The following is a 72,089-nucleotide window of genomic DNA, read 5'->3' on the forward strand; positions in this document are numbered from 1 at the left end:
TACAGATTGTGTTACCAAAATAGTTTACATGCTTAAGATAGAAAAATGTTTTCTGTAATAAAAAAGTGTGTATATTCCATATTTTTCCATTTAATTTTTTTATGCCTGGAGTACATCTTTCCCACTGTGGCAGATGCACAGAAGCAATCAGGAGAGCTACAGTATGTTTTCCCTGAAATATTAATTGTAAAATCTATTCTTCAGAATTGTATGTTAACAAAACTGATTATCACACTGTGGAAATTAGGATGGTAATTTCCCCCTGAATAATACACGAAATTATGTTTTCATATGCTTTCCCAGAACCCTTTCGTACCCGTAATGTTCTCAATATGGGGCTTCTTAAAGTATATTATAAATTAACATCAATTACTATAGCTCATAGCATCTTCAGCCTAGAGAGAGAGAGAACAGAAGTCACATAACGTTGTACCACCAGATGCTAGGGGACACCTTGTGCATTTCATGAATTTTCAACTGAAAGGCACAGTTGTTGGTTAGAATAATTTATATCAATTCTATACAGGTGTAGTTTGTTTGTTTCTTCTTAAATAATCACTAGTAGGTGCAGTGGCTGTTTTCTTCTTACAGGAGCCTAGCTTTGGTTTTTTATACACTGTACAACTTACTATACAATATGCACATGGGCAGCAAGTAATTTATACTTTAGTATTGAACAGGCAAAAAAGCAAACAAATATTGTATATACTTTAGACTGCAGAGCGCTGCTTCCCAACATCAGGATTATGGCAGCAGCCTCCTTCTGAAGATTCAGTACTAAGCCAGAAGTCATTTTCAAAAGCCATTGTGGACATCATTCCTGATACCTGGATTTCGTTCATACATCAAAAACAAACTGGAGTTTGTTCCTGACTGGTATATATACCTGACAAAAGTAATGACTACAGGAGAATTACACAACTTTAAGGTTGACAATGCGGAAATTGAAATTGTTGAAGACTTTCTATTCCTTGGCTCCATCATCAACCAAAAGGGAGTGCAGCTAAGAAATCAGAAGGAGGTTGAGACTGGGAAGGGCAGCCATGAAGGAGCTAGAAAAGATTCTGAAGTGTAAGGATGTGTCACTGGCCACCAAGATTAGGTTAATTCATGCCATCATATTCCCTATTACTATGTATGGCTGTGAAAGCTGGACAATGAAGAAAGCTGACAGGAAGAAAGTAGACTCCTTTGAAATGTGGTGTTGGAGGAGAGTGTTACGGATACCATGGACTGCCAAAAAAACAAACCAGTGGGTTATAGATCAAATCAAGCCTGAACTGACCCTAGAAGCTAAAATGACTAAACTGAGGCAATCGTATTTTGGTCACTAGAAGGCAAGAGTCACTAGAAAAGACAGTCATGCTAGGAAAAGTTGAGGACAGCAGAAAGAGGAAGACCCAACAAGAGATGGATTGACTCAATGAAGGAAGCCACAGTCCTCAGTTTGCAAGACCTGAGCAAGGCTGTCAAAGATAGGACATTTTGGAGGACATTGATTCATAGGGTTGCCATGAGTCGGAAGCGACTTGACGGCACTTAACACACACACACACACACACACCTGGTTAACTGCCAGGCCCACATATTCCTTCCCTGCCGCCCCTGTGCAGTGTGCCAAGATTGAAGACAGAAACTGTTAGTGGATTCTAGTTGGTCATGATGTAGGTTTGTTTTGTTCTCGGTTGAAGTCTGTTTCATTCCCAATAATTGGGATTCTTAACCAGGTCTAAACTGTTCTATAAAAAATACTGAGCCCTGGGGCATAGAATGGTAAGCTGCGGTACTGCAGTTCAAGCTCTGCTCACGACCTGAGTTCGATCCCAACGGAAGGTGGTTTCAGGTAGCCTGCTCAAGGTTGACTCAGCCTTCCATCTTTCCGAGATTGGTAAAATGAGTACCCAGCTTGCTGGGGGTAAAGGGAAGATGACTGGGGAAGGCAATGGCAAACCACCCCATCAACAGAGTCTGCATAGTAAACATTGGGATGTGATGTCACCCCATGGGTCAGGAATGACCTGTTGCTTGCACTGGGGACTACCGTTACCTTTTTATATATAGAAAAAGATCAAGCCATTATATAGTAACTGAAGTCTTGGACAGGTATATCAATTCAAATCCTGTCTCAACGAAGCTCACTGTATGACCTTAAGACATTTAGTATCTCCCAGCCTAACCAGTCTCTCAGGTTTGTTGTGATGATAAAATGATGGGTCAGGTGACTGTGAGGGGCTTGTACACTGACATGAGTCCCTTTGACAAAGAGAAGAATACAAATAGGATTGATAGAGTTTTAAAAAATAACCTACCTTGGTCTATTTTCATCCTTAAGGGAAGTTAGAGAAAACAATGCCGTATTATTTTTTATTTATGTATACATTCTTACTGGTTGGAGACTACTTTTCAAAAAATAAAATCTGGCCTTTGAAAGATTTTTTTTCTAGGACTGTGCCTGCTGCTCCCATTAGTGCTGACTACTGAACATGACATGCATTTTTTATTGTAAAATATTTATATTTGCAAACTAACTTGTCACAGAGTAGAATCAAAATTTAGCTTTGCTGTGACTCATCTTGTTTCATTATTATCTCTCTGGAAGGTAGCTCAGAAAACAATACCTTTGCAAATATGCTGTCCTGCTTGGTAGTTCATTTTTTTATCGGGACACCGAGGCTCATATTTCAAGCATTACTCTCTTAATATTCCATCCAATATCCAATGCAAATCATAAATGTCAAAATGTAAAAAGCATGGCAAGAAGAAATAAACAAATAAATGGAATAAACTCAAGGCATCTTTCCCTGTTGATGTAATCCCTTATTTAAAATAAAAAGCATCCCAAGAAAAGCTGTATCATATTGCTCCTGAAAGCTGTTTTCACAAGCCAAGATATGACCGTTATCTATTATGCTAGCAACTGCAACCCCAATCCACAGACAGGCAGCAGAGCAAAATGTCATTAAAATTAATACCTGGCTACATAAACTTGCAGAAAGATGCAATCCTAAGCATACTTACTCAGAAGCAAATCCCATAGAAATCAGTGGAACATACAAATAACTATGTTAAGACCAGGCTCTCTATCTCAGTGATTACAATTTTAAGTTCGCCTTCCTTTCTCCTGATGTACTCAGTTTGTCTAACAGTTAGATTTGAGTCCATTAGCACCTTAGAGATGAACAAGAGTTTCAGGGTGTAACTGGTCAGGATCTCCTATTCTACTGTATCTGACTAAGGGAGCTTTGACTCGAAAACTTACACCCTGAAACTCTTGTCGGTCTCTAAGGTGCTACTGGACTGCAGACCAACACGGCTACCTTCAGAAACTATCAATTTGTCCAAGACTGCAATCCTTACTCTTGAAGTAAATAGAGTGTGCAGTCTGATCTGTGTTTACTTAAAAGCCCCACTGGGTTCAATAGGGCTTACTCCCAATGTGTACAGGATTGCTATTACCACAGTAAACACTGGTAGAACAGCAGTCTACCCAGGCTGCTTGTTGTTATCGTCTTCTAATGCAAATGAGGATTCAGCTTCCCATCGAGTTATTCCTTCTGGAAGGTTGTTGAGCATGTGGTTGCCCAGTTATGGCTGGACACCACTGGTTCTCTAGACCTTGGCCAGTATGACTTTAGACCTAGCTATGGTTCTGAAGCAGTGCTTATAGCTTTAACACTCTGCATTGAGCTCAACAGGACAAAGGATACCATATTGATCCCTGGTTTGTGATGGCTCTGACAGTGACATGTTAGTTACATACCCAGTGGTAATGTTCACAACTGAATAGTTCTGCTGGTTCTGTAGCAGGGATATTGGAGGATGATAATTGACAGGGTGTAACAGGGTGTATTACCTCCACCTGTACTTTCTTCAGTCTGCCATTTCACTATTCAAAACCTGTATGTGAGGCTACTGGCAAGATTATTCACAGATGCAGAGTCTCATACCACCTTCACGCTTTTCAGCTGATCCAAGTCTTGTAGTTTATACACATTTGATGGCCATCACTGATGGGTTCAGGCTCCCATTTCTAATCGGCTCAGGTCCTGCATGTTGACAGTTTGGGGGCATTTGTGAATCTTCTTGCTGCACCTCAGTACCCAAATTCTCTTGGGATAGTTGTAATAATCTACTGCCGGGGGAGGGTAGGGGGAGTCTTGTGGCACCTTAAAAATTAGTAAATTGGTTGAAGCATAAGCTTTCACTGGCCAGATCTCATAAAATGGCATATATAACCCATGTAAGCCCAGGCTTCGATAAATCCATTATGTCTGTAAGGTGCCATAGGACTCCCTTTTGTAGATCGCAGTAGATAGCAGGAATACAATTCCACCCTGGAGGAAGATTATTGAAAATGACCATATGCAGATAAGCAAGGCTTTAAAGGTTGTGTACAGAAAGGAATTACAATAAGTGTTGGCCATTACTACGGTTGTCAGCAGGCCTGGAGAAACATGTCCTGTTCCTTTAATTTATTTATTAAAACATTTATACCCTGCCTTTCTTCATGGTTCAAAATGGCTAACAATAATAGTTAAAATGTTTCCAGTTAAAGCTAGAATATAGTAACATAACCTGTATCTCTTTTTTAACGTGAAAATTAGCAGTGAAGCTTACAATGGCAGGGAGGTAAATGACATCCCATTAAGCCTCCATTAACAAGACAGAGCAGATTTTTTTTTCTCTAGGCAGATGGCAATACTAGTCATCACACAGAATGAGAAAACTTAAACCTAGATTAAGCCTGTGCTAAACAGCTATTAAAGATACAGGCATCATGCCTTCTTCATACCAAGCCCTAAGCCTATGGCTTTTACTTTATGATTTGGATTTTAAAATTATGATTTAGTAAAATGGGGGAGGAGTAGATTACTGTAATGTGCTTGTTGTGGGACTAACACTGATTATTGTTGCTGAGGGGGTTAGGGCAGTTATTAGTTTAAATAGAAAATATATTTCAGTTAACTGCTTTTTAACATTAGTTTTCTTGCGCTCGTTAAACTGTTGTTTCTTGTAAGATGGGATCAAAATAAAATAACCCCATAAGGCCAAAACGTTTGTGCAGTCGTTTCACCCCAAAGGTCTTTGTTGTGTTTGAGCAGGAATTCTAGATGGTGTAATAATATACATAATAAGATTTGAGAAGACTCAAGGATGCACTTGGCACTGTCTTCTTCAATGGGAGCTGGAAATAAAAAAATAATTGAAAAGTCAATGGGAGCTTATTGGCCCAGATTCAAGCGAGAACTCCAATTAATCTGTTTGAGAGTGCAGCAGGGACAGTTTTTCCTTTAAATTTTTTATTCCACTCATTTATTTTTCTGTTACAAAAACACTGTTTTGCTGCTGAATTGCATTATTTATGTGGAAGGGTAGTTTTTCTCTCTCCTCCTTTTCATTTGTAAACCAGAACAAAACATATACCAAGAGGACACAAGCATAACCTTAAGGGCTACAAAGCAAACTGTCTTTCTATAGGACAGGAAAAGGGCCAACCTTCCTACTAGCAAGGGTGAGACACCCTTCTACCAACAGCAGATTTTATATTGCAGCTATATTTTTTAACCATGGATTGCTGTACAGGGATTAGTTAGTGATGAGTGAGGGAGATGATCTTTTACTGAGCAGCAACCTCCCAAGCTGTGTATATAACCACTCGATCATCCATGCTGTCATCACCATTTTGCAGAACAATCTCGGAAATACCCTGTGTGCCTCCCTCTCCCCATTTCTGGTGGGTGCAGAAGCATAGCAAGAGTTTCCTCCCTGATGAAGAAAACACTGCAGCTGACCAGCTGGAGTAAGCTGCAAGCAGATGATTATTGCACACTTGTGAAAAATTTCACCTCATTTCTGTTGTTAAAAGAAGAGGCTGGGCTTTTCGGTTCCCTCTCTCAGTCCTAGCAGAAAAGCAGCACTTATCAATTACTTAATATAGTGTCTTTTTATTAGTGTAGTGGCATCTGTTGGCTTTTCTGCCTCAAGAACATCTGATATTGTAGCTTGTTAAACAGGTATGTTCTGGCACCTGGAAACCTAACACTTAAACAACCCTTCTGTTTAAAGTGCCCCAAGATTACAGTTTGTTTCTGCTGCAACGGATTAGCACAGCTGCTCCTCTGGAATTATGTGGCAATGTTGAAACTGAATGGAGGAGGACTTGATCCATTTCTGCAAACAACATTAAGATTAAGCTTACTTAAGGGTGACTGGGATTTAGGTCCGTAAAACTCTTTTGGGGCTGAGGCGCTGGCCCTTTAACACTCCCAGCGAAGTTAGGAATTTAGAGGGGGCGTTTCCTCACCCCCCGCACATCCAAACTAGAACAAGCTTCACTTGCTAAAGTTCTACCTACCAGCGAGCAGGTGACAAGAGAAATTAAGCAGGTGAACTTTAGCCAGCCGCGATGGGAGGGGGAAAATATTCACTTGCTCACTCTGCTGGCTGTGTAGCAAGGAAAAGCACAACAGGCCCTAGCAAGAAAAGCTGGAAGTGTTGCTTCAATGTCACCAAACTGTTGGAAATGCAATAAAGAAAAAGGATCTTTTCATCATATGTGGTGGACTTGTGAAAAAGCTAAGAAATTTTGGGAGATGATATATAATGAAATAAGGCTGATGTTACAACAAAATATCCCAAAAACACCTGAAATGATGCTATTAAGTATGATACCGGATACCATTTTTACTCACAGAACCTTTTTGATTTATGCCACCACGGCTGCACGATTGATATATGCAGCTAAATGGAAGACAGTTGAGATGCTAGACAAAAAAGACTGGATAAAAAAGATGCTGGAATTGACTGAGATGGCGAAGCTTACAGCTTTGATAAACCAGAATGATAATGTACAATTTTGGGGGGAATGGGAGGCTTGGAGAACCTACTGTGAAAATCAATTTTCAATGGGACCATTTAAAGGATATTCTTTGATCTGTGTGTATGTAAAGTGCCGTCAAGTCGCAGCCGACTTATGGCGACCCCTTTTGGGGGGGTTTTCAAGGCAAGAGACTAACAGAGGTGGTTGGCCAGTGCCTTCCTCTGCACAGCAACCCTGGTATTCCTGGGTGGTCTCCCATCCAAATACTAACCAGGGCTGATCCTGCTTAACTTCTGAGATCTGAGGAGATCAGGCTAGCCTGGGCCATCCAGGCCAGGGCATTCTTTGATCTAATCCCTTATTTATACTTTGTATTAATTTTATATTAGGTTTTGATTTAATGTTGGATAGGATAAGAACAGGTTAATTAAAATAATATTGGGATTAGCTCCATTCGCAAAAGTTTATACAATTCATTTTTTAGATGGAAGAGGGAGAGGGGGAAGTCATCTTATTGTTAAATTAGTGATACTACTTGTTTTTCTTTTTATTATTACTATTATTATTTTTTTAGTATTGGATATTGTTTCTGTTGATAGGTTAACTGAAGAAAATAAAAAAAAATATTATTAAAAAAAGAAAAGAAAAGCTGGAAGTGCTGAGCAAGTATGCGCGTTTGCAGCGTCTTTTAACAGGGAAGGATCACGGCTTGCACATTCTCAGCCTGTTGGAAGTGTGTGTGTGTGTGTGTAAAATGCCGTCAAGTCGCTTCCTACTCATGGCGACCCTATGAATCAAAGTCCTCCAAAATGTCCTATCTTTGATAGCCTTGCTCAGATCTTGCAAATTGAAGTCCATCCATCTCTTGTTGGGTCTTCCTCTTTTCCTGCTGCCCTCAACTTTTCCTAGCATGATGGCCTTTCCCAGTGACTCTCGCCTTCCCATAATGTGAAGTGGCAAGCAAAATTCCCTTCTCCTGAAAAATGATGCTCCCCCCCCCCCCATATGACTTGGCACCTCCCAAGGACAGTCATCCGCTCACAGGAAAAGTGGGCGGGGCCTTTGATGGGCGGGGCCGGGCGCTCACAGCGAACCTCTCGGTCTCCCCCTCCGCTCAGGCAGTAACATTTGTTGCCGCTCTCAGCCCTCTATAGAAGGTCGGGTAGGAATGTACTACCATTGTAGGCAAGGGGGGGAGCAGCTATCCCGGTGCGCTTCCGTCTTCGGCAAAGCGACCGTCCTTTCCGCGAAGCCGCCGATGCTGAGTGACAGGCAGGCGCTCAAGCCGCGCTGAGGAGACTTTCGCTTCACGCGGAGGGCTTCAGCAAGCACATCGCTCCCCCCCCCTCTTTAAGGACGCGAGTGGTGCGGCCCAACGGGCAACCGCTTCCTCCTCCAGCTCGCTTGTCTGCCCAGATCTTTGCCGCCGCCGCCGCCTCGGAGGCGGAGGGAGGGCTGGGAAAGGGGCCTGTGGCGGCGCGGAGTGACTCCTCACGCGGGCCCCAAGATGTCGGTGGCGTTCGCGGCCCCCAGGCAGCGGGGGAAAGGCGAGATCACGCCGGCTGCCATCCAGAAGGTGGGATGCGGGGCCTAGTCCGGGAGGCTGCTGGGTCCGGAGATGGGGCTTGGCTGTTTGGCTGGGGGAGGGGAGGGCTACGGGGGGGGGTGAACAGTGCCCAGCAGTCCTGTCGTCATAGTGGGGGGGGGGTCTCCCCGCCCCCACCCCCAGTGGTCTGGCGCGGAGGGAGGCGAAGGTCGCCGGGAAGTCCTATGCCCAGGAATGACAAAAGTCATACTTGCTGCTTCGTGTCCCTTTTCTCCCCCTCCCCCCCCCAATAAAGTGCTTAGGCCCCACTATTTCAAGCATTGTTTCCAAAATAAAGCAGCTTTTAAAGACTAACGGAGCGTATGATCTCACTAGCCCTTGCGACAACCTTGGGAGGTAGGCCCGTTTTGTGATTCTTCCCTCTCCCTCCCCATATTATGGGTGGGTTTCGAGTCCCGGGGGTGGGGTGGGGGGTAGCCTCGTAAGTCGGTTTTTAGCAAAACGAAGAGCAGGCTCATGGCAATGATCAGTGCTGGTCTGAGGGTTGGGAGGGAGAGTGGGTGGCCTGAGCCCAACCCCTTGAATTTGTGGCTCGCTCCAGTTCTTTTCATGTTATTCATGTTATTGTGTAGTCACCACATAAAAAGAGCCCATGTAACTTTTAACCTTCCACCCAATAGAGAAAAAAAGTGAGAATATAAAAGGTTACTAGCCCAAGCAGTGAAATACAGCTAGAGAGAAGGAAGGGCTTAATATATTTGAAAAAGGATAATAGGGTGCAGAGAGAGGGAAGTGAAGGCATCAGTGGAATCCAGGTAATACAGGAATCGCTGCTTTAGATGATAGAGAAATCTTGCCTTATGCACAGTGAAGGTGTCAGAGGTGACTCGCTCATTATGTGACTTTTCTCTTGATACAAGGAGAGGGAAAGTGGGGCAGACTAAAAAAGGCATAATCTTCAAAAAAGAAAGTGCCAGAAACAATTACTTTCTTTTTCCCCTCTAAAAAAACGCTTCAAGCTCCTATTTGATATATTTTGAGTGCTGGTATACTCATTAAAGTCTAAAGTTATGAATAAAAGATATAACTGTTCCTCCTTTTCCTTGTTCACTGGTTACTTATCTCCCAAATAAGGACCTACTTGGAAGCCAGTCAAAGACTTCCTAGCATCACTTTAACAAAAAGTAATTATCTTTTTTGAGGTTCCCCGCTTGGGAAAAAGGTGGGTAAGAAATACCATCAAATAATTTTTTATGAGAATATGAGACTTCCAGTTGTGCAAGATGGTTCTTTTGGCTGCTTAAGCAGCTCTTTGAATCTGAGCCACCTGATGACTAGAACGTGCCTACTAAACAGGTATTTATCCCAGATACAAATATTAGAAGGTAAGATTCATCGACAAAAGTTTTCAGAACTTGATTAATTTATGTTGAGAAGCTGTGGCATTAAATGGGGAATTTTTGGGGGGGGGGTTTGTTTTTATATAAGCGGTTAGGCGCTTTTATTAGAGCCCTATGTTAGAATTGTCATGTTCTGTGTAAGGAGGGAGAAAATGCACTGTGTTACTACAACTTGACAAACTTGATGAGAATGAAAGGCTTTTGTTAACTTATGCTTAATATAAATCAATGTGATCTAATGGTTAAAGTGTTGGATTAGGGCCTGGGAGACTGGAGTCAGATCCGCACTCTGCCATAATGCTCCCAGGGCAACCTTGGAGCCATCACTTTCAGTCTAACCTGCCCCAAAGAGTTAAGGTAAAATGAAGAAGGAAGAACTATGTATGTTGTTGAGCCCCTTGACAGAAGGGATGGATAAAAATGTTCCATGTAGATAAAGCCATTAGTCAATTTTGGGTGGACTGGACCTGGATAGCCCTATCTCATCAGATCTTGGAAGTTAAGCAGGGTTGGCCCTGGTTAGTATTTAGATAGGAGACCACCAAGGAATACCAAGGTCGCGACACAGAGGTAGGCAATAGCAAACCACCTCTGAACGTCTCTTTCCTTGAAAAAATCCTATGGGGTTGCCATAAGTCAGCTGTGACTTGACAGCAGAAAAAAAGGTAGAATGTTACAGGGATTAGAGTCCATATTTGAAGGATACATCTGTATGATATGAGATTTCTATTTGCAAGTTTGTAAAACCTGCCTGTAGAAATACTTGTATGACTGGAAATACTGCTGTAGAAAGTATGTAGGTGTTGTGGCTTTTGGTGTTGCTTAGTTCATGAAAGTATTTAATAGTTTGCCGTAATAGGAATTCTTGTTGGTACATGTTATAAATTAGGACTGTTAATTTCAAACATTATTCATTGAAGTGGGTAGCATTGTAGGACTATTTTTTAGCAACTGATTGAGAGATGATTGCCCTTCAGAAGATAATTTTTGTTCCTGATATAGCATAATAGCTGAAAAATTAAGTTACAAATCCGGAAGTCTACGGCAGCCTAGTCTTTGTCATGGTCTAGGTGGTTTTAGGCAGGTGATTTTCTCAGTCTGTGCTGTCCCTTTACCCTGCCATTTGCTACAGGTGTACTAATACTGGCCTACATTATAGCTTGTGGTAAAAATTTCAGCAAGGTAATGTATGTGTAACACTTTGAATATTCTAAAATGCTGCATAAGCACTAAGTATTAATTTTGACAGATGCCTGCATAAAAATAACGGAAGTAGTACTGCAATAAGCCATTTTATGGTAGAGATAATTTCTGGTAGCTAACTTCTTGAGCAAAATGTAAAATAAAGATTTTATTAATTTGATTCTCTTTGTGAACTTTGGTAGTAGGAGTATTTAATAGAGGTGATAAATCCTCATGGCTTTACTAGCTGTCTCCTGAAAATAGGTGCTGCTTACTTTCTTCTTAAAAAAAAAATCAGAACTATTCTAGGCCTTGACATTTCTGGGTACCAGGTTGCCATTGTGACCTGAAATTTGCTTGTGGCGCCTAAAGCTTTGGTAACCTTCAGCCTGCAAAGTTTGTGATAGGTTTTAAAAGAAGAAGGGAGGGAAAGGGGAGGTCAGCCCTTAAAAGGAATGCTCTGCAAATTGTCCAGCATTTTGGATGTAAGGTCTGCTGCAAACAGCTCAAGTGCTGCTTCTCCTTTGCATTTACTGGGATCTTCTGCTCTCTCCTGCTGCTGCTGGGGGAAATCTGAAGGCAGGCTGGTGGCTGTGATTGGTGTCATTGCAGAGCCTTGGGCCACCTGCAGTAAAGGCTGTGCTTTTCACAACTAGCTGATGTTCTAACCTCTTAGAATAGGCCTTACCTGCTGAATTTAGGTGTCGCTTTAATAGAGGCAAAATGTATAGAAATGGACCGTGGAAGCATTTTGTGCCATGAAATACACATGAACACATGAAGCTGCCTCATACTGAATCTGACCCTTGGTCCATCAATGCCGGTATTGTCTACTCATCCCAGCAGTGGCTCTCCAGGGTCTCAAACAGAGGTCTTTCACATCACCTACTTCCCTAGTCCCTTTAACTTGAGATGCCGGGGATGGAACCTGGGACCTTCTGCATAAGCAGAGGCTCTACCACTGATCCACAGCCCCTACCACTGAGCCACAGCCACATAACATCACTTGATAAACCACATCTCATTAGTCTATATAAAAGGACAGGATATTTTTGTCCAGGCCAGTTGGCAACCCTATTTATAACTTAGAGGCAACATGAAACTTGCTTAATGTGAAAGAGATGAAATTGTAGTTGGCATGGATAATTCTGGGATTTTTTTGGGGGGTGGTGGTGGCTTCTAGATAGGGAAAAAAAGTTGTCTAGGCCTGCTGTAGCCCTAACACAGGTAATGGTTGTAAGTAAGGATCAGATGTGAAATAAAACTATTTGAGCAAATTTATTGCTTTTAAATGAAGACTGGTTCCCACTTTTATAACAGAATAATCTTAACTGTGTTCTAAAAATCTGGTTTATTATTTCAGATGTTGGATGAAAACAACCACCTTATTCAGTGTATAATGGATTACCAGAATAAAGGAAAGACATCAGAATGTTCTCAGTAAGTTTATTATACAAATGTAGTTGATGACTATTCTTGCCATACTCAAAAGAAATTGCTGTATGTGTGGAAGTAGGAGGTTGCACAAACAAGTGAATGGGAGGTATGTGGGGCAGTCTGTACCAATGCAGGTTACATTACTGCTGTATAGCTTTGGGGGAGGTAGCTTACCAAAATCTCAGTTCTGTCATATGATGCAGACAGGTGTGGACTAGCAGGTTGATAAAATATTGACTAGGCAAGTTAGGACAACAGCTTCCACTTCATCAGTTCTGTTATTATACAGGAAATATATGGAAATAACAGAATAGTTCTTAGCTAATAGAACACTTTAGCACATCTAGATAGGGAGAGCTAGTTTTGAAGGGAGGGAATTCCAGCTGATGGTTAGCCAAGGAGGCCTTTAGGGGGCTTCAGGTATTTTGAGGATAGGAAGGGGTTGGGGGCCGTTGCTGTCAAAAACAGTTAAAAGCCATTCTGTTCCATGTTCTAAGTCTGCATGTTCTAAGTATTATAGTAACAAACCTGCATAGGTTTGTTACTATAATACTGACATGACTGGAGAAAAGAAAAACAAAGAAACAACCTTATTAAATTTGCAGATGATACTGAATTGGGAGAGGTTGCAAATATGGTAGAAGACAGAGCCAGGATACAGGATGATCTTGACAGGCTGGAAAACGAGTAAAACTAATAAAATGAATTCCTGTTGAGATAAATGTAAAGTTCTGCATTTAGGTAGGAAAAATCAAATGCATAATTATAGGTTGAGGGGAGACTTGTCATGGCAGTAGTATGTGTGAAAAGGATTTAGGGGTCTTAGTAGAACGTACGCTGAACATGAGTCAGCAGTGTGATGTGGTAGCTAAAAAGGCAAATGCGATTTTGGGCTGTATTTTGGGCTATATCAACAAAGGTATAGTGTCCAGATTACACAAAGTGATGGTATTGTTTTACTCTGCTCTAGTTAGACCTCACCTAGAGTATTGTGTTCAGTTTGGGGCACCATAATTTAAGAAGGATATAGACAAGCTGAAACTGCAACGAAGATGATGAGGGGTCTGTAAACCAAATCGTATGAGGAAAGTTTGAAGGAGCTGGATATGTGTAGCTTGGAGAGGAGACAACTGAGAGGTGATAGGATAACCATCCTCAAGTACTTGAGGAGCTGTCCATCCTCAAGTACTTGAGGGGCTGTCATATAGAGGATGTTTGTTTTCTATTGCCCCAGAAGGTTGGACCAGAACCAACTGGTTGAAATTAAATCAAAAGAGTTTCCGGCTAAACATTAGGAAGAACCTTTTGACAGAGTGGTTCCTCAGTGAAATAGGCTTCCTTGGGAGGTGGTTGGCTTTCCTTTGGAGGTTTTTAAGCAGAGGCTAGATGGCCATCTGTCAGCAGTGCTGAATCTGTGGGCTTAGGAGGGAGGGCAGGAAGGGTTGCGTCACTGTTTGGATCTCATGGCCCTTTCTTACATGGCCAGGGAAATGCTGATCTCCACTTTGGGATTAGGAAGCAATTTTCCTCCAGGCCAGATTGGCCAGGGATCTTGGAGGATTTTTTTTGGTCGCCTCTGGGCATGGAATAGGGGTCACTGGGAGTGTGGGAGGGAGGCTGTTGTGAATCCCCTGCATTGTGCAGGCGGTTGGACTAGATGACCCTGGAGGTACCTTCCAACTCTGTGATTCTATTCTATGATCACATCATTTTAGATATCAGTGGGAGATGGGGTTTCATCATGTGGGTCAGGCTGCTGGAGGTTTTGAATTTTAGAAACCGCACCACCTACTTGGAACTTCTTGTCGGTTAGCTTCAAACCTGAATCCAGCAAGCCAGAACTGGATAGGAAGAACTGAATAGGAACCTTAGCCTCCCTTGACAGTAGATGGACTGCTGTATTCTTCAAGAACAGTTCAAAAACTTCAGCTAGTGAAGGCAGTGCCTTAAACAAAAGGTTACCATTAAAATAGGTATAGTGTGGTGTTAGACAATGGGGTGAGAATGCTTAACTGTCTTTGCTTTAGACATGCTCTCCTCTGTGCTTCTTTAACAGGTATCAGCAGTTGTTGCATACAAACTTGGTCTATCTAGCTACAATAGCAGACTCCAATCAAAATATGCAATCAATATTGCCACCAGTGAGTACCTCAGAAATGTTGCGTGATACATAAATATACTTGAACAAGTAAGATATACTTCAACAAACACAGTATTTAGCAAATATAGGTACTGGCTATTCTGCATGGCTTCTTACTACATGTATGAAATTGCTGTAGACCTTTACCTGTATTTTCCACATACAAAGTATAATACTACAAAAAACATCATAATTACCTATTTCTTGAGTTAAATAAAAATGCCCAAGTAACTTTTAATTTGTCAAGAGTATGTTGTCCATTGGGTATACTAAAAAACTTACCCAGTTTTTGTATGAATGCTGCAGCATGCTGTTTTGCAAACATGTTTTGATATAGATTTTCCACAAATATTAATTCAAATTCATTAATAAGATCTGTAGTTCAAATTCTTCTTCTAAGGGGAATAAAGCCCTCCTTTATTCTGTCCTGAAGTTCATGATCTACACTGCCAGAGCCACATGTTGAATATATAGAAAGAAAGGAAGGTGTTATAACTGCATTTGAGTTTTTGTATTGTGTTAAAAGCAGATACTACTATTAGGTGCTATTTTTGTGACTTTGTGTGTGTGTGTGTGTGTGTGTGTAGCACCACCTGGGGCTCAGCTTGTGTTTCTTGTCCTGGACTGTGAACTTCTGCTTGCAGTCCTGGCATTAATCTGGCCTAGTGAGACCATGATTATCTCCCCTCTTCCTGTCACAACTTATGTGTCCTGTGTTTGCAGCTCAGTTGGTTCTGAGTCTGCAAAGACTGAACATTACTGAGGACCAGTCGTATGGAATGTTGAGGCTTTTAATGTTTAAGACCTTCCTTGTAAATTTGGCCTTGGAGCAGGTAATATCCATCATAAATGTTAACACTGGTACACCATCACCACCACTGGTACACCACCACCACTACCTATATTTTCAAAACATGCAACTTGAAATGTGTTGCTTGCCCCTAATCACTAAGCAGTTGCCCTAGCAGCCTTAAAACGGTTCTGAAAATGGTGACCCTTTACAGATATTGGAAGGAAAAATGATCCTGGGCTGACACAAAAGACACTCTGTGAAATAGTTTTAAAGCATCCTTGCCAACCTTCATTATTTTACCGAGGTGCAAAAATGGATGCAGCAGCAGTTATCAGATGCTAAGTACAGAGTCTGCAGCCTTGAATGGATGGAAAGAAGACTGTTTGGTGCCATGTAATGATGATGCAAAACTATGTATTTCATCAGGTTTATATCATTAGATGTCGAGCAGTAGAACAAGAACCACCATGAGGGGATCCTATAATAAGGAACATCTTGAACAAGCAGTTGCCCGTTGCCATCTGCTGGGACTGCCCTGTTATATTATTATAGAATTCCTAGATGAAGACAAGGACGTGAAAGTGAAGAGTAGCTCAAAGAGGCAAAAAGGACCTAGAATTCCTATTGTGTTGTTAAATGAACTTTTTCTTATGTTTAGCATCAAACAAGAGGTGGAGAAAATCATGTGTTATAAGAAAAAGAGCAGATGAATATTAATTATTGCTTTAAAGATAATCAAATGCATCATACTCAAATATATCATCAGATGCATTGACTTCTGATTCTTTAATCCTAATGAATTTCATTGTTCATTGGCTGTCACACTATCATTGCAATTTTTGATTCTGTAATCTGCTTTGAGTCTCAGTGGGAAAGGCAGGCTATAAATAAAGTGAGTAAATCATACATTTTTAATCTTACTGTAGGCTTGTGAGAAAGGTCACTAGTGTAATTGTCCTGTTGTAGGGTGGGAAGAAGTGAAATGGTGGCCCTGGGCAAACTGCCCAGTGAGTTCATGTCTGAGGTGAGATTGAAACTGGAGGCTTCCCTAGATGAAAGGAAGAAGAAATGTGTAAATAAGGACTTTAAAAGCCTTAACAGCTCAAAACTTGTATACACTGCATCTTCTTACATCTCTCCGTTATTTTACTTTACAACCGTTTAAGGTAAATAAAAAGCTGTTTCTTCAACTATGCCCTCTAGGAAAATATACAGTGCTGCTATTCTTTCCTTTTGAAGAGGCTGTCTGAGTCTTTGACACATAAAACTCATAGCTTATTAGTGGAGGTTTTTTTCTCTTTCAAATTACCTTTTCTACAAATTCTAACCATATACCCTTTTTTTAAAAAACCGAGGATGGGAAAATATGCGTACACATACGTGCTACATATGTTACATAGACTTATAGTAACTAAATGTGTCCATTTACAAGGGATGATGTGTGAATTCAGAATTTACATTGACCTGTGCAAGGCCTTTAATGGCAGAGGGACAAATCTGAAATCTTGCGTAAAGGGGAATGTTCTTGACACCATCACTGTGTTAGAAATCATCTAAATAATTGCTTCAGCAAGAATGAATGGGGTCACTGGCTTAGTATTTGCCTCAGTCTCATATTAACTACAAAACAGTCAAAATAAAATCTTTTAAAAATATTTCATAGCAGAAAAAGAATTGCAGGTCCGAGCTCAAATATATGTAGCTTGTTAATTGTGAAAGTGTGCATGTGGTGGTTTTGCTGGGAAATAGAGCTCCAGTATAAGTTTTGAAAAATTGGACATGATGCCGTAAGAGTGGTTAAATGTGTCTGAAGAAACAATGGATGCTTTTACTGCTTACCTCTGTGCCATGGCCATATAGGTAGTGGTTGTACCACATGTACATGCAGTATATTTGTTGGACTAACTGCTTCTGTTTCATTGAATTGTCTTTCAGCCACCCACGCAGAATATGCCGATGGGTCCCGGGGGGATGAATCAGAGTGGCCCTCCCCCACCTCCACGCTCTCACAATATGGGTTCAGATGGGATGGTAGGTGGGGGCCCTCCTGTGCCACACATGCAGAACCAGATGAACGGCCAGATGCCTGGTAAGTTTCTCTCCTGGAAGACATTAACACCAGGGTTGCTCAGCAACTGGAACAACACGTGGGCTCGAGGGATAGAAGGTTGTTGATGACAAAACTGCTTTGCATGCCCCTGAGTACGAGCTCTTTTAGTGTTTGTTAGCTACAGAGCTACGTGACCTGTATTCTGTGTTGATCAGGCTGCCCTTGGGCTTTGATGTAGCTGACACGCAGCATTCCTCTGAACAGAACTGGCTAATTTTAGTCTGTCGAAAACCATGCCGTGCAGCTGTGTTTAGAAGGCTTATTGAAGGAAGGCATTGGCCTACAGCTGAATAAATCTAAATTCTTCTTTAAGGAAATCATCCAAAACCATTGCTGCTCCATGAGTGAGACAGTTAAGCTGTTTTAAGACTGTCTACTAGCCGAGGCTCTCAAGATAGTATACAAGGAAGCATGCAACAATACAAAACAGAGTGGCAGTAAAATTTCTAAACAGTCACAGAGTAGATTAAAATGTAATATAGTAAATAAAATAAACTTCAGCAGCAGCAAGGCAAAAAACAAACAAAAACAATGACCAGCTTGCTTAAGAAGAGAGAAATTTGCAGACATCAAATGCTTCAGTAAATAAAAATATTTTGATCTGATGCCAAGGCTGTTGTGGTGGGAGGGAGTTCTGTAGCCAGATACAACTCCTGGAAAAGCCCCATTCCATATAGCTGTTCACCTCCGCCAGAGAATCGGGACACATACAGCATGGCCTCTAAAGCAAATCTTTAAAGTCCAGGTAGCTTCATGGAGGACAGGGTCCCCAACCTTTTTGAGCCTTGTGGACACCTTCGGAATTCTGACTCAGGGTGGTGAGCACAATCACAAAATGACCACCACAGGTGGTAGAGCCCCCACACACACACACACACTTACACAGAAAGTGCAGGGAACAAGACTGCTTAAAAAATCACTGGGAAAATGGGGAGAGAGAGAATAAAACCAATATTGCGGTGGCAGCTGCCACCAAAACAACATTAAAGCCAATCAGAAGCCCTACTTGGCCCCACCCACTTTATAAAAACACTTGGTGGGCACTAGGCAAAGTGTCTGTGGGTGCCATGGCACCCACGGGCGCCACATTGGGCACCCTATATGTAGGAAACAGCTGCCCTTATCCAAGTCACATCCTGCTTAGGGCTTTAGAGGTAAGCCCTGGTACTTTGAACTGTGTTCAGAAACAAATCTGCAGATATACAAGTGCTTTCAAAACTGGTGGGAGCACCAGGCCCCTTGTCTGCTTTAGTATTGCTGGGGATACTGCGTTTCTCAGAGCCAGCAGGATAGTAGATGCGGGGACAGAGGCCTGGAGGAATGCTGATATCCACATGAAAGAACTAAGGTTGTTTCAAATGACTTGCAATTTCTAACATGATCCTAAAGTACAAAATACATACCCTGCACATATCAGTTTGAACCAAATATGCTTGTGATTTAGCCTCTTGTCCTTTCTTAAAGTTTATATTAGTGGCAATAGTGAAAGGATCTGGCTCATTCACATGGGTTTTAAGGAGGCAAGCAGCTAAAAATGTACACCTGAACAGTTGAAATTGAGAATTACGATTTGTGTTAAACCATAGTACCAAATAATTCGGGGGAGGGGGGGGAGAGACAGAATTGTACTGACCTGCCACCCAAACATTAGACAATCTGCTGTTGGTAGAAGACAAACTCTTTCAAGAGATATATGCGTGCAGAAATACTTTTTAGTGACTTCCCCATTGTTGTTCCACAATTAATAATATTGTGGGAAGGCTAGGACAATAAACTGTGGCTTTAATCCAATTCTTCAATCAAAAGTTTTCATCAGGAGCTGCAGACTGAAAGTTGTACTGGCCCATCTACTTATTTAGAAGACCCCTTAGAGCTTGCTTCTAAGATTGTAGGGAATCAGTACTGGCCAGTATATGCTGAGGCAGGTTCCCACTGGCCTTCAAATGAAATCTGTTGCTTGAGTGAGGACATGAAAGTAGATTCATTTCTTTGTTGGCAGGGTGTGACTTTTGTACTTCTTGTACTTCATTATCAAGACTAATTTTAAACCAGAAAAACATAAATTAATAACAAGCAATTATTCTCAACATATAGCTTGCTGGAAAACATCCATACTCATTCTCAAATCCACTCCAACTCTTCTTTTTTCACTGATTCCTGAGGAAAGTTCTTGTTGCAAAATGCATCAAAGGGATATCACTGCTATGCAAATACAGTCCAAGTTTGTGTTAACTGGACCTTGTTTTAACATAAAAATGTTTTCCATTAACGTCACAAACCATAATTTTCATAAACGTATCTCCAATTTTGGAAATGTATGTTGCTTCCATTTCTGCACCAGTATCATTCTGACTGACACCAACAGGTGCATTGACAAGTATCATTAATGTTTAGGAAGTTTGTGGAACTCCCTGCCCCAGGATGTAGTGATGGCTGCCAACTTGGAAGGGAAGTGGACATGTTCATGGAGGATAGGGCTATCCATGGCCACTGGTCAAAATGAATACTAGTCATGTGTGTGTGTAAAGTGCCTTCAAGTCGCAGCCGACTTATGGTGACCCTTTTTGGGGTTTTCATGGCAAGAGACAGAGGTGGTTTGCCAGTGCCTTCCTCTGCACAGCAACCCTGGTATTCCTTGGTGGTCTCCCATCCAAATACTAACCAGGGCTGACCCTGCTTAGCTTCTGAGATTTGATGAGATCAGGCTAGCCTGGGCCATCCAGGGGCTGGTCATGGTGCATACCTATTCTCTCCAGTATCAGAGGAGCATGCCTATTATATTAGGTGTTGTGGAACACAGGCAGGAAAATGCTGCTGCGGTCATCTTGTTTGTGGACTTCCTAGAGGCGCCTGAGTGGCCACTGTGTGAACAGGCTGCTGGACTTGATGGGCCTTGGTCTGATCCAGCCGGGCTTTTCTTATGTTCTTATGAAGTTGTTCTGAATTATATCCTAATAAGTATATTAATGGTGATCTTGGTAAGGCTATGCCCATAATAGTTCATATTACTTTCTGTCTGTCACTCCAAAATTCTTTAGCAACGTCATACTTTTACCACATATGGAAATAGGTATCCAGTTGCTTTACACATCTCTAAACACATATTTGATGTATTTGCATACATTTTTTATGACCTAGATGGAGTATGATGCCACCTACAAATTACTTTTAAACAGTTCTCTCTAATCTCCACACTCTTTGATATTTGGGAAACATTTCTAAATATACTCTTACATACTTTTACAGACAGTTCTTGTTTTAAATCCAGCTCCCAGATTACTCAATATTTCATTTTCTCATCTTGAAGTAAATTGTACAATTTAGAAAGCAACCCTTTCGTTCAGTTGTATTATATAGTGTTTTTCCAATTCTTATCAAGATTACTGTTGATTGATGCTTAGGTATAGGTTTAGTTCCGGATACCTTTTCCACTCAGTTTCACCCAGTTTCCCTCAATACAGCTCTGTCACCGTATAGCTTTTGTCCATGAAGGTCTTATTATCCACAGCATAGCATTTTTGGTGGTCAACAGGGATCCCTTCCTCCCTTTCTCTAGCAGAGAAATTGATTGGATTCAATCCCTAGCAGGTTTCTTAAAAACTGAAATTAAAAACCATTCTTATTGCATTGTATAAGTTTAATATCCATATAGTGTTAATAGAGCATTTTAACATGATGCCAAATAAGCTGAAACCAGATTTTAGAGATTAGCGCTAGATCTGAGTCTGATCGACATTATGGTATACAAATAACTGAGTTTTATTCCACTTGTGGGGGAAGCATGTACTTTAAAATAGGCATGTGGAAACTAAGAGTCTCTGACTGTTTCTAAGCAGTGCATTAACCACTAAACCGCAAGGCTGCATTGAGATGATTGTTTTCTCTAATAGTCTCTAACAGATAATCAGCCTTCTGACTGAAGAGGTTAGAAGTTAGTTTATTCCAGGTATCAAGTGAAAACACTATAGCAGTGTTTTTAGAGACCAAGTGCCCAAACTGCATCCCAAAACTCACTTATTTATCGCAGTGCCAACACCGCTAGAAGTCCATATGGGGCTAGGGGTTGCCAGGTCCCTCTTTGCCACCTGCGGGAGGTTTTGGGGGCGGAGCCTGAGGAGGGTGGGATTTGGGGAGGGACTTCAGTGCCATAGAGTCCAATTGCCAAAGTGGCCATTTTCTCCAGGTGAACTGAAATAGCAGATCTCCTGCTACTACCCACCCCTTCAGTTTGGTTCTTTTTCCAACTGTTATCTTCATACAAATTTTAAAAGACTGTTATCCGGGGGGGGGGGGGGCCCTGATGGTGGGGACAGCCCTCTGAACGCGCTCAGAGGCACCTTCGGTTGCATGAACGAGCAGAGTGGAAACCTGAGCTAAGCGAAGGGCTCTTCGCACAAGAGCTAAGCGAAGGGCACAAACGCCAAGCGGGCCCCCGTTCGGCCCTCACCACCAATCCCCCGCACTGCAGTCATCAACCAGCCCGCTGCAGATGGCCGCGCAGGTGTCCCACTCCCGGTCCAGTCCCGTCCCAGCTCCGCCTTTTCCAGTCCTTGGCAAAAGGCTCGTCGTTGTCTTCACTTCCAGAGCACGCAGCCGGCGACTGCGGAGAAGGAGCTGGGAAGGAGCCCGGTGCTTCCCGGAGGAGCCGGGAAGGCACCGCTGGTCCCCAGCCTCCTCAGCCGGGGGAACGAACTCAGGTGAACTCTGTGCTGGGGCGATGGCACGTGTGCCCACAGAGAGGGCTCTGAGTGTCACCTTTGTCACGCATGCCATAGGTTCGCCACCATTGCACTATAGTATAGCCAAAGATCATACAGTGTTATTTTTTTTATTGAAAAGCAGTCTAATCACTCTTGAAATAGGAATCACAATGACACAAAAACACTAGCTTTTGTTAATGGAATTAGAAATAAAAAGTATACATGTCAGCCCTTAGCCTCTCTCTCTTAAATTTAAGATAAAATACAATTTCTAAAATTCTGACCAGAACACTTTCAGAAAAGATAAGATCGTCTTACCGCAACCCAAATCTGAGAGACTAAGGGATTTGGGGTGTGGTTATCTTATATATGCCCAATTTCATGAACCTCGCATGTCTGTATTAAATCGTCTAATAGTTCATTTCCTCTGAAGGCGTGATTTAAGACCCCTCTGAGCCTTGAATGACACTTTCCCAAATAATAATTGTTTCAACTCGTGTTCTGCTTATCTGCTCTTTTTAAGATTTAGTCCAGGCTTAAAGCCATTTATTCTTAAATTATCTTTCTCAAGGTTGAAACAATGAGAACAAAGCTGAAACAGTAAGAAGGAAATACATGTTTGCAGAAATTCTCATGCCTACTCTGTTCAAGAATCTATACAATTTAAGGTCAGAGTCTTACCACACTGAAAGAAAAACATGAGGAAAGTCTCTTGTCCGGTGACATCCTACAGCGGTTCTGACTAAAATGCAGTATTCAAAAAAGCTCGATACACATGAGAAAAGAAGTATCGCTTCTGTCCCTTTTCAGCTTCCTTCTCTCCTTCCCACCCACCAGCCAGCATACTATTTGCCTCCCAATCTTCAACTTTCTCTCCTTATGTCCCCTGCACAGCTCCTCCCTAGAAAAGAGAGCCACTGGGCTTGATTCCATGGTTTTGGTTGCTGGTCCAGGCCCAGTTGTATAGTGGGGAACCTGCAAGGTCTTGTAGGAGGGCGCTCTTACCCAAATCGTTAGGTGTCTCTCTGCTTGCACAGAAACACATATATTTTGGGCACCTATATACTTGGGATCTTAGCCTACGCATATCAAAGTCTATATTCAGATCAACACTTGGAAAAGTGAGGGGAGACTCTTAAACACAAAGGGTTGTTATTTTGCTAACAGAAAAGAGACCCACTTAATCTGTAATATTGTTGAGCATCAATGAAAATTACAGAACAGAAAAAGCCATGTAAAACCTGCCTATCTAAATGGGGAATGAACCTATAAAAGAAAGGGAGGCATACGAGCCTGCTTTGAAGAGAAGCAGGGGCAGAGGGGGGTTGACCTCTGTGATGAAGCTGCTTCGGAAAGTGAAAGGTGGGGGAGGGAAATGCAGCAGCAGGGATGTAGAGCAAAGAGTTGAAATCAGAGAGATGAGGGGCCCACCATAAGGCTGGGGTAGCAGTATAAGTCCTAAACCAGCTGCAAAAATTGGGGCCTCATGTCCTTTAGACGACTGGGGAGCGCCCTGTTAGTCTGCCCAGGAGCAAGCAGTTGCTGTCCGACCTAAGTGAGTGAAGAATGCAGCCTGTGTAGGATTGAAGTGTGATGGCCTATATCTCTCCCTGCCCCCCCCCCCAAATGTCCTTGGTATTTTCTACTTTGGCTGTAGATGGGTCTAAGATCTTAGAGAATCCTTCCCTTCTTTCCCTTTCTGTATCCCCCTAACTATATAAAAAAAAAACTTTAAAAAAAAAGATCTTAGAGAATCCTGTGGAAACACTGTGATGATATCAAAATACTTGTTTCTATGCAGGTGTATTCTAGAATGGAAAAGCACAGATACGAATATCTAGAGCAGCGAGAAAGTCACTTGAACACAAACTCTCCCCAACTTTAAACATAAGCAGTTGTTCAAAGAATATGTTACTAAGATACTTGATGTATCTGTTCATAAATATCTAACGAGCTAAAGAGAAAACAAACTCCATCCTTTTGTACATGCGGAAAGGAGGCTTCAAAAGTGAATAGACTACTGTGAATGCCAAGATTTTTCATCTTTTGAAATTAACAGCAAGAAGCTGTGGTCCAAGCTGAGATAGTGCAGTGTTAAGCAAGATGATAGGGGTCCCCCCCAGTTTTGTTACCACAGCCCTCAAAGTAAAAAAGCCAAACTGCTGGTATGTGTAGAAAATCAGCAAAACCTATCAGCTAGTATATCATTGCGGCAAAAACTGCAGAGAGAGCTGCAGGAGTGTGTATGTGCCTCTCCTTTTCACTGGAACAATGGTAAGGGGTAAACTGTAAACGTAGATCGTAAGTGGTTGTAAATTTGTTAGAATCTAGTGTGGTTGTAACTACATGTGTTCAGTGCTAACTATTACTGTGGTCCAGTACAATTTTTAAGTTCATCCTTTTGTTTTGCTCAACAGCGGAATGGTATATCTAAAATATATAAAACTATGTTTGAATTTTGGAAATGCTTCATTGTCACTTTTATTTGTTTTAAACTGCTGCATGATTGATTATACAGATAACAATGAAACTGGTTTTACTGAGCTGCCAGAATGAATTTTAAGTAAAGTTTGGAATTGTGCGTCTTTAGAAACTGGGATAAAAAATTTGTTTCTCTTCAAAGGACCTAACCACATGACTATGCAGGGACCTGGACCAAACCAGCTCAACATGACAAACAGTTCTATGAACATGCCTTCAAGCAGTCATGGCTCCATGGGAGGTTATAACCATTCAGTGCCATCTTCTCAAAGCATACCTGGACAAAATCAGATGACAATGAGCCAAGGACAGCCTATGGGAAATTATGGTCCCAGACCAAACATAAGTATGCAACCAAATCAAGGTAAATTAAGAAATGAGTGTTTTCTTCCATTAATTTCAGAAAATTACACACACAAAAAAACTTCTTTAAAGTAATCAGAAGGGAACTGTACAGTATCTACTCCTTTACCAACAAATTTTGTGTCTCACTGAATGTTGGTACTCTGTTTATTGCAGTCTAGAATATATTGTTGATACCTTGGCAAGCATGTTTTGAGTACACAAGAAATAGGGAAAGCCAGACTGGTAAGGAAAAATAAAATATATTAGTGATTCATTTATGGGATTTGCTTGCAAAAATTGGAAAGTGGATAGAAAATTGTAGAGAGGAGGAGAGGATTTAGGAAAGGGTGTTTTTTTCCCTAATTAAATTATTTCACTATTAATTTAGAACACCTCAGTTTTCCAAAACTAAATAAAAAGTAAACAATGCAATCTTAGGAGCAATTTCATGGAAGTAAGCCCTACTGAATATACCTGAGCAAACATGCTTAGGATGTAAGAGCATTTTCAGGTATAACAAAAAGTACAACAGCAACTCAAATGTGCATATAGAGTATTACTTCTTGAAATGGTAGGAGTTTCCTTATTAGAAAGGTATTTTATTAGCAAACTTTAGTCTTAGCAGTTTGGTATACTAATCGTGCAGAAATCTGACAGAGAGAAACAGGTGAAGATTTGGGTCTTTGCAGTCTTCAGTTGCAGTCTTCAAGTTCTTACACTAAACTAGGTCCATGTAGTCAGTTGAAATAATTTCTCCTACGTTCAGCGCACTTTAAGTCTGTTCTTCAGGTTTTTGCAACTTCCACGTGACTTCCTAATTGTTTCCATTTACCAACTACTTTTTGCACATTAATGAATGCTATTGGTTAAGCTTCTCACTGGAGCAGATTTTAAATCTTATCGTGCTTCTAAATTACATTTTTTAAAAAGACCAGTAATTAATTAATAAGCAATGGTTTTGATTTATTGTCTTGACGATTGCGGCTTTTCTTACAATAGGCCCGATGATGCATCCGCAGGCCCCCTCACAGCAATACAACATGCCGCAGGGAGGTGGACAACATTATCAAGGACAGCAGCCTCCCATGGCCATTATGAGCCAAGTTAACCAAGGAAACCATATGATGGGACAGAGGCAGATTCCTCCATACAGGCCACCCCAGCAAGGTAAGAACAGAAGTTAACAGTTTTCATTTTCAGTTAATTAACACACAGGATAAATGTTCAAAAAGTATTTTGTCTCCATCCAGTTACATTATTTCTGTATTGCTTTTTTCAGCCTCTGAGATAAGTTTACAAAAGGGATTAGTGCAGAACATGTTTTTGCAAGCCCACTTGCCTCCAGTATCTTTTACAGTAATAATGACTATATGTTGATCATTTCAGACTAGAAATACCTAGCTTTTGTAAAGCTTTCCTGTGTTGGAATCAAATCTTATTTGCCCCAGCAAGTGGCTATTGACAAGCTTGTACTAGTTAAGTTTTCCTAAAAAATAGTTCTTGGAGCTAAAATGTCAGTAGATTTCATTTGAACGTTTTGTTGTTCATAAGCTTTTTCTGAATAAAAAATATGAAAAGATTTTTTGGTTTAATATATATGGATACTGTACATTCTACAATTAGAATGGAATATGTAGCTCTTGACAGCTTGAACACTATAGGCAGGTCTTCTACAACAGATGTCTCTCTAAAAAAAGCAAAAAGTATATATTGTGTGTTTTTAGAAATTTGCTTCCCATACTAAATGTTAAATGCATCAGGATGCTGTATGTAATACATAATGTATTCTCACAAAGCATTATATATGCTTTCTGAAGCACATTAACATGGGTGGGGGAACGCTATAGATGAGACTGTTTCTCATATTAAAGTGAGAAATTAGTAAGCGTGATAATGGACAAAATAAGTTATTTACATATTGACTGGTTGTGGTTTTTCAGGCCCACCACAGCAGTACTCAGGCCAGGAAGACTATTATGGGGACCAATACAGTCATGGTGGACAAGGTCCTCCAGAAGGCATGAACCAGCAATATTACCCTGATGGTAATTTCTCATAATGTTAACTTTCCCATTTTGCACACCTGCCCATTATTAGTGCTACACAAAACTACTGGATAAATAATTTCTAGTAAACTGATCACTAGAACGCTTCTTATATTTTACTAGAGCTTGCAAGTTCAATCATTTGAAATAGAAAGCATAACTTGATTCTACAGTTCACTGAAACTACAAAAACTTGTAATTTCAATTCTGGTACAACTTTCATGTTTTTATAAGAACCCCCTCATTTGGCTAGAAATGTAGCTGATGCTTCGCAGTGTCTAGGAGAGTTCATGCAGCCATGTAAACACATCTGATTTACAAGATTAAAAGATGGGTAGTTCTTAGTTTTAAATGAAAACACTGGTACTAGGAATCCTATGAAAAGATCAATATGCTTTCAATCATAATTTGGGGGTTTCTCTCTCTGTTTTAAAAGAATATGATAACATATTATTGGTGCTCATAACAATGCATAATTAGGATTTTAACACCAGCACCAACAATCACTTGGAAATACAGTTACAATAATGAATTCTTATTTCACTTATTCCACTGTAACCTCCATTATCATATGTCCTAAGAAGAAGTGGATAATAGACATAGGGCATAACTTCATCAAGTGAAAGCAATGCTGATTCCTCTGCACGAGAAATGAACCAAATGTAGTAGTTAAAAGTCCAGGCTTCTTTTACGTGTTATTATCAAATTAAAGATCTTTATATGAAATATTAGGAGATACAAAGGTACTGATAAATAAATGAGATTTTGAACTTAGGGATTAATAGCTGACATGACATTTGTTAATTAGTTCATGAAGTGCAATATGTGGGGGTATATGATTACCTTTTTGCAAAATAATACTCATTTCAGAGTGACTACTGGAATATTATTGCATGTGTTTTTTAAGTGCTCAGGTTATTTTTGCTGAGTTTTTAACTGTCTATTCACCACGGGTCACCACAGTACTCCTGGTTTACTTAGTTCACATGTCACGAAATCAGCCTTGAGCACTTCTTGGGCTGGCTTAACTATAGACAATTTTATGACATATAAGAGTCTATGGTAAGACAGTTCCACAAAAGTTGTCTTGCAAATACCGTTAAAGAACCGCAGCTGCTGCTTCATTCTCATAAGTCATATAGTGTCATTCCTTACTGCTTGGTGTTACACATAAAGCAACACTGAAAATGTAATATAAGGCTGTAAGTTATTCGTGTGAACATTTTCTATAGCTAGCTTGCAGACTAGGTAAATTTAAGAGACCCAACAGTTCTGTTATATTTGGCAAATATATGCTGTTCACCAATAATAGATGTGTTAAACGTGACCTATGAATATAACCATAATTCTAAAACGGTATTCTTCTACAAGCAAAAAAGTAACAGGATACAGGGATGATACACTATAAAGTGGAATAAAATGTGTAAAATGTGTAATGCCTATAATTAGGGGAATTAATTTGTTTTGGGGATTTTTTTGTCTTTCATAGCCTATTACGCATTTATAAATGGTAAGGGCCATGAATTCTTACGTTTTGGTAAGATATAATGCCACTTTTAACAAAAGAAAGTTTCCTTGTTATGGCAATGCCTATGAGGATAGAACTCACTAGTTTTCTAATTGGGAGCAAGGGAAATGTTTGAGATTGTAAGGCAAGCCTGAGAAACAATAATTCTTTTATCAGTAGCATCCTAATGGTAGATATCCCTAGCATGTGCTGGTTATAGTAATATGATACAGAAGAATTTGCAAGGAAATATTTCTTCTCCCTTTCCCAACAGATTTGGAAATAATTTTACGTGGGGTGGATTAATATGTGTTAGATACTTTATGGTTAAAATGCATTTGGGTTATTCACAATTCAGTTGAATTTTATTTGTAATAATTCACATTGTTTTTTAACATATGTTTTTGAATTGGAAATCAGTAAGATATGTGTTAGACAAAGTATGATAATTGGTTTCTTTGATCCTAATTAAATTCAGGTTATTTACATGTGAAAGGCTTAAATGCTTTCATTTTAAAAAATAAAGACAAGTATTTCCCCCCTCTAATAAAGATTAGAAGAAGCTTAGGACCCTCCCTTGCTGTGATGTTGCTAAATCTACTTTCATTAGCCAGGTTTTTTTTCCTTGTCACATGTTAATTCAATATGAAAGAAAATCCTATTGGTAAATCCGGCTAATTCGATTTCAAGAGTCTTTTTTATGTATTTCCAGCTGACACTAATTTTTTTCAGTAAGATGCAATCTTTTTAGGGTTTTCACCCAGAGGCCATTAACGTTTCTTCCTGTCTCTTGTCGAATTGATGTAGGTCATAGTGATTACGGTTATCAGCAACCGTCGTATCCTGAACAAGGCTACGATAGGCCTTATGAGGATTCCTCCCAACATTACTACGAAGGAGGTATCTATATACCTTCACACACACATGCGCACATACATTCCTTTTCCTCTCCCCTTCCACAAAGGAAAAAAAATTATTGCACAACATAACTTATTTCCTGCCCATGCAAAGCTCTTGTAGACTATTAGTTGCTGGCTGTTGAGAATTGCAGGGAACTTGAAGCATTCAAAAATAGCTTCTTGCAAACATCTAAAACTATAACCTTGATTTGTCATTTCTAACAGCAGTAAAATGACTAAAACACCGTTAGTGTTTTTTTTTCCAACAGTATCTTTTTATTTAAACATAAATCCATTGGTCCAGTTGTATATTTTGTGTGTACGTACACATACAAATATAGCGCCTTTAGGAAACAGCTTGCTGATTTTTGTGTAGCTAGTCTGTGCTCTGTAGCTGTCTTTAATTTTGTCCTTTTTTTTCATTTAGCATAGTCATGGCCTTATCAAGTCATGGCATCATGTCCCAGTAAACTTAATGCTCGTTTGGCAAAGATGCTGAAAAGACTGCAGTGTAGCCTTGCAAAACCTGGCTTTAACTGCAGTTTGTCTGGCCGAATTCTTTCTGTTTTGGTTTGAGTTTTCTTTTTGTTTTTTCTTTCCAGTTTTTGAGATCAAGACTTGCATTTTCGTTTTGTTTTTGTGGTGTTGGCTGTGCATCTTAGAATAAATATAAACTAGAATCAGAGGAAGTGCCTTTAATTGTTTCTGCTTACCATACTTTCAGGAAATTCACAATATGCTCAACAGCAAGATGCATATCAAGGACCACCTCAGCAGCAAGGATATCAACAGCAACAGTACCCAAGTCAGCAAGGTTATCCTGGACAGCAGCAAGGTTATGGTAAGTAGTGGAGGACAGGTTGCCATGGGGGGAAAAGGAAGTCAAGCAGGAATTTTGTGAACCTCCTTTAACACCTACAGACTCCCTACCGAAAGGTTAAAATATGCATATAGATGCAGTAAACTATGATAGTAATTTTTATCAGTCCGAGTGGTCTTTCACACTAGGCCATTGGGAATTGCCTTAGTTTCTCCTGTAAAATTACCCCACAATGTATAGCACATCAGATCACATCTAGCCGCCCCCCCTCCCCCCCTCCCATGGGCAGATAACACCCTCTGGGCTATTTTGGGTCAGGGGAAGGCTGAGGCCTCTTCTCCCTACACGCCATGGTCCTGATCCAAATCAGACCCCTGTAGTGCTTGGGATTTTAGTTTCCAGCATCTAACATCTGACTAAGTGGAATGAGACTCTAGTTGAAGGAACCCATACCCAGCTCAAGGGGGCAAAATGGCATGTCTGGTTTTGCCCTGAAAATTGTTGATTTCAGTGAAGTTCTTTCAAAATAAGTAAGCTTAGGATCACAGCATCAGAGTTGCTCTTTAAAAAATGTAGGTATCCTATAAGTTCTGACTTTGAACCACCATCAAAACCAGAAGGTTCAGTGTGGCTATCAGTCATCTGACTATAAAAATGATTATTTCCTATGTTTAGTGGTCTAACAGTGCAGTCCTAAGGAAAGTTATACCCTACTAAGTCAACTGAAGTGAGTGTAACTCTATTAAGGATTGCACTGTAAATCAACAAAACTTTAAACTGCAGTATGTATTAATGTCACTGTTCTGTACATGTGTAATTATAATTGTTCAGGTAAATACTGAAATAACACCCGTTCATATAATTCATTTTACTTATCTAATAGTTGTCATAATTTGTGTTTGAGCATCATAATAAAATATAACATCAACATGTTTCATAACAAAGTAGAACGATCAGTACCTGACTTGTCTGAACCATTTTGTAATGTGGTTCTGATATTCAGTGGACCTACCTAAGAATGGTAAAAGTGTAGACTCTACATACAGCCTGTGTCCGGAAACTCCCTAGTATTTTATGCCAGTTAAAGGCAGCTGTATGGTTTGAATCCATGCCCGCTTGTACAAATGGAGAGGGCAAATTCCACCAATTTTCACTGAAACCCCTCTCACCTCCTTCCCATATCACATCTTTCACTGTTCCTAAGCAGTCCCGACACTCAGAAGTGGGTTTTGGTATAGTGGGCTGAAACTAGAAGGGAAAGCCAAGGAAACCATGTTCTGCAGGTAGAGTTCTGTTTGCAGGTTCTTCATCTAAGTCTATGGAACAGATTTCAGTACATACTTCATAGAATTCATTATTATTAGTCAGAATTAAGTAGTAACTTGTTTGTTTGTTTATTTGGATTATTTATAGTCCACCTTTCTCAACTTGCACTTAGGGCGCATTATGCAGAACTTGCACGTAGGGCGCATTACACAGGGTGAGTCAATACAATCATCAGGAGGGACATTCATTAAGTAATGCAACAGGCTGGGGAGGGCGGGGTTAGAAATTTAATAAAATAAATAAATTAAGAGTTGTGGAACCAACCAGAAGTCTAAAAACTGTATTGAAACAAAGCATAAGTATTAACGTGACCCATTAAATGATGCAAAAATTCCGTAGTAGGATCCTAGTCTCAGCAATCTATACACAGCAGCATAGACCACAGTCCCTAATAACTTAATCCAAGTAGCTTTGTTAATCATTTGGTATGGTCCAACCCTATTGCCTGTGTAGAAAACCCCTCTTGAATAATTCACTTTTACGTAGTTTGCAAATAAGATTAGGCTAATGCAAGAATAAGGTTAGAATAATAGCAAGTAATAAAGCTAAAAAGCTTTATGGGTCTTGGAGTACAAGATGCTACTGCAAAAGGAAATGCCATCTGGGAGCTTGTAAAGCGTCCCCTCAAGTCACAACTCACGGAGACCCCATGAAGTTTCACCTCATGGGTGAGCTGAGGTGGTTTGTCATTGCCTCCCTCTGCCTAGTACCCCCAGCCTTCCTTGGTGATCTCCCATCCAAGTACCAACTCTTCTAAGTTTCCAAGCTCTGTCAAGATTGGGCTAGTCTGGTCTGCTAGAAGAACTATGTTCTGTACTTCACATAACTTCATTGTGAAATTTGACCAGTAGTCTTAAAAGTACAATTCCTTGCTGCTGATACAAACCTAGACAATGAATAGTCTAATAATTCAAGACCAGTACTTGAAAAATGAAGTCTGACATGATGATCACATGAACACATGGAACTGCCTTATACTGAATCAGACCCTCGGTCCATCAATGTCAGTACTGTCTACTCAGACCGGCAGCAGCTCTCCAGGGTCTCAGGCTGAGGTCTTTCACACCACCTACTTGCCTAGTCCCTTTAACTGGAGATGCCAGGGATTGAACCTGGGACCTTCTGCATGCCAAGCAGAGGCTCTACCACAGAGCCACAGTTCAGGCTGTGTCCAAGATACTTTTTATGGTGAATTTGCATGCTGTTGGGTTTGCTTTTGAAATTATTTGTTTACTTCAAATACTTTTAGTGCATTGCCTCAAAGTCATAGCCAACAACCAACTCAGAATCCTAAAATCACAGCACAAACAGAAGCCAACATAATTATGTTGCCAACTATAATAAAAAACTCGCAACCATAACAACAGTTTAATTTCATATCTTCCATAATAATGAACTACACCATAAAAGTACTTGTAAGTTCTGCTGATGAATAGTTTTATTATATCAACATAAGAACATAAGAAAGGCCATGCTGGATCAGACCAAGGTCCAACTTATTTCAAGTAATATTTTACTATATCAGGAAAAAATTAAGTGTCTTCTGACCTAGTATTTTAAATACGGCTGTCTTGGAACTAAGGATGGGACAAATGGAAAAAGAGATGGAGAATATCAGTCTTTCCTCAGTGCAGCATGTTTGTTTGGATCCTGTGCCTTGTTCCATTTGTGCAGGCAGCACTTCCAGTAGCACAAGATTTGCATTGCACCCAGCTGTTCCTAAAAATCCGCCATCATCTAGGAGCAGGATTTTGGGGAGCATCAGTGGCTGAAGGGAGAAAGTTCCTGTTCCAGAATTACAGTTGTGCCTGTGTGCATAGAAATCAACTTGATAACTTTTTATCTCATGGCTGTGAAGGGTCAATATAATATATGACTAATATGCTTAGAGTGTTGGATCCACAGGAATAGACTATATGAAAGAGTTCCCCTACTGTTTTTCTTTAGGTTTACATATCTATGTTGGTTTAATTGGATATTGCAGAGACTTTGTAGGAGACATCAAAGTATTTGGATACAGGATCCCAGTTGTAATGTTTTTCCCCAGTCATAGAAGAAACTCCTTTACCAATAAGTGTCAGGAAGGATGATGGAACAGAAAACAGCCAGGAGCTTTGAAAGAGGGTTCTTCATCTCCCTCTTGCAGGCATCTCCTGGTAGGATTATATATCAGTATGTACTCACACATTGCCAGAAAGCAAACCATCAGGAAGTAACAAAGCAGGTCATTGTATTTGTACCCAATAGGGATGTAAATTTTGTTTCATAAAGCAGCCATTTTACCCTATCAAAAGCATTAAAATAAGAACAATAACTATTTATTTAGCCCATACACATATTCTTACATATTATCACCCCTGCAACTGGTTTTTGTTAAGGAAAAGTAGTACTTTAACATGCTCTAGTGTCACTCTTATTTGCAGATGATTAACAGTAAAGCAGCATTGGAAAGTATGTATTCCGCAGGTACAGACAGTGCAGTGTATCGGCAACCCTTTTCCAGTTTTGCAAACATTGGAGACCGTTTCAGTGTTTACAGCAATATATACAAATCCTGATTGTTCAGTCATTTTAACGTTCAATGCTTTTCATCCCTATTACCCACCGATGATGTGGTAATATATAATTTGTCATTAAGTCAAGCAAGGTGAGCATGTTTGCAAGGTGAAAAAAAATGCACATTGAAATGGGAAAACTGGCATCAAATTGCATTTTACAAATCTTTATATAGTTAGATATACTTTTCGCCTTCATATTGTAAGCATGTAATGAACAGTTCTAAATTTTACTTACTCGCTTTGGGCAAAGAGGCAAAATATGCAGGAGGGGATGATGCTTTGTTTCTGGATTTGTGGTTATCCTATTTAGTTATGTCCATTTTGGTCCATGAAATATTTCAGGTCCTTCACAAACTGGTCCCGGACCCCAGTATTCCAGTTATTCCCAAGGGCAAGGCCAGCAGTATGGAGGGTATAGGCCCACACAGCCTGGCCCCCCACAGCCGCCACAGCAGAGGCCTTATGGATATGATCAGGTATCATTTTTGTATTCTTATTTTAGTTGCTCATGGTTTATTGTTCAAATGTTGGAGAGGAGAGGATGATTACTAGAAGGCCTAAGTTCTCAAGCATCCTCTTCTTTTAATGATTGCTCGTACCAATTTGAGGAAAAGCGATAGACTGATATAAATTTTATGCAGTAGAGTTTTCTGTTGACTTTTTGCAATGACTGATCAGTTTAAGAAGACATGAAAGCTCAAGGAAGTTTTCAAATGTTTGTGTAAACTGAGTTGATTATAGGCTGTGGCCCTCCATCCTTTGTTTGTTTTTATTTTGTTTCAGAGCAAAATAAGAAAACTGCATTCTATTTACACTGTCTTGTTTTATTTCCAGGGACAGTATGGCAACTACCAGCAATGAAAAATGTCATGAGTACAATAGCCAGTATCTATTAGCAGCTGTATTGTCTCGTCAGCACTGTGGACATCTTCTTGTGAAGAGAATCTTCCTTTCCACCTAGTTTTGGAAACAAAAATACTCTCCCACATTGTTGATAAATGGCTGTTTTACAGTATATCGCCTGCTTGGGCTAGTTATAAACAGAAGTTATAGTCTTTCTGAAAAACAAATTTCACATCTCTACTCTAGATGGCAATATTGGACAGAAAATACATTGACAAACAATGTTTTGCAATGAGCTTAGAACTGTATATCAAACTGTTACATACTAAAATGTTGTGAACAGCATTGTACGTTTATGAAGGTTAAGGGAATTTAATATTTTTCCACAGATTCTTTTGTAAGGGGGAAATTTTTACAGCAACAATATTTTGTATATTATGTTTTTCATATGGAATATGCAAGGCAGTACACTACGCACTGGGCAAAGTCAGAAACCCATGTAGATAGGAAGTACAGATGGAGACATGATGAATTCTTGATCATGTTGGTCTTAAAATGTGCAAGGAGAGCTGGAAAAGGATGTTGCTGAATATGCATCCTTGGCAGACTCAGTATGCAGAATACAAATCCCAGTTATTTAAATGACAAGGTGATCATGGGCAATATGACACAATCTATAAAGAAATAATTTTGAAAGATTTTTGTGTGGAATTATTTTGTAAAAACAATGATTTCTAGCAGTGGCTTTTTTCTTTTTGGTAACAGGAGTACGTTTGGGTTGGATTTGTAAGTATCTTGCAATGGTTTTACGTAAACAAAGCTGTAATCTTTTTTAATTACAGTAACAAGGAATTTGAAAAGTGTTCATTTAACCTGGCTTGAATATACAAAGTATTTAAAAACAAATATAGATAGATTGACATGTATTTTATTTCCTAAGTGTATTTAACTTTTAGTAGGAAAAATTTGTATGTAACAAGAATAGTATAGAAGCTTTTGTAAAAGTCTGTCTACACTTTCCACACTGAGAGTTAATATTGTTAAAAAAGGAGGCATTTGCTGTGTCTGTCCATGTTTGTGCTGGTTAATATGAGACCAAGATTATGTTTTAGTGAGGTTTTTAAAAAATGCCAAATTTTGTTGTGAACTTCATAATGCTTTATAGTGTTGCATGTGAAGCAGCCACTGCCTAGATCAAGAGCATAGCCATAGAGAAGACAAGCTGCTTGAAATTGTCTTGCAGTTGTGTTCCAGGTGCACTACTGAATACTGTGTTGCAAAGGAATGTGAGCATTCAGATGTTTTGAAAGAATGCAACTAAAATCAGCCCCCAATGTTCATGATATTTTGCTATATTTTAACACAGAAATAGTGTTGATGTATTTTATCGTCTGGAATTAATGACCTAAAAATATGCATTCTTCCATAATGTTAGAGAACAAATTTGTTTTTACATTGGTCGTAGATTAAAATCAGGGCTCGAACTGAAACCCAAGGAATATTGGTACGAATGAAATGTTTCAAGGTTCTGTGCCAATTTTCCACCACTGTGTACTTCATTGCTATTTAAAACTGTACTCCATCAACTCTAACAGAAGAATAAATTATTTGTGATTTTAATTTCCTCATTTGTTCCTTTAAATTAGATCTCTGTCGCTCTGGTATTTCATTTGGAGACTTTGCTGCAGATTTTTATTTTGTAGTAGTTGGGCCAGGGTAACCAAATTGTATCTATTCTAGAACTTTATCAAAATTCTCTTGCCGTAGCCAAGTTAATTAGAATTAACTGTTCAGTAATCAGCATGTTGTTGTGTGTAGGCTGTTTGTTATACAATTCTCTCTGAAAATGATGGTCCATGAGGCTATAATCAAGATGACTGAATTAGATAAATGAGTTGAGACAAAAATATGCTGAACCCAACTTGCTATAGATATGTTATCTCATTTAAAATAAGCTCAACTGACATTAAGAAATAATTTGTCTTTCCAACCGATCTTGTGTTGTCTTATTCTCATTTTTAATGGAAACTAAAATTGCAGTTTTAATAAGCAGAATTTCCTCCAGGGCTTCTCTTCTAGGGAACAATGCATTTTCAAGGTTTAATTGTTTTATAACGTCCTATTTTGTAAAAGTTTTTAATTGGTGGTGGCAAACATTACCTTATTCCTCTGATATTGTGTTAAAAGAACAACTCAGACAATGGCTCCCTTTTATTGTTGGCATTTCTTCTGAAACGTAAGTATAAAATCAAGAGAAAAGAATACTACAAAATGGCAAAGTATTATATTCTGCATGCTGCAAGTGACTATTATTCAGTAAGTGCAAATCCATCCCAAAGGATTTTGGCAGGACTTGCTCTCTAAATTATGACATTCTGGGCAGATGAAAATTAGAAGTAGCAATCAATTTGAAAAGAAGTCAAGGGATGTAATTTTTATTCCTGCTTGAGAATTTTTGATTTCTTCCAGAGAGTTAGTCTAGGCCTGGGGACACCCACTTATCCACAATGAAGCTGAGTGACTTTGGGACAGTCACTCTCTTTTACCTTAACCTCTCTCAGAAGATTTTTGTGGGGATAAAATTAAAGATTTTCCTTCAAGGAAAGGAAGGCAGGACAAAAATGTAATGGATAAGCATTGTTGCAACTAATATAGCAATTATGTTCAAATGAAATTCTGTAGCATGACCCTATACCTAGGCTTGGTACAGCCATTGCACAAATCCATAGTTAAACTGTTGTTTGTGTAATCATCCAGAGGCCACTCTAACTATAGATAGAAAGAATATGTAAGTCTGTGGAAAACATGATTTGAAGTGGGTTTATTAATCACAGTTAGTCTTGACAGTGGTTTTGTGTAATATATGAATATAGACAAGCTGGCTTTTTGTGCTTTCCTCACTGCAGGCTGTTATAGTAATTGGGTTTCTGCAGGGCAAGCAACAGAAAGCATATAGGCAACAAAACCAGGATTTATCAATTAAATCCAAATGTGAATGATTGTCCAAAAGCCGAATCCTGGTTTGTCAAAGTAACAGTGCTAAAGAAAACCAGGATTTCACGTTCTGTTTGAACTAGGCCATTTTCTTGAGAAATGCCCGTGTTTAGTGAAGAACAGTTATTTTCTGAACACAGCATTTTCACTATTGCTTCAACAATAGCATTAATAAGCGGCAAACCCACAAGGGCTTCATTTCTCCTGTATTCCCTTCCCCATGCTATTTCTTCTTTCCTTCTGGCAGCACCATATCCTCTCCCATTTCCCTGTTTTCTTTTCTCCTTCCCACTCACCAACCAACCTAACTTTTATCTGCCGCCCAGTCTTCAGCTTTATTTGTCATTTATTTACTTCAATTATACTTGAACTTTTCCCCCCAAGACACAAAGCAGCTTACATCATTCTCTTCTCTGTGCTCGCTCTGGGTAGGAGGGCATCTTCAGATTGGATTATTTCCTTCTCTCTTGCTCAGGGAGGCAGGAACAAAAAACTCAACACTTCCTGTCTCCTGAGGGAAATGACCCCTCCCTCCTTAGCTCCAGTAGTTTCCGAGCTGTGAAAATTAATAAAGACAGGAAGGCAAAAAACAGAAAATTCCATGGGTCCAACCAGAAGACCTTAAACGTGCAATAATGAGTTTATTAAAACATCTCCCGGACTGTGCTATCTGGCACCCACCTGTACCTGTGTCGCCACCGTTCCAGGCCTGTGCCAAACCCCCAAGTGCAAAGGGAAGGGCTCACGCACTGTCCCGCGAAACAGGCAGGAAGGAACCACAGGCAGGTCGGCCCCTCCGGGTGAACCAGAGGGAATCCATTTTCTCTGACCCAGTCTCCAGCAAGCTGTCATTTCGCAAGAGGCACCCACGCAGTCCTTTCCCTCCTTCCATCTGCATGATTAATGGATCATCGGATGGATCATCGGAAGGCACCAAGATATCAGCTCCAGAAGATCGCACCTCAGGTGCCAAAGGAATGTGTCACCCGGATGCAACATTGAGGAAACTTTTGTTTTAGACCAGATGGCCCCATCTACTGAAGCCTCCCGATCCTCCTGGAATGTGCTGTCAATGGTTCAGGTTAGTCTGTCTAAATGGCCTATTTCCCCACCCTAGCAGCCGACCATTAAGGTCTTTGTCCACCTTTGTTTGCTATGGGAACCACGAAGGGGTAAACCCAACTCCCCCACCCCCAGAAAAAGAGTATAACTGGGGTTGCTCTCATCCATAAGGGAGCTATTTCTCTCCCTCAAACACTTGCTGTCACTCTTGTCAGTCTGGGTAGCAATGCCAGTCCACACAGCTCTCCAGCCTCGCTGGTTAAGCCACGAGAGCCCCTACCCCTTCCCCCTCTAGCCGCACGGAAACTTGGATGTCCCCTCTTCAGGATCAGGTGTAGTATTGCCCCTCTTCAAAGGGAAATCTGCCACATTGGCGAACGTCTCTATTCTACTACCTTTTATTCTCTAGGCTCTGTGTGTGTTTTGTAAGAATCTTGTTTGTGTGTGAACATATAATCAAGTAAACACTTTTAATTAAATCCACTGCCTCTGCCTTATTTTGAGGGTCACAGTATGGACTCTGGTAGACACAGGTTTAGATCCTGAAGTTATGCCCATTGCTGGTTATTGATTTGCTAATTCCCCCATATAAATATTCATAACCGAGCAATTTGGCTAACACTATAAGTTAGAACAAGAACTTAGTTGTAAGAGTCAAAGAAGGAATGGGAGACATGTCATTGCCTCATCCTTCCTGAATACTGTATAGCCTGCTGTAGATGAGTTTTAGATCAATAAACCTTGATTTATTTTTATTTGTTTATTTTAAATTTGGCTGTTGCGAGTAACTGTAGGGCGGGGAAGATGCCCTCCATAACCCAGAGCAGAAGGAGCCCTCATGGTAGGTAGTCCAAGGCTCATTTTAGCCTCACAACAACCCTGTGAGGTAGATTAGACTGAGAGTAACTGGCCCAAGGTCACACAGCAAAAAACCCATACCGGTATGGGGATTCGGGAATCCCAAAAAGTTTTGAGTCCAATATATTCTAATCCGAATCCCCCCCCCCAACATTTTTGCACACCCTTAATGGTGTACACATACATATTGAATCATTCTTTGACACACTATCAGAATTTAAGAAACATACTAAGTTACAGCAACATTTCACCATTAAGACCAGTATCTGAGTATGGATGGATGGAGTACTGAAGTGAACTCTAATGTGCTAGACACAAAATTATTCAGAGTGGTGAAAACCAAGAAGAGAGAGAGAGAGGAGTTGGTTTTTTATATACCTACTTTCTCTACCACTTAAGGAAGACTCAAACGGGCTTACAACTTCTCTTCCCCTCTCCACAATAGACACTCTGTGAGGTAGTTGGGGCTGAGAGAGCTGTGACTAGCCCAAGGTCACCCAGCTGGCTTCATGTGGAGGAGTGGGAAAACAAATCCAGTTCACCAGATTTGCGTCCACTACTCATGTGGAGGAATGAGGTGTCAAGCCCGGTTCTCCAGATCAGTCCACCACTCCAAACCACCGCTCTTAACCACTACACCACACTGACTGAAGAGTTCCAAGAGGATCTCCACAAATTGGAAGAGTGGACAACAATGCGGCAAATGAAGTTCTATGTTGGTAAGTGTAAGGTGATGCACATTGGGATAAAAAATCCCAGCTTCAAGTATGGGCTAGTGAGGTCTAAATGTGCTGTGACTGAGGGGAAAAGATCTTGGGGTCGTGAAAGTGTCAACCCAGTGTGCTGCAGTAATGAAAAAGGCAAACTTAGGAATTATTAGGAAAGGGACTGAAAATGAAACAGCCGATATTATAATGCCCATGTGTAGATCTATAGTGCGTTCTCATTTGGGATACTGGGACAGTTTCCACAGATGGTATTTTCTGTGAGTTTGCCCCTTTAAATCTCTGTGTTTTGTTCAGATATCCAGACTTGCCCTGGCTGCTTTTGCTGCAGCTTTGGGGGAGTGGAGGGATTCCCCACTTTTTCTGGCTGTGCTTTTTGTGTGAAGTTTTTTTTGTCGTTTTCTACTTGTTTGAGTTTTAGTGTGGAGTACCTTAATCCATGATTATTGTGTTCTGCCCATTTCTGAGCATCACCGCAACATCGTGCTGACGCTCCATCCCTCCTTTCCACAAATGCCTGTTGTGTTGTTCGACAAGACCCTGCCTCCCCGCCCCTTGCATCCACAATCCACCCCCTCCTCCAAATTGCCCATCTATGATACACTGAAAATTTCTGGCTTAATCAAAAATAACATTACAATACGTTATTTCTCTGATGTCTGTTGACATCAAACCTCTCATAGTTGAAGAGAACATCTGTGCTATTTGTCCGAAAAAATGGTTTTGAATGGTCCTATTTGGTCTCCTTCAAAAAGTTGAATAAATGTTTTGAAATTACCCCAGAGTTTGCGGTGGGGGGGGGGGGCGCATTGGCTTACTCTCCCTCATGTCTCTGCTGAAAGGTTACTTTTTTCCTATCTGTATATCTACTGTTGGTGTTTGTAAATATTTTTGCAAGCGTCACCCCCCCCCCTTGCAGATCAAACTTGCCATTTTTTTAAATGGCACGGCACAAAAAAATAAAATTGTTAAAAGGGTGATGATAATGCTTCCCAAAGCAAAAAGAAGTAAGTTTGGAAAGGTGGCGGATGAATTGCATTGGCTGCAATTCAGAGCGAAGGCTGTAAGTTTTACGAGAAAACCCTCCAGTGGGGAGCAACGGCGACCAACTCGGAGCTGTGGCTGATGATCATGCTGCAGGGGAAACTAGCCAAAAGACATAACTGTGGAAAAGGTCTGTGTACAGTTCCAGTCACCCTATCGCAAAAAGGACATTGCAGAGCTGGAGAAAAGTACAGAAAAGAGCAACCGAGATGATTAGGGGGCTGGAGCATCTTTCCTATTATGAAAGGCTGAAGTTTAGAAAAGAGACAACTAAGGAGGGACATGATAGAGGTTTATAAAATTGTGCACAGGGTGGAGAGAGCTGACAAAGATTGTTTAAGCATGGGTACTTTCACTCATGTTTGCCCCTGGTCTGTCTCAGTTGTTCCTTGGAATTATGCATGAGTTTTCCCTCCATTAGAGATGACCTCACTGCCAGCCCGCACAAATCCCAGGACTTCCTGTTCCTCTGTTAACCCGATTCTTCCCTCCTGAGCTCAGCTTGGGTGAAACCCCCATGCATAAGGCAAAGCGCGGGACATGCAAGCTTGGTTTCTCACAGCCAATTACAAAGCAGCATATAAAGAGGCAGGGATTCAAATGCTTCCTTGGAGCTCTTTCTGAGCAGAAGAAAGGCTTTTAAAAACACTTAAAAAGAGTGGCAGTAATCTTAGGGTTGCCAATGACCATGTAATAGCTCGAGATCTCCTGCTATTATAACTGATCTCCAGCAGATAGACAACAATTAACCTGGAGAAAATGGCTGCTTTGGCCATTGCACTCTATGGCATTGAAGTCCCTCCCCTCCTCAAACCGTGCCCTCCTCAGGCTCCACCCCAAAAACCTCCCGCCAATTGCAAAAAGGGACCTGGCTACCCTAAGTAATCTCCAGAAATCTCCAGAAATGACTGGCACCTTGCTATTTCCTTTTCACAATGGCTCAAGTTCAGAAAAGGGAAAGGGGTAACAAGGGAAGAAAGTTATTCAGCAGATGACCTGATAGGGGCATCTTCTAACCAGAAGAGCTATCAGCTATGCTTGCCAATGCCAAAGAATATAATCGCCACAAATGAGCCTCTGCTCAGGGTTTCTACTTTTTTGCCAATAATTGCATTAAGGAAATTGCTTCCATAATATAAAAGCAGAAGTCATTCCTGTTGTCTTCCTGTTCTGTTCTAGTGCTGTGCCTGCACCAAAGGGTCACACATTTTTCTTACGCTCTCTGAAGGCAGACATTATTGATGGGGTGGACTGGGAGAATAGCCTACATCATTCCCCCCCACACACACCATATGTTTCGCTTGTAACCAAATGCAGAGGAGGATACAAGCAAAGGCTAGGTTGTTATATCCTCTCTCTCCTGTCAGTCCTCTAAATGATGGGCATGCTATCCTGCAAGTGGGAAGGCAATGGACTCCAATTCTTCCCTCCCAACAAAAGGTGAGAGGGGAAACCATACATGTGAGAGACCACTGATGAGGAAAGATCTGAGACTATGTAAGAGATCAGCGACGATCAAATTTCTGAGGTCTCAGTTTCATGTAAAACTTATTTCCCCCCTCATTCAAACCACTCCCCCCCCCAGTTATACTCCAGGAAATGGTGTGTGTGCAACTTTCTGTTCATATGCAAAGAAAGCAGGGGTGATTTAAGTTTTTTTTAAGTGTTCAGGCAACAGCTGCTAAAGTTTATGCCCCCTCCCCACAAACACACTCAGGCTTGAAGCATTTTTCTAGCAGTTCCGTCTAGCAGTCTTATCCCTCTGCTTGGATAAAAATGATAAAATCAGCTGAAACCAGCACAATAAGACATGATGGGTGGAGGAGGAAGAGTTTAGTTCCCTTTTCCTATACACTCCAGTTTTGTTTAAAATATATATTTTAATACCTGGTGGTTGGCAACCCTATCTGTTGGGGACTATCGCTATCAGTCTGTGATAAGTTCATTCCAGTTAGTTGGAAGGGGAAAAATTTAAGTGGAAATGAAAATTTAATGAAGAATCAAAAAAGTGCCATAAGAACAAAAGCAAATAAAACATTTTTTTCAAACTAAAATGGACCTAAAAGGAACCCAGTTATCAGATGCCACTGTGATATCTCCACAGCACCCAGTACCAACACAGAAAATAACTTTATTAGAACACGGGCAAGGCATGGTTTGGACCTAGGCCAAAAACAGCCACAGCCAGCATAGGGTTGCCAACCCCCAGGTGGTGGCTGGAGATCTCCTGCTATTACAACTGATTTCCAGCTGATAGAGATCAGTTCACCTGGAGAAAATGGCTTCTTTTGCAATTTGACTCTGACATTGAAGTCGCTCCCCTCCCCAAACCCCGCCCTCCTCAGGCTCCACCCCGAAAACCTCCCGCTGGTGGCAAAGAAGGACCTGGCAACCCTAGCAATCAATATAACAAGTGAAACCAAAGCAAAGGCTTTTTCCTTAAAGGATTATGTTAGAATAACTATACAATACAATAAGGGAATGTCAACAAAATTTACAACTCCTCACAATATAGTAGCCACTATGTGTAGAATTTTGCTTACTTTCTGATGAACCTATGCACTGTAATAGTTTGACATCTAGCCAGCAAACTCACAGGTATGTCAAATGAGAACCAACATGGAATAACCTCTTACCAAGCTGTAGGCAGATTTCAATCAGAGCATTCCTTTCCGTCAACATACAGAGATTGCACTTTTCTGGGTATGCTCTAAGCAAGAGCTGTAATACAGCAATATATTGGTACCATGAGATTTCAGAGGACATATAAAAAGTACAGTGTCTGAATTTTCTCCTTACTTGAATATGTTTGCTTAAAAAAGAAAAGTTTTAGCTCTTTCAAAGCACTATAAGGTGAGACCAAGTTCAACAGAAGCACTGTAACTATCTGAAAAAGCAAAGAAAAATCCCATCTACTGCATACGGCACCAATTTCCACATTTCCCTCTTCACCACCTCCACAACAAGGGCGCCTGTTTTAATGTATACAAGTTAGTACTTAGTCTTCACTCCCACATAAACACAATCATTTTGCAAACATGTTCTAATATTAATTACCCCCTTGGCACTAAAAGTCAGGATTTCCTGATGCAGCCCACTAATGTAAAATGCATTAGTGCAAACGCTGGCTCCAAGAGTTTAGATTCTTTAAATAAACGGCAATTGCTTTTTTGTAAAGAAGAGGTGGGGGAAGAAAGCATGGGGAGACTAGTCTGAAAAACTAATTTTTCTGGCAAACTACTGTCACCACCCTGCAATTTTGACATCATAAAATACTTATTTTAACACCACCTGATTTGCTTCCTCTCGAGGAATGTCCAGGGCCCAACTTCTTTTGGCATTTGCTTGTTGATTTTGCATCAAGCCAACTCAGTGGGGTATGAGTAATAATTCTTGCAAAATCAAGTGCTAGTTCTTGGGGCTCAGAGCATGAATCCTACTTGTGTAGGCTGCTTGACCTATGCTGGTCCCACAGTCAGTCTACCATCTTCCAAGTGAGCCTACCAAGAAGGCCAGAGAATTGAGGCAGTGCAAGCGTTGGAGGCACATCTGTCCTCTTCAATGCAGCTGTTTAGATGCAGCCTCACTATTTTTTACAATGCAGCTGTTTAGATGCACCCTCACTGTATTACAAGCACCCTCACCCTCTAAGCTCAATTTTGTAATCAAATGTTAGGAAAATTATAGAAGAACGATTCCATTATGGAAAGCAACAAGACCCCTTTCTCAAGAATTCATTATATCATTTTCTTCTCTACAGAGAAAAACTAACTCCAGCTTGCGCCACTGAACACAATGGGACTCATTTCCTAGTACTCTGGTACAGACTCTTAGATCTGATTTAAATGAGGCGCTAGCAAAGCGCTGTGGGAGTGCAAAGGTGAGTGGAGGAGTTCTTTCTCCTTCGTAGCATCACATTTAACTCAGGCCTTAGACTGCGCCATTGCTTTTATCATTTCAGCCGCACACCAAAGTCTTAACCACTAGCCCTCTGGTAATATAACACAGGGCTTCTGTCAGAGGTTAACTCTTGTTTTGCTGTGGTCAACATATTTATAATCAATTCCAGGCAGTCTGGCAGACTGTGCTATAGAGTCTTCAGGAGGATACCTGGATGTTTTGACACTTAGCACCTGTTGACAATCTTACCAACAAAGTACAAGTCTGCTAGAAGGAGGAGGAGCAGGAGGAGTTGGTTTTTATATGCTCACATAAAAACCAACTCCTGCTCCTCCTCCTTCTAGCAGACTTGTACTTTCTTTACCACTTAAGGAAGAATCAAACCGGCTTACAATCCCCTTCCCCTCCTCACAACAGACATCCTGTGGGGTAGGTGGGGCTGAGAGAGCTCTAAGAGCTGCAACTAGCCCAAGATCACCCAGCTGGTTTCATGTGTAGGAGTGGGGAAACCAACCAGGTTCACCAGATTAGAGTCTGCTGCTCATGTGGAGAAGTGGGGAATCAAACCCGGTTCTCCAGATTAGAGTCCACCACTCTTAACCACCACACCACGCTGGCTCTCTTCTACAGAGTGACCTAAAAGTGATCAGAAGAATCTTATGCTTTTAAAAATGCTTTTATATTAGGACATTTGAGGGAAATGCCTAAATTTTATGTTTATTTTGCTCATTCTTGTGGTAGAGGACAGACTGTGAAGGCTGGATGGGCAGCACAAGATACACCCCCATCGGGAGGTCATTACAGTGTCTGGATAGGCAGGTGAATAGCGGCCCAAGGAGATGGAAGAATTTATTTTCTTTCCCATCTGAGCTCTGTTTTTGTGTTATTTTTAGTCTGATCAGACACAGAAGAGGGAGTAGATAGTGCCAAAGCTCAGATTAGGAATGGAAAGCAAAGCCGGAACATCTCCGAAAATCAGTAGGTGCTCAGACACAACTGTGCAGAGTGTCATAGACATGCCTATTAAAAGACCATCTTCATGCTTGGAAGAGCAGAACGAAGCAGTTAAAACCTTGGGCTCTGCCAATTTCCCCCCATAGTTTTTGTATGAAAATAATATTTACATTGAGTTCTACAGTTTCAGTTTGTAGGATAAGGTGGGTGTTGGAGACGCTTCGCTAGTGATGCGAGTGACAGAGCAGAGCAAGGAGACGTGTCTGCAGATGAGGAGTCACCGCATTGGAATGAAGAAGGAGTCTTTCCTAATGATACCTGCAGAATAAGTCGGGAAGGCTGCTGGAGCTTCTTGCAGAGGGTGTATCCACAACAACAGTTCCTTCTTTATTATGGAGCTGCCAAAAGAACTAAGTAGATGCTTGGTGAATGCAACTCCTTACAGCTAACTTCCTTGAATCAGAAGAGCCATTTAATGTGCCCAAACAAAAATATAATGGAGCACATACTTTGCATGTGGAAAGTCCCTGGTTCAGTAGTCTGGTTCAAAAGCATTTCTGCAGTTGGAGAATAATTTAAGACTTCAAAACACACCATGACAAATGGTAATTGGATGTTCATTTTTTTAAAAGCTACTAACCTACTTTTACTCCATTGGGAACCAAAGCAGCTTAAAGAACTTCAGGTTCATAATTAGGGTTGCCAACCTCCAGGTACTAGCTGGAGATCTCCTGCTATTACAACTGATCTCCAGCCAATAGAGATCAGTTCACCTGGAGAAAATGGCCACTTTGGCAATTGGACTCTATGAGTCCAGAGCTCCGGAGAAGACCAGCAAGATGGAACTGACAGAAACCCAGCCCTGCTGCTTCTCTGGGCTCTGGATAAGCAGGGGGTGGTGGTGGTGGATTTCTTTCAGATCTGCCCCCCTTGCCTTCTCCAGACCCCAGAGAAGGCTGGTAGGGCGGATCTGAAAGATTCGGGTTTTTGTTGTATTATTGTTGAGTTTCTGGTGGATTTCTGTCAGAGGCAGGTAAGTAAAGGAGAGGGATGGGAAGAGGGGAGGGAGGGAGAAATGGTGGTGGGCCAAAGCGGCCCAAATAATGCTGAAAAAACCAGCATTATTCAGGATCTGTTTTTTCAGCTCCCTTTATCACCACCTTTTTTCCATACTGGTAAAAATACCTCTGAAAAATACTGAAAAGGTATTTTCGGCATTTTTTAAAATTTTTGGTATATTGATATGCTCACCCATAATGAGCACCATATGATATCCTAGCCAGATTGTCCACCTTTCTACACTAAATATTTGCTTAACATTCTAATATTTTGAGCACATGACAGTGATTATTATGCAATAAGTTGATGCTAAAGATGCATAGTCTCCACAAGAAAGGTAGTTGTACTTTGTACACAAACTCTTCGAACAAAATTATTGATGTTAGCTATTTATGGGGGCACATTGTGAAAACGTAGGTTGTCATTTTATCCTCACGACTGCTCAATATGTCATTTGGTGTTAACTATTGTTTTCCCCCAGCATACCTGATACATGGACAAGAAGTTGAGTGAGGTCAAGGTGAATTTAGATACAGACTGTGGAGAACTAGAACGACATAGCTACCTACTAGCCTTCACTGAATGTCAATTTCTCCCACCATTTTATGGATGCAGGTTGCTTTTGTGTAATGACTAATATAATTGTGTTTACATTTTTTCCTTGGACGGTCTCCCAAAGAGAGCTTGAGCAGAGAACTGTTTGAGCTTAACTGTGCACTTCTGCAGCAGAATACTTGTTGTATGCAAAAGAGGTAATTCTACTGGGAAATTTTTAGAGAGCCCAGAGTGAGGACTCTAACTCAAAGGAAGTTTAAGTGAAATGGCTTCCTAAACCATAACAAGCAACTCATTCAAGAGGTGTATTTTTATTAGGTATGAGGGCCCCCTCCATTTTTAAAAAAACAATTTTGTCATGCAAAATTAACATTTAGTACCTTATATTCTTACCACTTTATAGAATGTAGTATTACATTTTCTAATATGGGATTACCCAGAGCAATTCCTGAAGTATATATGCTAATCTCTTGCTCAATTGCCATTTTATGCCTGCCCTGAATACTTATATTTGACCTAGAAGAGAATGTGGGTCATCCATTTCAACTCACTGCCCCGAAGTAGGATCCTCTATTAATTAATCCATATTCACATTGAGATAATCTTTTATAGAAATTTTCAGTCATGGTATAATGAACTACAAGGAAAAGCAGGTACTCCATGCCAAAGATGGCTGAAGATGAGAAAATGGTGTATAATCATTTGGCTAAAGCAAGTAGACCCTGACATTTTGTATGTAAAGGCTGGGAGCTTCTGCTTAACTCCCCCATAGTAATATATGGGGTTTTGGGTGCTTCACTTTGGCTGAATTGTGCTAATCTAACTAGAGGGAAAATTCTACCCTGGTCCTAACTATTGCAATTAGTTGCATGCTGAATTGGGGTGGAGGGAAGAGGTAAGGAGTCTGCAAAAGGAATGTAGGGAAAATAATCCTGATTTTAAAGGGGGGCTGATGCACAAGAATAAAAAGAAAACTTCATGAATATCCCCCTTTTACAATCAATATTGTTCTTCCCCCCATAGCTTTTCCTGAATAATGCAATCAAGATTGCACTGAAGGGATCCAGTGTACTTCCAATAAGTTGGGAAGAGTCAGTTAGGAGGGGAAAAAAAGAGATTCCACTGGAGAAATTAGTCCTTTTTCCAAAAGATAGAATCTTCCTCCAACAGAATATCTCTTAGGCTTTTTATGCAGGGAAGCTTCCCCATGGTCACCCCCGCCAACTGCTCTGGGGCTTCCTTTTGATTATGCATGCCTTTTCTGACTGTCAGAGGTTGCCTCGCTCTACCCGTATGTTTTGCCCTCATTTTCCAGATTCTGGCTAAAACAGCATCTGGAAAACACAGGCAAAATTCATGGGGACAGCGAGGCAACCTCTGATGGTCGGAAAAGGCATGCATAATCAAAAGGAAGCCCCAAAGTAGTCGGTGGGGGTGATGGCTGGGAAACAGCCCTTCATAAAAGGCCTTACTTTAGTAGAAAATAACTGTTTTTGATCCTAAAGGTAAAGGTCCCCTGCGCAAGCACCAGGTCATTCCTGACCCATGGGGTGACGTCACATCCTGACGTTTACTAGACAGACTTCGTTTACGGGGTGGTTTGCCAGTGCCTTCCCCAGTCATCTTCCCTTTACTCCCAGCAAGCTGGGTACTCATTTTTCCGACCTCGGAAGGATGGAAGGCTGAGTCAACCTTGAGCAGGCTACCTGAAACCAACTTCCGTTGGGATCGAACTCAGGTTGTGAGTAGAGCTTGGACTGCAGTACTGCAGCATTACCACTCTGCGCCACGGGGCTCATTTTTGACCCTAATCCAGAAAAAATAGCTCTGTTTCCTGAATTTGTTTTTGACCAAGTTGAGCTTTAGACTAGCTTGCACTGATGCCATTTAGTCTTCAAACGGCTTTCATGTTCTTCCTGAGCTTTCTAGACAGAGTAACATAATCTAAACAAAACTGGACTCCATGCTGGCTCTTAAAAATTAATAACATCATTCTTTGAAAGGCACTGGGTGCTAAAGCAAGAGCATAGGGAATGCATTTAAAATGAAATAATCTATCATGTGTAATACAAACTGAAATGTCTGCAGTCTTCATGCAACATTACCAGGTGATACGCACTCTGCAAATCAAGGGTAGAAAACACCTTTGCTCTATAGGGTTCTACAGATCTATATGTGGAAGCAGACTGCTGTCATTCACATGTATTTTGTTTACTTTTTTTGGGTCACCACTGTAGGTGAAACTCATTCATCCAAATGGATCACTTCCATAAAGTATCTGTACTAGTTCCTTAAGCTCCTGTGATACAGCATTTGTCAGTGAAAAGGATTAGCATTGTAGTTTCTAACATGCGGTTGCCCTGTTATGTTGCATTTTAATGTTGCAGACAAATGCACATGCTCTGATATGTTTTTATTTGAACATGCCTTAATCACAGATAAAGCTGGTACTTCCACTACAGCAGTTCTGAGAGGGACAAACATGCCTGTGAACTACCGTGAAGTTTTATGCAGGAAATCTATTTCTGACAAGGACAGATGTGCCTTTATGGACAACACACAGTTACCGCAGATATAAAAAATATGCACCAAAATTCACATTTACAAGCAGGCAACCACCTGTAGGATATTAAAAATTAAAATTCTACATATAATTCTGATTTAATAATGGACACTTTTCTCAAGTAGTACAAGTCGATTGAATTGGGTGGTTGTAGAGAGATTGCTGAACCCGTTTTCAACATCGGTTAAATAGCTGTGACTTTTCTGAGGCTATGGCAGAATGATTAACACTGTACATGACCCCATCCCAGTAAATGCATAGGGTAGATTTTGTCATCACTGAAAATAGTATTATTATTATTATTATTATTTATTAGATTCATATCCTGCCCTATCCCAGCCATGGCCAGGCTCAGGGAGGGTCACATCAATACATAACATAGCACAATAAAACATTCAATTCATACAGTATTAATTATAACCATCAATTCGGTTAAATCCAATTAAAACAAAATCAAAAATCAGATTGCGCATAAGTTTGACATACAGGGTCTTGGCCAACTTGAGAGGAGCAGCCAGGCTCCCCAATTAGATTATGGGAAGCATAGAGAAGGGGGGGAATAGGGAGGCCACCTATGGTGGAAAACTGTTGCTGCCCTCAAGCATGGGCCTACCACAGTGGTCGGCAAACTCATTAGTCAAACAGAGCCAAATATCAACAGTACAACGATTGAGATTTCTTTTGAGAGCCAAAACGCCTTTTAACAACCATTCATGCACGGGAGGTTTTGCCTTGGATTTGCCGCTCTCTAGATGCACATTTTCCCCATCTGCATTCTGAAAACTCTGCAGGGGGGCTTATTGTTGAGTTTTGAGAATCTGGATGGGAAAATGTGCATCTGAGTGGCAAATCCAAGGCAAAACCTCCCATTCATAAATGGCCAATAATGAAAACAGATTCTGTGTGTGTGTGTGGGGGAGCAGTTTCTGTGGGTGGGGGGGAAGTCAAAGGGGGGGTTTGCCTGTTCTGCTGTGTGTTTGTTCCCACTGACCTCTGCGGGAGTTTGTATTCTGCTTTTTTTCTGCCCATGGCCTGGCCACCCTCGCCTGGAGTTGAGTCCGTGTCAGGATGTGACGCCACCCCATGGGTCAGGAAGGACCCAGTACTTGCACAGGGGACCTTTACCTTTACCTTAATTCTGTTTAGGATTGCATTGTTGAACTTTCCCAGTGGCAACCAAGATACAACAGAGCAAGATGCAGCCCTTGAATAATTATTCTTGAGGGTGGAAGCAAATATTCCCATTGCCCTTTATTTCTTTTCTCTAGCTCCATGGGTTTAGAAAAGGAAGCAAAACAATCCACAGGACACACACACACACACACACACACACACACTTTGAATCAGGTACTATTGAGTTTCATGCAGAGTCACACATAACTGCTATGCTTGAGCAAGTGTAGACCAGATCTGTATCCTGATGATCCCTGTAGATCAGTGGTTCCCAAACTTTATTTGACCAGGGACCACTAGGACTTTTTTGTTTGGTGCAGGGACCCCAAGGTTCAAAATAAAAATTCTGAGAATTTGAAAATAAACTTTAATCATAACTGTTAGTTAAACATTAAACTTAGAATAATATTTGAATATATATTTTATAATAGAGAACTTTTAATTGAAAATATTAATTTATTATGGGTTTATAACTTTGTTTTGCGGACCTTAATTTAGTTCTCGTGGACCCCTGGGGGTCCACGGACCCCTGGTTGGGAACCAGTGCTGTAGATGTTACTTGGTCTATGTAGTCTTCCTTCTGATGTCTGAGCACATGAGGGTTATTTCCTACAAAGTAAAATTATAACTGATGCTCAAGTAGAGTTGTGAATGAGCTGGGGAGTATCAGGTAAACAGTGGATGGTGGGATCTACCACATCCTCTCTAGTTTTAGAGTGTAAACTTTTCAAAGACTTGACATGTCTTGGTTAGAGGGGCATGCTGAGTCATACTAAAATGTATTATATAGTGCTAAAAGAGGCAGATGATGAGTATCCTCATGCACACAGCCAAAACTTCTTGTAGCTAGACTATTGCAGAAGTAAGAGATACACATATAGAAGAAAAACTGAAACAGGGCTACAAACCTTCATCTGGTTGACCAGCCATAGTAGAGCAGAGTGCCAGAAACAGCATGGGTGTTGGTCGGGAGAAACACAGTTCAAAGGCAGCCCTTCAAACATGGAAAGGAATACATGAAAGTAAGTGAGGAAAATGCAATGTCAAATGGTCAGTTAACATTTTGGATCAGAGGTGGCTCATCTAAAAAAAAAAGCACAATGCCTTGCTTTTACATACATTTCACAGGCCTGTGGAGAGGGCTTGTACTTAGTCAAAACATGGTGTGACTTTTGCTGGGCAGCTTTACCTTCCCAAACATCCAATTGACACATGGGTCACCAGCAGCTGATATTGTAGTCAATGGTCATCAAGAAGGGATGCTGAACTGTTGATAGAAAGCAGAGGGGAGTCTATCCAAAGGTCTGTGTGAAGTTAAGTGTTTGGACTCAGGACACAATGGCGATGCAGCCAGTGGAAACAGATTGTAAATGTCTTTCTTACTGAAATAGCTCTCTTACAAAGCACAAGGTAGGGTTATGTCTATAAAATCTCTCAGGGCTGCCTGGCCAGATTAGAAATTACCAAACCATTGGCAGGAAATAAGGTTGCTAACCTCCAGGTGGTGGCTGGAGATCTCCAGGCAGTAGGAATCAGTGTCCCATGGAGAAAATGGATGCTTTGGTCATTGGACTCTATGGCACTGAAGTCCCTCCCCTCTCCAAACCACGCCCTCCTCAGGCTCTGCCCCCCAAATCTCCAGGTATTTCCCAACCCAGAGCTGGCAATCCTAGCAGGGAGTGCTCTGGATTCTAGTGCAAAAGTTCTTGTGATCACTGCTCAGTGAAAGAGAAAGTGCTGGGCATTCAGAAATCCCAGAATTGGTCTTCGCCAGCTTCATTTAAAAGCACTGCTGGCAGCAAGGCTGAGATAGGCCTCTGAGATATGGCAAGGGGGATATAATTCCAAGGCCTCTGGTCAACCAGAGAGCCCATGAAATTAGGCATGTTACTTAATTACTTTATTTAAAATATTTGTATCCTGCCTCGCCACAGAAAAGGCATAGGGTTGCCAACATCCAGGTACTAGCTGGAGATTTGCTAATTCAACTGATCTCCAGCCAATAGGAATCAGTTCACCTGGAGAAAATGGCCGCTTTGGCACCTTCCAACATTTTGTGGTGCCTCCCAATGTTTTGTGATTGTCCATGCCAATATGGCAGCTATTTTTGATCGACTCGATCCCCCATCGCAGCCCTTTTTCAGAATTCCAAAAGTGCACATGGGTTCAGTAAGGCTGGGCACCCATGTGGCATACTTATACTCCATCTAATGCAGATATAGAATAAATAGAAACCAGAACAGATTTTCTTCCTGTGTACATTTAAGCACAGATTGGCCATATTACTGTTATCCTTTAGCGATAGGTATGAGATAACGATTTGATCCATTAGCTATAATTTTTCTGGGCCCTAATGAAGAAATTGACTGATGTCAATAAGCTGAGTAAATACTTCATTCTTATTGCTGGAAGTTCATGTGATGTTATTACCATTCCTCTTATTGTGAATGGCTTAATTATTTGTCTTTGGATGAAATCCTTTAAGGACAATCTAATAGAGCAGCCTTTTGTACATTTCTTGTTGCAATGGAAAGGATCAAGATCTCTTTATTCTCTGTTAATTTAGTGGAATAGAGCCAAATTCCAAGAGTCTTAATAGTTACATCCTCCTTTTCCATTAAAGCTAACATTGCAATATCAAAACAGTGGATGATAATTTTTCTCCCAATTTTATTCCTCCCATCCCCTCTCTCAATATATATATTAAAAAACTTTCAATGTGGACTGAATTCATAGCTGTCCTCAATGTGATGTCCCATACAACATCAATAAGAATAGCAGTTTTAAAATAAACTTGAAAGAGAACTTTTTTTTTTAATGTGCTGAATAAAGATCTCAACTCAGTGTCTTGGTTTCCTGGGCACAGAGCAGTAGTTTAGTTCTTAATTCCCTCTCAAGTGACTTAATGGTACTGTATTGCTTAATTATAGCAGTTGCTAACTCCATCCGCTAAGATGTAACACTGGGACCCAAACATCTGCAAGATTTCGAAAAGAGAAGGATGCTGCATAATAAGATACCAATTTTTGTGTTATTTTGTTTTTGGTTCTGTGTTGAACAGAGCTAGTAAGTTGATGGAGCAATTAACTATATGTGCATGTGTATATTTATCAGGGGTAAACTATTACTTTATGCAAGTGTCCATAGTTGTCTTTTCAACTTGCTTCAGCAGGAGATCCAGTGCTACCACAACTATACCAGTTATGGCTAAGGGATATCAGTTTCTGCTTGGTCACTGTATACTGCTTCAGGTAAGATCTGAGTAATCTTAATTCAGGTAAGATCTGAGTCATTTCATATCTTATATCCAGAACTGTTCAAGTAGAGTGATGGACTCCAGAAGAGAAATAAGAGCCAGCTACATCCACAAACTGATTAACTTCCAAAGTGTGTGCAGTGCATGCCACTGTGGCTGGGTGAGATGGTCCATCTGAGGCTGTGAATTTGGGGATACCGTTAAAATACAAATGAACAGTCTATTTAATTTACTATATTTTACCACCATGGGAATGCTATTTGAATGATCTGTCTCATATACTGTGTTGAGGGTTGGTGGCACTGGTGACCTTAAGGGAAGAGTTGTGGCTCAGCAGAGCATCTGCTTGGCACGCAGAAAGCCCCAGGTTCAATCCCCAGACCCTGCATCTTTAGTTTAAAAGGTTTAGGTGTTAGGTGATGTGAAAGACCTCTGTCTGAGACCTTAGAGAGCCACTGGCCATATGAATAGAAAAAACTGACCCTGATGGACCTATGGTCTGATTCAGTTTGAAGGTGTTATGTAAAGATAGTCTGTGTAGAACTCTTGATTAAGTCAATGCATTTAGGATGATTTTTCCAGATAATCAATTATTTGCCAAACTAGACACATCACAGAGGATACATTGTTAAGATCTCCCAGTTTTGTTTTTAAAGGTTGATTAACAGCCAGCACGGTGGGCTCCAATCTGGAGAACCAGGTTTGATTCCTCGCTCCTCCACATGAGCAGCGGACTCTAATTTGGTGAACCGGGTTCATTTCCCCACTCCTGCACATGAGCCTGCTGGGTGACTTTGGGCTAATCACAGTTCTCTCAGAACTCTCTCAGCCCCACCTACCTCAGCGATTATAAGCTGCTTTGAGACTCCTTAAAGGTAAAGAAAAGCGGGGTATAAAACCAACTCTTCTACTTCCACTTTGAATAATAGTTTTAAACCTCACCTCACAAACATGCTTTGAATACTAGTTTAAAACATCACCTGTGCCCTAAAGCTGCATTTATGTATTATTTTATTTAAAACATTTTGGACTGCTTTTCTAGTAGGTCAAAGAGAGCATAACAATTTAAAATCAAAAGAGTAGAACTTTAAATCAGTCAAATGCATGCCTAAAACTGAATATTTCATAGATTTTCCTGGAAATTTAAAGAGTTGATTTACAAATATTCTCCGGACTGAGGCTCCAGAGCTTTTGGAGCTGTCATGTTAAAAGCCCTGCCTGTAGACGCCGCTGTTCATTTGCCACAAAGACAGCACTGTGAGCAGGGTCTGATCTTACTTGGCTGATATGGGGAAAGGCGGTCCTTCAAGGAAGTAGGTCCTAGGCCTTTAAAGATTAAAACAAGCATAATGGTTTTACTATTGTTATTGTACTGTTATGTTGTTAGCCGTTCCCAGCCCCATTCTGGGGGAGGGGTGGTATTTTAAAATCGAATCAGTCAATCAATCTTGAATGAACATGGAAGCAGTTGAATAACCCATATAGCTGGATGTGATCATGCTTCTGTGACAATCATCCTCAAAAGTCCCGCCTCTCCTCTAGGGCTCTGAACCCATCCTTGTGATTTTGGCCTCATGCAAATTCAACTGATTGTCAGACAGTCAGAGCCCATGGAATTCCACTGGATGGGAGGGAATAAGCCAGCCTTAGTGTAATAAAGGTGAAGAAAAACTTTCCCCCTCTGATGGGGCATTTTGTGGCTCTGGATAAGAGCATCAGGTTAGCCAGGTTTTTATTTGGCTTTTAGTTAGGGTTTGGGGTCGGCTTGGGGAAGAAAGCTTGTTTTAGCGAGACAAATACACATCCTTTTAAGGGCCCGACACTCATAACTTACATGTTCATGGACAAGAGATCTCTATGCTAACAGAGCAACCTTGAACCTGGAGAGAATCCCGTCTGTTATGGAAACAAATCTGAAGAAAGGGGAACTAAATCTCCCACTGGGGTTTATTTACATTACTTGAGACTCAGCTACAAAGTAGTTACTCTGATTGGGGGAAAGTTTGTAACTTAGGTGGGTGTAACTTAGTTTGTTTTACTTCGTATTAACTGAAGCAATCTACACAAGTTTGTAACTTAGCCCGTTTTACTTCGTATTAACTGAAGCAATCTACACAAAGCATTTATCCTGTTAAATACTTTATTTTCTGTTAAATAAACATTGGCTGTTCATTTCCATCTGTGTCTTGTCTGTCTAGTCAATTATCTATGAAAAAACAATTTCTCCTTACCTCATAAATAATTATAGCCTTGGTCTAGCAGGTTCCCAAATAAGAGACCTTTGGGGATCACACAGCTTACATGCTACCAAGCCTATAATCAAAGCTAGTGCCCCCCTTTTTTATCCGATTGTGGGCAGCTCGTGTTAAAAGAATCCAGAAGGAGAGGCCAGAGTGGGGGAGTGGACCGCAGGGAAACATCCCTGGACAAAAGGCCTTTCTTACCTGTAAATCAGGAAAAAACAAGGGCAAAGCAGTTAAATATCCTTCCTTCAGCAACCCTTCCACAAGCTTCAAAGCAACCACATATAACTCCTTAAAAATGCATGGAATCTTAATCAGGGATTACAAATTTCCCCTTAGTTTGACCCTAAAACAAAGGGCTATGTGTAGGATCTTAAAAACCATAAGTAGACTTTTGCTCATGGAATGCATCTTTACCCACACCTTCCAAAATCTTCCCCTCTAGGACTGTGTGATCTCTCACAGGCTTATTTCTCCACTCTCTTTTTCTTTTAATTGGCTTTGAGATACTCTCAACATCCCATCCTTTCTGGAGCATATTTTGACATCTTCAGGGTATTCTTTGTTGTTTTCCCCCTCTCTTCTTTTGATTAATTTAAAAAGTCATCTTTTTCTGCACACCCTGAAAGTTTCCCCAGCATGTAAAGACCATCGTTGTCTGTAGGTGGCCTGATTTTGCTGCTTTCTTCATCCACATGGGGCCCAGCCAGTTTACTGTTAGGTATAGTAGTGACCTACTTAAGCTTAATCCTGACAAGTGAAAATGGAGAGTGGAAAGCCTGACTTGGGACTTAATGTATCACTTGTTCTGGATGGGGTTGCACTCCCCTTGAAGGAACAGGTCTGTAGTTTGGCGGTGCTCTTGGGCCCAGGCCTACTGCTGGATAAGCAGGTGGCAGCTGTGGCCAGGAGTGCCTTTTGCCAGCTTTGACAATTTAGCCAACTTCAGCCTTTCCTGGGCAGAAAAGATCTGGCCACTATGGCACACAACCTGGTTACAACTAGATTACGTTACTACAATGCACTCTATGTGGGGCTGCTTTTGAAAAATGTTTGGAAACATCAATAGGAGTAGAATGCTGCAGTCAGGATGTTGACTGGAGTGAACACACACATACATGTGAAACTGAAGCTGCCTTCTATTGAATCAAGCTATCATTCTATCAAAGTCAGTATTGTGCGTCATAGAGACCATATAACTCCAGCTTTTACCCATCTACATTACAGTGCATTCTTGAGCTTTTGGCATGGGGGAACGGTGGGTAGGAGGCGCTGCTGAGGCACCTCCTAACCCATTTCCCCGGTGGCAAAAACTCAAAAAAGCCTTTAAAAGGCTTCTAAAATTTTAAATGGGGCTTTTCGCCCTATAGAGAAAAGTGAGGCTGCGGGGGTGAAACAGGGGCGAAAGGGGACGGGGGGCTGCCATGTCCCTTCTTGCCACCGGCAGGAGCTTTGTTGGTGTGTGTGTGTGTGTGTGTGTGTGTGTGATCCGCATGCAGGGCACGATGGTGTCACTTCCAAGTTTACCCCGGAAGTGCTGGCATCATGCGGGCGCTCTAGCACATTCCTCCAAAAACTCTATGGAATTGATGTCATAGCACCTCACACGCCGCATACACATCACCCCCTTCAGCTGGCCTGCTTCTGCCCGCCATTCAGGTGAGGAGCGGAGGGCAGCCCCATTAATTGGAGGGCAATTACCAGGCATTTGGCAACTTTATCTATACTGCCTCCCAATTGTTTCTGGGCAATTCATGCTAATGGGAACATAAGCACATGGGGTTGGCTCCAACCAGTTTTTCTGCTGGTGAAAAAAGAGAAGAGGGGATCATTCTTGACTTCCAAAAAGCTGTGCTGAGGATCATGAGACTGGCATGGACAAAAGCCATGTGGAACTGGGCCTGCAATAAGGAGTAAGAATTATGTGAGATCATTTAACTGGAAATGCGAGGTACTGAACCAGGGGGCGACAGCATGTGCTTTATAAACCACAGCTAGGTTTGCCAGGCTCCTGCTCTTGTGGAAGGCCTCCCACTGGCAAGCTCACGAGAGGGTGGGGGGACATCACCAATGCCACTTCTGATTACAACTGAAGCGACAGAAGATTGCTCTGGGAATCACTGAAAACTCTATGGTAAAACTGTAGTTTCTGACCATTCCCAGAGCTACCCTTTGTCATTTTCACCCTCCTTCCTCCTGCTGGTTGCCAGCTCAGCCTGGCAACCCTAGTCACAGCACCTCCCCAAACATGTTCTGGCCCTGAGTTAGACCGTTGGTCCATCAAGGCCAGTGCTGTCCACTAACGCCTTTTATGCTGTTTCCCTCGCGATCACTCCTCCGATGACCAGGTTTTTGTTTTCATTATGCATACCATTTCCGATCGTCAGAGGTCACCCTGCTCTCCCCCAGCGTTTCCCGACGTTTTGAAATTCAAGATAAAACAGGTCCCTCAAAACGCGGGCAGAAACCAGGGAAACGCAGGGGGAGAGCAAGGCAACCTCTGACGGCCGGAAAAAGCATGCATAATCAAAAGAAAGACCCAAAGTCGTCGGAGGGGTGACGGTGAGGGAAACAGCCGTGCATAAAAGGCCAAAGTCTCAGTGGTACAGGCCTTTCTTCCCCTTTTCTTCAACCCCAGCAAACAGACTTGCCAGAGGGTCCTATCCACTTTCTTCTTTCTTCTTACTTCACGCGTTCCAGGGCTGAGGCCTGGCATGGAGACAGGTTTTGAGCCTGTGTCCAACTGAAGCTTGGCTCAGATAAAGTTCTGGCTTCAATGAGTGGGTGAAATTGCTGTGTATTGTTGGATGAAAATTGTATTTTGAGAATGGCTTAATGGTACTGGGTATTTTATTTTAATAATATGGGCTGAAATTACTTAAGGGTAGTCTCGTAAGACTACTCCTGGAGATCTCCAGAGTAAGTGGTTTTCAAAAAACGCAGCCAGAATTTTCCTTTTGCTGCTGTTGTAAAGAGGTTAGTGAATAAACTCTGGTATGTTGATGCTGGAAACAAAACCACTTGAGACTATCACCCAACTTGGCTTCCCTTCCATTTTCCTTTCAGCAAGAAGTTTGTAAAATGTTAAAACCTGTTGACATGTAATTTTCTTCTCCAAAGAGCGTGCCTAATAGCTTTCGTTGGGTCAACTTTGCAAGGACGTAAAGCTGGGTGTATAAGTGCAGCTGAGTTTGTAAGAGGCAGGGTTGCCAACCTCCTGGTAGTAGCTGGAGATCTCCTGCTATTACAACTGATCTCCAGCCGATAGAGATCAGCTCACCTGGAAAAAATGGACGCTTTGGCAATTGAACTCTATGGCAGTCCCTCCCCTCCCCAAACCCCACCCTCCTCAGGCTCTGCCCCCAAAATCTCCTGCTGGTGGCAAAGAGGGACCTGGCAACCCTAGCAAGAAGTCAGTTGCTGCATTTAAATACGAGCTCAAAGCACCCATTTTTTCCTTAACTGAAAAACAATTAAAATGTATCAATAGCAGCACAGGAACTGCTTCCCAAGGGTGCAATCTCATGCTGTCCTAGAATTATCAATTCATGAAAAACAAACTTCTTGGCAGGACCCAATGTGGCTCCCAGAGACCCAAGTGCTGGAGTCTGTAGGACAAAGAGTAGTGTCTAGAAGTAAAATAGGATTGCCGGGGTTGCCAGCCAGAGAGTAGGGGGAGGGGCAGAGACACCGTGTGGCTATCACCCATGGCCTGATTTCACTTCTGGAGAAAACCCAGAAGTGATGTCGTGCCTCTCTAGGGATCACTGAAGGCTCTATGGCTTTACCACAGTTTCCAGTGATTCCTAGGGAGGCATGCTGTCACCTCCAGGTTTCCCCCAGAAATGATGTCATGCTGTCATTCTCCTGCTGCCAATCAGAGTGGCAGGGGATCCCCCCCCATCACCAGGGAGCTGGCAACCCTAAAAGGATGAGTCACAAGAGGTCAGGGGCGAAGCCCAGGGATAAAGCAACATTTCTCTTAGGTGTACCTGTAGGTACACCTGGACAAAAAATGCCTGGACAAAAAATGTCTTGCACATTTAATAGAGGTTTAATGGGATGTTATTTACCAGGGGGTGTTGTTTACCTCCATGCCATGAAAAACGTCTGCTGCCCATTTCCACACACTGAGACTCTATTCAAGGGACAGGACATTTTTTCCCACCTGTTGGCAACCCCAGCAATTCAACCCATAAGGCCAGCCAAGTAGGCTACTCCTTACCACCACCTAGGGTTGCCAACCTCCAGGTAATAGTTGGAGATCTCCTGCTATTACAACTGATCTCCAGACGATAGCGATTAGTTCCCCACCAGTGGCGAAGAGGGACCTGGTAACCCTACCACCACCACCACTTGTAACTAGAATAAAGAGACAGCTTTTGAAATGTTGTGTGTGCAGCTACATACATCTCCTAAAAGGTCTTCCCTCACTGAAAAAAAACTTTTTGTAAAGAATGGTTGAAGAATTAATTAACAACAGGCACTGCAAAGCAGTCTGAAATCTGGGTTCCCTCTTTTAAAAGCCAGTCCTTATTTGGCAGCTGGCCCAGATACAGGCATACTTCATTTTATTGCACTTCACTTTATTAGACTTCGCAGATATTGTGTTTTCAAGCAAGTTGATCAGTGCCATTTTTCCATCAGCATGTGCTCACTTCGTGTCTCTGTCGCATTTTGGTATGTTTATTGTTGTTTCAGCCAATGGCCAGCATATCACATTTTGGTAATTCTTGCAATATTGCAAACTTTTTCATTATTATTACAGTACATTTTTTTAGACATAATGTTTTTGCATACTTAATAGACTACAGTATAGTGTAAACATAACTTTTATATGTACTGGGAAACCAAAAAAAATTGTGACTCATTTTATTGCGATATTTGCTTTATCTCCTGCAATATGTCCAAGTTATGCTTTATACTACAATTGGCACAGCTGGTCAAACCTAGTTGGTTGGCAAGCTAATGCCCAAAGGTGAGTTTACAAAGTAACCACATGGGCTAGGTCAGTGACGTATTTTTCACACTTAACAAAATGAAATTATTATACGCTAGATCATGTAGGAATCATTCACTGGTTACACAATCAATACAGGTGTTTACACTTCTAGTGTGACAGACACATGGACTTCAAATGCATTATTAACTGTTGCCACACTTCCCCATTTTTCTCTTCATTTTAATTTCCTCTAAGATAATATTCAATGGTATCTTATACCACATTAGCAAAGCTACATTTATAATATGGTAGGAAGTACACGAAAAATGTTCGTTGTTTTTTTCAGAGTAATCATGTAGAGTCACGTTGTGGATGGGCCCTTTTATGAGAAGTTTTTGTAAAGTATTTGAACTGATTAAGTATCACATGATTAGGGTTGCCAGACTCCAGGTGGTGGCTGGAGATCTCTCGCTATTACAACTGAATTCCACATGACAGAGATCAGTTCACCTGGCGAAAATGGCCGCTTTGGAGGGTGGACTCTATGGCATGATACCCCAACGAAGTCCCTCCCCTCCCCAAACCCACCCTCCTCAGGCTCCACCCCGAAAATCTCCAGGTATTTCCCTACCTAGAGCTGGCAAGCCTATAGATGATATATAGCCAGCTCTATGATGAGAGCTTCATGCCATCGTATTCCCTATTGCTATGTATGGGTGTGAAAGCTGGACAGTGAAGAAAGCTGAAAGGAAGAAAATAGATTCCTTTGAAATGTGGTGTTGGAGGAGAGTGTTACGGATTCCGTGGACGGCCAAAAAAACAAACCAGTGGGTTATAGATCAAATCAAGCCTGAACTGACCCTAGAAGCTAAAATGACTAAACTGAGGCTATCGTATTTTGGTCACGTCATGAGATGACAAGAGTCACTGGAAAAGACAGTCATGCTAGGAAACGTTGAGGGCAGCAGGAAAAGAGGAAGACCCAACAAGAGATGGATTGACTCAATAAAGGAAGCCACAGCCTTCAATTTGCAGGATCTGAGCAAGGCTGTCAAAGAGGACATTTTGGAGGACTTTCATTCATAGGGTCGCCATGAGTCGGAAGCGACTTGACAGCACTTAACACACACACACATGATGAGAGGTGGTAGCCGCAGATGGTAGATTTTGGGAGGGAGAGCAGCTTCTGCCTCTGCTGCTGCTACCTTATCACTCTTGCCTCCCATTTTATTCAGTGGGGCTTACTCCCATGAAAGTGTGGTCCAGGCCATAAAAACTTATACTAGAATAAAAACTTATTAGTCTTTGAGGTACAACCGGATTTCCTGCTTATTTTTTCTGCAACAGATTAACACATATTTCTGGGTTGTTGTTTTTACAAACATATAAACATGTTTAAAATAAGTTAAAAGAGTTTTTGTCCATAAAGACAGACCGGTATGCCAATAAAGATATTGAAACTGACAGACAGAACATGGGACTTTACTTTTTCTATCATATATACATATATTTGAAACACATTTTTTCTTGCAGCTGGTATTCTACTTATCATGCAGACACACTGATTAAAAATACTTAAAGTGTATTAAAATCATAACATTGCAGTTTGCAAATTACTTATTCTCTGCAATCTAAAGTCACAAAATGGAAATACCGGTATACAAATAATTAATTCCAGGATGATCCTGGAACAAATTTCATTGAGAGCATTCCAGTGTAACTAGCTTGGGCATTGTAGCCTTGATATTTTGTAGGGCTGTCAATTCGGTTCGGCCCGAACTGAAAATCAGCCGAATTTCCCTTGATTCGGCGGTTTTTAGTTCAGACGGATCCGAACTCAAAACTGGCGGGCAACCGGGGGGGCCGAATTCAGCGAGTTCGGGAGTTCGGCGAATAAATTCGGCCAATTCGGCCGTCAGTAAGCAGCATAACCGTCAGTAAGCAGCATTCTCCTCCCCCGGCCAATCGGTGGCCAAGCTGGGTCTTCTTCTGGCCAATCAGTCAGGATTGAGTGCTGGAGGAATCAGCTGATGTGCGGCCGGCCGGGGAAAGAGAGAGAGAGAGGGAAATCCTCATGTGTGTGTGAGGGGGTGCTTGTGCACATTCGCTCCTTTCCGTGGCTGCAGGGGGCGCATTTTTGGGGGTACCGACCCCAAACTTTCAGGGGATATTCAGACAGGTTTTTTTAAGAGACCACCCAAGTTTTGTAAACATTGGGTCAGGGGGTCCCGAGATATGGGCTCCCCCCCTTTTTTCTTTCCATGGCTGCAGAGGGCGCATTTTTGGGTGTGCCGACCCCAAACTTTCAGCGGAGCATCAGACTAGGCTTCTTAAGATACCCCCCAAGTTTTGTAAACATTGGGTCAGGGCCCCCCGAGATATGGGCTCCACCCCTTTTTCCTCTCCTCCCTTTTCCATTTTCGTGGCTGCAGGGGGCGCTTTTTTGGGGGTTCAGCCCCCAAACTTTTGTCATAGCTTCAGAGAATCCCTCTTAAGAGACCACCCAAGTTTTGTAAAGATGGGTTCAGTGGGGGCTGAAATATTGCCCCCCCCCTTTCTCTTTCCATGGCTGCAGGGGGCGCATTTTTGGGTGTGCCGATCCCAGACTTTCGGCGGAGCTTCAGTCAAGGCTTTTTAAGAGACCACCCAAGTTTTGTAAACATTGGGTCAGGGCCCCCCCCGAGATATGGGCTTTCCCCTTTCCCCTATTGGGATGAATGGATCACCCTCGAGAGATGCATACATATGGATCTTATATTGGATACAAATGGAATCATATTGGATTACCCAGCCTCCCAGCCCCTCCTGCTGGAACAGAAGACAGCCACAGTAAGACCCCTTTGGGGGCTTTAATCTATATTTTTTCTTTTCTGTGTGTGTGTGGGGGGGAAAGCAGAGTCTGTGTGTGTGTGTGGGGAGGGAGCAGTTTCTGTGGGTGGGGGGGGGAAGCCAAAGGGGGCTTTTGCCGGTTCTGCCTGGGGTGTGTGTTCCCCCTCCAGTCTCTCTCTCCCTGGTTTGAGGGGGGGCTTCATTTTTATTCTTCAGGTTTTTCCTCATTCATAAGATCAGTTAGGTTATTGATGCTTGCTCAAAACTGGTTTTCAAATGGTGACTTAAAGAATGCATCTGCCTGGTCCCAAGTCCAATGCAAAAGGAGACATTCCACCCCCTCCTGCTCATTATGCATAGCTAGCTGCCTCTGTCCCTTTCCATGGTATGCAAACTCCCAGGTGTCAGGTGTTGCTATGCACTGTTGCAAAGGTTTTGCATTGCGTGCTTGTGTTGCTTTGCAGTTGTATTGTTTTGCAAAATTCTTCACACCTGCCCCGCCCTTTGCATATTTGCAAAGGGGTTGCTCTGCAGTTGTGTTGCTTTGCAAAGTTCTTAGCACCTGCCCCGCCCTTGCTCTCATCAGCTGTTTGTCGGGCCGGGAGCTTTGTGCGTGGGCGGCAAGCTCTGCGGAGAGATCCACATTAAGGGTGGGGGGACCCCTTTCAGGGCCCATATCTCAGCCCCCCCTGACCCAATCTTTACAAAACTTGGGGAGTCTTTCAATATACGTCCTTTGAAGCTCTGCTGAAAGTTTGGGACCTCTAAGCCCAAAAATGCCCCCCCCAGAGCCGCGGAAAGGCGCGGTTGTGTTTTTAATGGCTTTATTCGGCCGAATTTTTTTTCCCGAACTTTGAATTCCCGCCGAATTGAACGGATCCGAAGTGGGGGAGTTCGGACTTCGGCACGTACGGAACCCACAAGGGCCAAATTCGGCCGAATCCGAACTGTACTGAATTTTTTTTTTTTGACAGCCCTAATATTTTGTCCAAAAAATATTTGTTGAGAGTCAGTGGGAGCTCAGTATCTGTTCCCTAAGCACTTGGAGTGTAGGGAGTGAGTCTTTAAAAAGAAAAAAAACATTTTGTTTGCCAGTTTGTCGGGTGATGGAGTCATGGTGAAGAGTAAATGAATAATCAAAGCACTTTAGTCTGGCTGAAGCATTTTCCATATCTTAAATTGCTCAGTTATCCCTTTGCTGTTTATGGTAATCATTTTTTTTTTAATCTTCCACAATTTCTTCTTAGGAAATGAGGTAAAACAGCTTTCACGGCTAATGTTAAAAATAGCAGTTTCACAAAACTGAACAACAGAAATGTTTCCTGATTAATACACATGTCAAAGATGCTACTATAAAAGGACACACCTACGCTCTCCCAGATGCACATGAGAATTATCTGTTGTTAGCAATTCAGCTAAAAACTGAATCCTGTATTGGGAATAAACACCACTCACAGGCAGTGTTTCTTTTCTCCTCCAGTCACCCGCGGAGCCACCTTTGCTCACTGTTCCAAGTTTTTCTGCTATCTTGGAGGATGCCCCGAGAAATCTATGTCACATTTTCAAAGACCAGCAAGTGGTAGCTATGAGTGAAATCGGACAGAAACCGACAGTGTAAAGTTGAAGGCAGGGATGCCTGGGCAAGACAAAGCAATTGCTTGTTGAAAAGAAATGGAAACTGGGGAAGGGGGTATTGGAAAAACAAGAACTTTACTGGCATATTATTCAGGGACTTCAAGGTCTTGCCTCCTCCACACACATACAGTGATGTATCATATATTTCAAATCCAAAGCACGGAAGGAACATTTGACAAAATTATCCAGTACCATCCATTATGAATGTAATCTGTTTCTGTGCATATTTACTCAGATGGTCTGGTACCCCAGATTTCTGCCCCAAAGCCCAGCCCCGATGGCATCAATTATGCTAGAACCTGGTCTCAATCAAACTTCAGGGGAGTTGTGTTTTGTATAACACTTCCTCTCTGTGTCTACTGGCATGAGGTATTGTTTGTTTCCTTTGTGGTTAGCTTTGTTTCTTGTTAGTTTGTTTCCTTTCTTGATATCCAGCCGCTAGAGATTAGTTTGCCTGGAGAAAATGGCTGCTCTGGCAATTGGACTGTATGGCATGGAAGTCCTCCGCCCCTAAAACCTCCAGGTATTTCCCAACCTGGAGCTGGCAACTCTACTTGTTACCCTTCATATTTAGCCTTTCTTTGCTTAGATTTCCACTATGGAGTTTACAATGGGTAGCCATGTTAGTCTGTCAATAGCAGTAGAAAAGAGAAAGAGTCCAGTAGCACTTTAAAGACTAACAAAATTTCTGGCAGGGTATGAGCTATGGAAGTTATTTTATATTTTGGATGTGGCATTTTATCTTTTCCTAATTGATGAGTCGTTGCTGTTAATTTAACAATACTATTTTGGAATTCTGAAAAAACCTTTAATTATCCACAATGATGCAAAAAAGAGAGAGAGAGAGAGAGAGAGAGAGATGCTTTTAAGATTCCAAAATATTCTTTTTTCTGTAGAAAACCATTATTATAGATTGTAGGTTGGTCCTGTTTGTTTACTCTTGTAGGATAACCTACAAGAACCATTGGTCCTGCTTATTTACTCTTGCGTCCTTTTCTAAACATCAATTTTTCTTGCACAAGTTTTTTATTTTCTGTAAGGCTTGATGTATTCTTGGAAGCTCCTGCTACCGATTCTTAGACTTTAGCTTCTTAACTGAAGCCATTATTGATATACAACATCTTCTAGCGAAGTGGTACATCAATAAATTAAAGATTAGTTCAACGTGTCAGCTTTCCCAAAGCATTATGGGAGCAAAATGCTTCTTTAGATAAGCCTAGAGGCCATGAAACAGCTTCATACAGAAACAAAACTCTGCAAGATATACACATTCTCCTCAAAAACATTTCCTTTTGATATAGATTTTTGAGTGCCACTTTTAAAAAATATGTGCCTTGATCCAGTGTGCACTTTCTGTGGTGAAATGGGCATTAAACATACAAAAGTGTGCTGTATACATGGCTTCCAGACCTTGATCTCACTATATAGCAAATGCTTCTGCGTGTTCACATTTTCCAGCATTGACAAGAATTGGTGGTTGTTCTTCGGAATACCACCACCATGTGGTTTGCCTGCTTACACTTATTATTAGACAACTCGTCTTTCTAGAGCCTTCTGTTTAGCTGGACTGAATGCTAAACCCTCTATGGTTATGCAGGGCAGGATTTTGAATATACCATACCCAGACAGGACCTGTCCTTGCTCTTCTGGCTCTATTGATTCATTAGCTCATGTCCTCTTGGAATGCTGCTTTTATGAGGAACTTTGAACATTATATCTCTCCCCTTTTAACATATAAATCTAATACCTCTGTGTCTGACATAATGCCTTTTTGACTAAGTGACAGGGATCCCAAGGCTACATTGTCAGTGGCAAGATTTGTTTCAGTCCTTATATCCCTCAAACATTAGATATATGCTGCTCAAGATCAATGGATCAAGGAGCTTCTAAGGGATAAAGAATTGGCAGTCATTTTCAGTTTTGTCGGCACTGATCAACTGATCATCGGCCTGTTTGTACATCCAGCATCTCTTTGCCCTCCTTCCCTGTTCCCAAAAAAAGATGACTGATGCTGTCAAAGTTTATAATGCCAACCACCTGACAGGCAATTTCTATGGGCAGCCACTACTCTAGACATGTATCTGTGGATGGATCTGTGGATAGTGTCAGTTTTATACATCATGGAGGTATTCCTTTTTTTGTTTTCTGATTTGCTTAACCAAGCAGCATTTTTTTTCAATCTTAAGTCTGATTCTGTCGATTTGAACTAGCTCTGGAAGGCTCTAGCGTCTAATAAATTGAGTCTGCAGTCCACTAGATCAGGGCTTCTTAAACTTTTTCCATTCGAGACCCCTTTTTGCCCAAGAAATTTTTACACGACCCTGGATATATAGATATATAAAATAGATATACAAATCAAATAGGTATACAAATCATAAATAAATGTATTTTAAAATTACACATTTTTTGTGACCCCCACATTCAGCTACGTGACTCCATATGGGGTCGCAACCCACAGTTTAAGAAGTTTTGCTCTAGATATCTCATTCAGGTGTTATACGGTCAATTCAGCAAATGACTATAAATGCTTAAAAGTGCTATCTTGACACATGGCTGAATAATTTTATGGACCAAATGAATAAATATCCATACAGAAAACTAGAACATTGTAGAAAGCTTGTCTATCAGCTTGTCTATAAGGAGCAATTTATTTGTATGGTGGAGAACTCAGTCAACACTTACCTCCGATCTGAAGCATCACTGTCCCAACACAGGAGTATCACCTCATCATAAACTAGTCTCAGATCTTTGGGATCATCCTAGATTGAGTAGTTTTAATAAGTAATTGGTGTCATTGTGGAATCTCTCCAGTTTATTCTCACAACAACTATGTAGGACAGGGTCAGCTGAAAAAATACGACTGGCCCAAGGCACTCCTAGAGCTTAATTGCAGAGGGAGCATTTGAAGGAGGGTTTCCCCAGCCTTAGCCCATTGCTCTAACCAACCCACATTACAGCCTTTCAGTTAAACAGTGATCTCTTACCTGGGGGCGGGGGGAGTGCTGAATGCCCAATGAGAAGCTGTACATTGTGTTGATGTAGTTAGTTCCATTGACTCTAATTAGACATCTTGTTTATTTGTTTTTAATAGACACTGTTTGACTTTCAATTAGCATACAATTAATGCTAGAAATGCTTTTAATTGAATGGCTCATAATTTCCCCATGTGCTTTGAATTTACCAACATGGTATGTCCTTTGCAGTATCTGGATTAGACTTCAATTTCCACCCCCCCCCACCCCCCCACCCCCACCACACACAGCAACTTGGATCCCTTTTAAAATTCACAGATGGGCAGGTTGAAAGTCTGCAACATGTTGGTGTAGAAGTAACTCCAACTAAACCACTCTATCGCCCTTTCATAGCTTTTACAATGCGGTGAATAGCTCTTGATTAGCCATCTCTCCCCTCTCTTTTCTTTAATGGCAACTTTCATGTCCTTTACTAAATTACTTCTAATTATTTCAGAAGAAGCACTAATGCATTTGGCAGCAGAAAAGGAGACATGCTCTTTCCTCTAATTTACAGCCAGATTCTACACTCTAACTCATGTTAAAGAGCATTTTAATCTTAGCATGGATTCACTGGGATAAGGTTAGTGTATCTTGGCAGCAGGTCAGAAACTTGTCAAAGATGGATGTTAAGAGCATGTCCATACAAACCAGGTTTTTTTTTTTACACTATATGTTCTATTATAAACTGGTAACAGCTTACACTATCCGCACCTAAAAACACCTGTGGTATATTAAAAATTGCAGACTACAGTTCGAGCCCCGGGGGTAATGAAAGGTCCTCCAAATAAGACCCTCCTAAATCCAGGCAGACAGGTTGGTCCCCTCTCAAATAGCCCTCTCATATCCCCAACCCATTTAAGAAAGAATTCAAAGTTTAGACCTCAGCTGCCCTCACCCTGAGAGAAAAGGCTACCATGCCGGTCTCCAGGTAGTCACTGGAGAGTTCCCAGAATTGCTACTGGCCTCCAGGTTAGAGATCACTTCCCCCTGAGAAAATGGTGGCTTTGGAGGGCAGGCTCTATGGCATTATACCCAACTGAGGTCCCACCCCTCCCCAAAACCTGCCCTCCTCAGGTTCCACCCCCTCCGCCAAATCTCCAGAAAATTCCCCAAACCAGAGCCAGCAACCCTATATTTCCAAGTCCCAGAATGCAGGAAGGGAGTTAGTAGTTTAGAAATAAATCTCTCCAACCTGGATAGCATCATTTTTAAAACAACAGCAGAGCCAATAGAATTTAAGCTATTTGGCAAATACGCTCAATAGGGTTGCCACCAGCAGGAGGTTTTTAGGGCAGAGCCTGAGGAGGGTGGGTTTGGGGAGGGGTGGGACTTCAATGCCATAGAGTCCAATTGCCAAAGCGGCCATTTTGTCCAGGTGAACTGATCTCTATGGGCTGGAGATCAGTTGTAATAGCAGGAGATCTCCAGCCACCACCTGGAGGTTGGCAACCCTAACGCTCAAGCCAGCCATGCCAAACAATTTCTACCTTTTCCTCCAGCAATTTTCTTTTAACAGAAATGGAGGAAGGAGAGGCCTGCTCTACAGGTTTCAAGAAATCTAGAAAGCCTTTCCAAATGGAAGTTGTAGTTTCACAGGGCCTCCAGGTTCTTGATAAGGATACAGAAGCAAATTATAATTCCTAGGCAACTTTGTGGTGGGAGGTGCCAGTTGGTGAGTCTTTTTGGCCTTAAGCGGCCTGTGAAGGAACCATCCCCTTTTTACCTACCTTCTCCATTGCTGCTGAAAGGTAAGGAAAGGAAACGGCAACTCACAAAGCAGGTACGGGAAAAGCAGCAGCAGGGAAATGAGCTTCAGGGAAGGCTAGAAACGGTGGAAGGAGAGCATGTAGGAATGGCTCAGAATTTTTGAGATTTCAAAGAACTTCTGGGGGAGAATTCCCTGGAGTTCTCTGAAAAGGCTCAGAAAGAATGAGTCCATTCCAGATCATAAGAGTTCCTACACTTTCAAGAATGACATAAACATGGAATTTTGCAACACATAGCTTTTCTCAGCGCAGTGCTTCAGCGACTAAAGAAGCTGAATATCGCAGACTCTTCCTTCTATACAATATTTGTAGATCTGGGCACCTTGTTATAAGAGAGGGAGGCCTCAGATAGGGTTGCCAACCTCCAGATAGTAGCTGGAGATCTCCTGCTATTACAACTGATCTCCAGCCGATAGAGATCAGTTCACCTGGAGAAAATTGCCGCGTTGGCAATTGGACTCTAAGGCATTAAAATCCCTACCCTCCCCAAACCCCGCCCTCCTCAGCCTCTGCCCCCGAAACCTCCCGCCGGTGGCAAAGAGGGACCTCGCAACCTAGCCTCAGA

At 41.4% G+C, this 72,089-nt stretch overlaps 1 protein-coding gene across 4 annotated transcripts; it reads left to right on the forward strand.

Annotated features, from left to right (window-relative positions):
• The first annotated feature begins 8,317 nt into the window (after positions 1-8,317).
• SS18 (SS18 subunit of BAF chromatin remodeling complex) lies at positions 8,318-35,632 on the forward strand. Of its 4 annotated transcripts, XM_056854048.1 has the most exons (11): positions 8,318-8,396; positions 12,312-12,388; positions 14,442-14,526; positions 17,254-17,407; positions 24,752-24,973; positions 25,954-26,121; positions 26,895-26,999; positions 29,314-29,406; positions 30,130-30,246; positions 34,452-34,585; positions 34,944-35,632. In XM_056854048.1, the coding sequence occupies exons 1-11, from the start codon at positions 8,328-8,330 to the stop codon at positions 34,968-34,970; spliced, it is 1,251 nt and encodes a 416-aa protein (XP_056710026.1). In that variant the 5' UTR covers positions 8,318-8,327; the 3' UTR covers positions 34,971-35,632. The 4 variants fall into 4 exon arrangements, with proteins under 4 accessions (XP_056710026.1, XP_056710027.1, XP_056710028.1 ...); XM_056854049.1 differs by lacking the exon at positions 29,314-29,406; XM_056854050.1 differs by lacking the exon at positions 26,895-26,999.
• Positions 35,633-72,089: the final 36,457 nt, after the last annotated feature.

This window comes from Euleptes europaea, chromosome 8 (assembly GCF_029931775.1).
Source record: "Euleptes europaea isolate rEulEur1 chromosome 8, rEulEur1.hap1, whole genome shotgun sequence".
Lineage (NCBI taxonomy): Eukaryota > Metazoa > Chordata > Lepidosauria > Squamata > Sphaerodactylidae > Euleptes > Euleptes europaea.

Excerpts from the sequence above, each read along its gene's own strand:
- SS18 (XM_056854048.1), top strand. The coding sequence starts at position 8,328 with ATGTCGGTGGCGTTCGCGGCCCCCAGGCAGCGGGGGAAAGGCGAGATC. Across the intron at positions 14,527-17,253 it reads TGCAATCAATATTGCCACCA|CCACCCACGCAGAATATGCC; the intron begins GTGAGTACCTCA and ends ATTGTCTTTCAG. Across the intron at positions 24,974-25,953 it reads AAGTATGCAACCAAATCAAG|GCCCGATGATGCATCCGCAG; the intron begins GTAAATTAAGAA and ends TTCTTACAATAG.